The 72,089-nt window shown below is 35.3% G+C and overlaps 1 long non-coding RNA gene across 1 annotated transcript; it reads right to left on the reverse strand.

The window, feature by feature from the left end:
- Positions 1-28,129: 28,129 nt before the first annotated feature.
- LOC116584047 lies at positions 28,130-44,909 on the reverse strand. The gene is made up of 3 exons (XR_004283036.1): positions 44,899-44,909; positions 40,854-40,862; positions 28,130-28,210 (listed from the first exon to the last, which is right to left on the reverse strand). It is a non-coding gene; the product is annotated as an uncharacterized LOC116584047 (long non-coding RNA).
- Positions 44,910-72,089: the final 27,180 nt, after the last annotated feature.

Raw genomic sequence — 72,089 nt, forward strand, 5'->3', positions numbered from 1 at the left:
TTAGCCCTCAGTTCTTCTTCAGAAAGAATGGCTTCAGAAAGTTCTTCTTCAGAAAGAATGGCTTCAGAAAGAATGGCCCTATAAGTAGATGTAAATTGGGTATGTCCACAGAGGAGGTAAGTTAAGGGTCTTCCTATATCTCTATCTTAGACCAGAACTCCCCATCCAAAAATATTTTATTTTTATTTTGGTTTTTGTTATTTTTAGAGAGAGAGAGAAGGAGAGGCAGGTGGGGGGAGCAGAGGGAGATGGAGAGAGAGAATCTTAAGTAGGCTTCATGCATAGCACAAAGCCCTATGAGGGGCTCCAACTCACAATAGTATTTTAATAGGTAGCTTTAAAATGTCTGTGTGAAAGATTTTTCTGAATGTTTACTTTATTAATTTCTCATTTTACATTTTTATCAGGAAGTGTTTGTAACTTTTCTATAGCATAGAATTTAATATTGCTTCAAAATGTAATATATAGGCAAATTTATTGTCAGTATTCTATGTGTACTTGAGCTCTTATATATATTCTTTCTTACAGGATATAATATTTATTTTTGGTTTTGCCTCAAATCCTTTTCATTAATTTAATTTTATTATCTTCAGTTTACTAAAATTCATTGTTTATGCACCATACCCAGTGCTCAATGCAATACATGCCTTCCTTAATACCCACCACCAGACTCACCCAAACCCCCACCCTTCTCCCCTCCATAATTCTCAGTTTGTTTCTCAGCATCCATAGTCCCTCATGGTTTGTCTCCCGCTCCGATTTCCCCCAACTCACTTCTCCTCTCCATCTGTCAATGTCCTCTGTGTTATTCCTTAAGCTCCACAAGTAAGGGAAACTATATGATAACTGACTCTCTCTGTTTGACTTATTTCACTCAACATAATCTCCACCAGTCCCATCCATATTGATACAAAAGTTGGGTACATCCTTTCTGATGGAGGCATAATACTCCATTGTATATATGGACATTGTATATATGGACTTCTTTATCCATTTGTCTGTTGAAGGGCATCTCGGCTCTTTCCACAGTTTGGAGTCTGTGACCATTGCTTCTATGAACATTGGGGTACAGATGGCCCTTCTTTCCACTACATCTGTATTTTTAAGGTGAATACCCAGTAGTGCAATTGCAGGGTCATAGGGTAACTCTATTTTTAATTTCTTAAGGATTCTCCACAGCGTTTTCCAAAGTGGCTGTACCAACTTGCATTCCCACCAACAGTGTAAGAGTGTTCCCCTTTCTCCACATCATCTCCACCACTTGTTGTTTACTGTTTTGTTGATTTTGGCCATTCTGACTGGTATAAGGTGGTATCTTAATGTGGTTTTGATTTGAATCACCCTGTTGGCTAATGATGATAAACACTTTTTCATGTGTGGGTTAGCCATTTGTATGTCTTCTTTGGAGAAGTGTCTGTTAATGTCTTTTGCCCATTTTTTGATGTGAATATCTGTTTTATGTGTGTTGAGTTTGAGAAGTTCTTTATAGATCCTGAATATCAGCCCTTTGTCTGTAGTGTCATTTGTGAATATCTTCTCCCATTTGGTGAGTTGCCTCTTTGTTTGTTAACTGTTTCCTTTGCTGTCCAGAAGCTTTTGATCTTGAAGTCCCAAAAGTTCATTTTCACTTGTGTTTTGCCTTTGGAGACATGTCTTTTTTTTTTTTTTTTTTAAGATTTTATTTATTTGACAGACAGAGATCACAAGTAGGCAGAGAGGCAGGCAGAGAGAGGAAGAGAAAGAGGCTCTCTGCTCAGCAGGGCCAATGCAGGGCTCAATCCCAGGACCCTGGGATCATGACCTGAGCCAAAGGCAGAGGCTTTAACCCACTAAGCCACCCAAGTGCCCTGAAGAGATGTCTTGAAAGAAGTGGCTGTGGCTGATGTTGAAGAGGTTACTGCTCATGTCAAAGAGGTTACTGTCGGGGCACCTGGGTGGCTCAGTGGGTTAAGCCTCTGCCTTCGGCTCAGGTCATGATCCCAGGGTCCTGGGATCGAGCCCCACATTGGGCTCTCTGCTCTGCAGGGAGCCTGCTTCCTCCTCTCTCTCTGCCTGCCTCTCTGCCTACTTGTGATCTCTGTCAGATAAATAAAGAAAAAATCTAAAAAAAAAAAAAAAAAAAAAAAGAGGTTACTGTCTATGTTCTCCTCTGGGATTTTGACACATTCCTGCCTCACATGGAGGTCTTTATTCATTTCAAGTTTATCTCTGTATATGGTGTAAGAGAATGGTCAAGTTTCAATCTTCAATACATATCTGTCCAATTTCCCCAGCACCATTTATTGAAGGAACTGTCTTTTTCCCACTAGATATTTTTTCCTGCTTTGTCAAAGATTATTTGACCATAGAGTTGAGGGTCCATATCTGGGCTTTCTACTCAGTTCCACTGGTCTATGTGTCTTTTTTTGTGTCAGTACCATGCTGTCTTGGTGATCACAGCTTTGTAGTAAAGCTTGAAATCAGGCAACATGATGCACCCAGTTTTGTTTTTCCTTTTCAACATTTCCTTAGCAATTCAGGGTCTCGTCTGGTTCCATACAAATTTTAGGATTATTTGTTCCAGCTCTTTGAAAAATGCCAGTGGAATTTTGATTGGGATGATACTGAAAGTACAGATTGCTCTAGGTAGTATAGACATTTTAACAATGTTTATTCTTCGGATCCATGAGCATGGAATGGTCTTCCATCTTTTGTGTCTTCTTCAATTCCTTTCATGAGTGTTCTGTAGTTCCTTGAGTACAGATCCTTTACCTCTTTGGTTAGGTTTATTCCCAGTTATCTTATGGTTCTTGGTGCTATAGTAAATGGAGTCAATTCTCTAATTTCCCTTTCTATATTTTCATTGTTAGTGTGTAAGAAAGCAACTGATTTCTGTACATTGATTTTTTTATCCTGACATATTACTGAATTGCTGTATGAGTCCTAGTAGTTTGGGGGTAGAGTCTTTTGGGTTTTCCATACAAAGTATCATGTCATCTGTGAAGAAGGAGAGTTTGACTTCTTCTTTGCCAATTTGAATACCTTTTATTTCTTTTTGTTGTTTGATTGCTGTTGCTAGGACTTCTAATACTATGTTGAACAATAGTATTAGTGGTGAGAGTGGACATCCATGACATGGTCGTGCTCTCAAAGGGAAGCCTGTAAGCTTTTCCTCATTGAGGATGATATTTGCTGTGGATTTTTTAATAGACAGATTTATGAAGTTGAGGAATGTTCCCTCAATCCCTATATTTTGAAGGGTTTTAATCAGGAACGGATACTGTACCTTGTCAAATGCTTTTTCTGCATCAATTGAGAGACCATGTGGTTCTTCTCTCTTCTCTTAGGATTCGCTGTCCCATTCATTGATTTGTGAATGTTGAACCACCCTTATATCCATGGATAAATCCCACCTGGTCATGGTTATAATCTTTTTAATATACTGTTGGATCTTATTAACTAGGATCTTGTTGAGAATCCAATTATCCATATTCATCAGGGATATATATTGGTCTGAAATTCTCCTTTTTAGCAGGGTCTTTGCATGGTTCAGGCATCAGGATAATGCTGGCTTCAAAGAGTCTGGAAGTTTTCCTTCTGTTTCTATTTTTTGACACAGTTTCAGAAGAACAAGTATTATTTCTTCTTTGAATGTTTGGTAGAATTCTCCAGGGAATCCATCAGGTCCTGGGCTCTTGCTTTTTGGGAGGTTTTTGATTACTGTTTGAATCTCATTACTAGATATTGGTTTATTCAGGTTGTCAAATTCTTCCTAAATCAGTTTTGGAAGTTTATAGGTTTCCAGGAATGCATCCATTTCTAGGATGCTTAACTTATTTAAGCATCTTATTTAAGCATTTAGGTTAACTTATTTAAGCGACTAGTTTGCTTAATTTATTTGCATAAAACTGTTGATAATTTCTGATTGTTTCTATTTCCTTGGTGTTAGTTGTGATCTCTCCCTTTTCATGCATAATTTTATTAATTTGGGTCCTCTCTTCTTTTGGATTAGTTTGGAGAGTGGTTTATTGATCTTATTGATTCTTTCAAAAAATTGCTTCTAATTTCATTGATTTGTTGTACTGTATCTCTAGTTTCTATCTCATTGATCCCTGCTCTAATCTTGATTATTTCCCTTCTTGTGTATGGGTTTGGCTTAATTTGTTGTTGATTTTCCCTTCTTTAAGGTGTAAAAAGAGGTGATATATTCTGGATTAATCAATTTTTTAAAGAGAGGCTTGGATGGCTATATATTTCCCCCTTAGGACCACCTTTGCCGTAACCCATAGGTTTTGGACCAGTAAATCTTCATTCTCACGGGTTTCCATGAATTGTATAAGTCCTTCTTTGATTTCCTGGTTGATCCAAACATGCTTAAGCATGGTGGTCTTTACCTTCAATTTTTGAATTCCTTCCAAACTTTGTCTTGTGATTGAGTTCCAGTTTCAAAGCATTGTGGTCTGAGAATATGCAGGGAATAATCTCAATCTTTTGGTATCAGTTGAGCCCTGATTTGGACCCAGTATGTGGTCTATTCTGGAGAGAGTTCCTTGTGCACTCAAGAAGAATGAGTATTTTGTTGCTTTAAGGTGGAATGTTCTGTATATATCTATGAGTCCATCTGGTCCAATGTCTCATTCCAAGTTCTTGTTGCTTTATTGATTTTTCTGCTTGGATGATCTATTACTGAGAGTGGCATGTTAAAGGCCCCTTCTATTAATGTATTCATATCAGTAGGACTCTTTATCTTGATTAACAGTTGTTTTATGTAGTTGGCTGCTCCCATATTGGGGGTATAAATGTTTACAATTGTTAGATCTTCTTGGTGGATAGACCCATTAAGAATGATGTAGTGTCCTTCTTTATCTCTGACTACAGTCTTTAGTTTAAAATCTAATTTATCTGATATGAGAATCTTTAGCTAGGCTTTCTTTTGAGGCCCATTGATATGAAAGATGCTTTTCCATTCCTTCACTTTCAGTCTGGTTGTATCTTTAGGTTCTAAATGGGTCTCTTATAGATAGCATATGGACGGGTCCTGTGGTTTTATCCAATCCGCCATTTTATGGGAGTGTTTAGGCCATTCACATTGAGAGTGATTATTGAAGGAGACATTTTTATTGACATCATGTTGCCTGTGAAGTCCTTATTTCTATAGATTATCTCTGTAAATTTCTGTTCTATGTCATTCTTGGGTTCTTTCTTTTTTTTTTTTAAGTCTTTGTGGTTTCTTAAAATTTATTTATTTATTTATTTATTTAGACAAGGATGTTATACATCCTGCTCTTCTTTTAAGATTTTATTTATTTACATATTTATTTGTCAGAGGGGAGAGAGAGAGAGAGAGAGCATGCACACAAGCAGGTAGAGTGGCAGGCAGAGGCAGGGAGAGAAGCAGGCTCCCTGCCAAGCAAGGAGCCTGATGTGGGACTCAATCCCAGGACCCTGGGATCATGACCTGATTCGAAGGCAGTGGCTTAACCGACTGAGCCACCCAGGCATCCCAAGTTCTTTCTTCTTTTATAGGACCCCTCCCCTTAATATTTCTTGTAGTTCCAGCTTGGTGGTCACATACTCTTAAACCTTGCTGGTCTTGGAAGCTCTCTATCTCTTCATCCATTTTGAATGTCAGCCTTGCTGGATAAAGTATTCTTGGCTGCATGTTTTTCTCATTCAGTGCCCTAAGTATGTCTTGCCAGCCCTTGTCCAAAACCTATGGCTTACAGCAAAGGTGGTCCTAGGGGGAAGTATATAGCCATCCAAGCCTCCCTCAAAAAAATTGAAAAATCCAGTCCTGTGGACAGGTCTGACATTATTTTGCTGAACCTTCCTCTTTATATGAGGAATATATTCCCCCAAGATGCCCTCAGAAGTTCTTGTCTAAAATTATGATTGTCAATCTCACAATCAATTGCCTCAGGGTCTTTCTAAATTCCTTGATCTTTGGGGGTGTTATTTCTGCCTCTAAGGGATGAGCACTGGTTCCAATCCCCAGACTGGGAAAATTTTCATTTAGAATTTGTTCAGCTATATCTTCTATTCTTCTCTCTTTCTCCACCCTCTCTGGGATCCCAATAATTCTGATGTCAGAATGTTTCATGGGGTCATATATTTCCCTAATTCTGTTTTCATGTCTTCTAAGTTGTTTCTTCCATGCCTCCTCCTGATCCTTTTTCTCTATCACTTTGTCCTCTAGATCAATAATTCTATCTTCTGCCTTGGTTACCCTAGCTGTTAGAGTATTTAGATTAGATTGGATCTCATTGATAGCATTTTTAACTTGTTCCTGGGCAGCTTTCACTTCTGCGCTTAGCGACTCTATGTTGTCACTAATGGTTTTCTCCAACCTAGCTATTGCCTGCATAACTGTTACCCTGAATTCCCTTTTGGACATACTTGTTTATGTCCATATCCAAAGTTCTGATGGAGAGGGTACAGTCTCTGAACTTTTCCTGTTTGGTGTTCTTCCTCTTTGTCATTTTGGTGAGAGGTGGATGTGTAGCTAAATATAGCAACCATAATCCAGGCAAGGTACACCCTGGAATGCTTTGGAGCAATCATAAGTTACCATCAAAAAGAAAGAAAAAAGAAAAAGAGAGAGAGAAAAAATGAGAAAGAGAGAAAAAAAAGGAGGGGAAGAAAACCCAGCCAGAATGAGCCCCAAAAGATTTATAAGGTATATAAACAAAAATGGACAAAAAGACTGACAAAAGTAAATAACAGGAATAAAAATGAACCCAGCCAAAATGAATCCCAAGGATAAGATTTATATAATACCAGAACAAAAACAAATACACAGAAACACTGGCAGAGAAAAAGATGGGAGAGTGGTTATAAATCCTCAATGTGGACGAGGAAGGTTATTTTGATTCTTCCTGGGTGCATCTTGATATCTTTGTTAAAGGACTCAACTTTCCAGAGATAAAGGGAGATTAAAACTCATTTATATATAAGGGTAGTATTGAGTAAGGAAAGAGGATTACCTTGAAGCTCATATCCATATATATTTTTTTAAAAATAGAAAAGAAAAAGAAAAACACAGGTATATGTAGGAAAAAAAGTTCAAGTTAAGAGGCTATTATGGAATATGTTGTATTAAACCACTAGTTGTAATGGTAAGTAGGTTAAAGATAGTAAAAGAACTAGAATCGTGAGAACGAATTAAAAATAAAAGTTGTATCTATGAAATATACAGGTTTTAGGGCAATACTTGGGAGCTTAATATATTGTTTTCCCCTGATGTTGGGGTTTTACAGTTTTATGGGGACCTGTGGTGGTTGTCTTCTCATTCTTTTGTCTTGCTTTCTTGGGGAGGGGCCTGCCACGTTGTTTTTCAGTCAATCTTGCTTGGGTTGAGTCCTTCTGCCCCCTATCAAGGGGCTAGGCTCTGTGGGAACCAGTTTTTCAGGCTTTTGTTCTCTGGAGTGTTTTGTTCTTTGGTGGCTTTTTGTGGCTTTTCCGAGGTTTAGTGGAAAGCAAACTGCACCCAGACCTCAACCTCAGAGAGAAGTCTCAGTCTGCTCCCCTCTGGGTGGTCCAGAACACACAGAATCCCCTCTGCAAATTCTGCTAAGCCATGCAACCTCCCACAAGCAGTGCACATACTCAGCCACTGTCTCAGGGGTCGCCCGAAGTGCCCACTTGTCTCTGCATCCCTGTGGCACTAAAACCATAAGTGGTATTGGTTCAGGGAGCTCACTTCCAGTGGTAGCTTTTGCAGGGCCTGCTGTCTAGGGTCCAGACCTCACAGTTGCACAAGTCGCCACCAGGAGATCCCAACCAGAGATCATACTGAGTTCCTTCAGATTCAGGCTGGGAGTGTTCAGATCCTCAGCCAGTCTTAGAGACTACCAGCTAGTGCCCACGTGGAGCTTTCTCAGGTGCAGGCAGGGAGTGGGTCAGACCCTGGTCACACAGTGCTCACAGAGTGCAAAAGGCTGTATTTCTATAGAATACAGGCTGGCACCCACACCAGACTCCCTCATGCAGGGACAGGAGTGTGCCCAGCCAAGCAGTGGTACAAGCTGTGCAACCCCAGTAGCTCAGGGACCAGGAACTGGAGGTTCCACCACACTCTCTCTGGTGGAGTCACTGGTGGTGGCCGTCCTGGGTCTGTGGGGTTAGGCCCGTCCCATGATCGCCTGATTCCACCAGTTGCCCCTTAAGATCATTTGCTCTTTTTGAGTGCTTTTAACCAGACTCTAAGTTAATACTGGTCACCAATCACAGGACACTTTCGTATTGGGGTATTATTTTCCAATGGGTTGCTTCTGGTGGCTCTCTCCCCCTTCTGTTTATCCTCTGATAACTTCAGTCCAAGCATTCCCATTCTGCTTTACCTCTCCGCTGGAGTCTTCTGCCCCTGGAGAGATCCAGACGTGTATAATCCTACATCTCAGGCTGATTTCATGGGTGTTCAGAGCGTCATAGTAGATAATTAGCTTGCTTTAGGGGACCAGTTGAAACAGGGTCTCCTACTTCCCCACCATCTTACCCCTCCTCCCTCCTATAGGGTATAATATTTGAGACACTACCTTAAAATCTACTTTAAGGATATGTTGTTGATGAATTTATGTCCATATTGTTTGGTACATTTGACCTGCATTTAACTGAGTGTGAGTTCAGTTCCTATTAGTGTGTTTCTGTTCATTTCTTCTTGAATCTCTTGTTTATGATTTTTATTACTGTCTTATTTTGTGAACTGGGGCTTTCAGAATATCAAGGTGTCTTATTTGACTTTGTTTTTTATCCTAAATTTCTGAGTTTGATATCTAGAACACAACCTTTAATTTCTTGATGTTTAAATCTTTTTTCAGAATACATTTGCCCTTTTATTTTTAGGCTTCATGAATCCTTTAATCACAAGTAAGTTTCTTATACACAACACAGAGCGGAATTGTGTGTTCCAACTTGCAAATCTTTTTAATAAGTGAGTGAAATTCATTTACATTTATTTATATGATTTATACATTTTGTCTCAACACTGTCATTTTATTACATTACATTTATGTATGCATATGTATTATCCAGTTTAATTCCTTAGCTTTCTTCTTAATTCCTTTTGATGTGTAGATTGTCATTATATAATATTTATTTTACATTCTTTTGTTTTCTTTTGTTTTTCTTCCAAGTACTCTAATATATGTATTATAGACTTTCTTAGCCCTATACTATGCATAAATGTCTTTTTCCCTGAACTTTATATTATTCTCTATTTCATACTCATATTCCTGTGTATTTTCAAGCATTTCCTCAATTTCCCTCATTAAATTCAAGTGAACATATCATCGTTTTGGTGGTTGTAATTTAGCTATCATTTTTAAAATAATATGATATGTTTGTTCAACATTTTTCCTGAATTTGGTTAATTCTTGTTTTATATTTTTCTGGCTTTTTATACATTTATGTTCTGTTTGTTTGTTTGTTTTTTAATTTTATTTATTTACTTTTAAAGTATTCTCTGCACCCATGTGGAGCTCAAACTCATAACCCTGAGATCAAGAGTTGGATGTTCTTCTGACAGAGCCAGCCAGGCATCTCCTATGTTCTGTTTTTTAATTCCTAATTTAAGAAATTTATATTTGAAAATTCTTACTGAAGTATATTTTATTCAGTTTAGAATTCTGTGATGTAGTTTTTTTCAGTCTTCTGTTTGTGACTGGGGGGAAATTTTCATAATTTGAAATATTTTTATTCTAGTCTCCTAGTTTCCCTCTTTCTGAAGCATTGTATGAATCATGTTTTTCACTCTCTGTTCATTTCCTAATTTTATTTACCTTTGGACGAGCTATAACTGTTGTATGCACTCACAGGTGCAAGTATGGGAGACTAACAAAGTTTTTTAGTCCAAGACTGTCCTCTTCCATTGGTGTAGTAAATTGCAGTTTATTTATAGTGCTCTTTTACTTAAGGGTGGGGGAGGATAGGTTCAAAAGCAGCACCCAGATATATCCATGTCGTAATCCCCAGAACCTATATTACCTTATATGGAAAAGGGGTTTGTGATTAAGGCCCTTTGAGAAGGGAAGATTATCTTGGGCTATAAGAGTTGATCCAATGTAATCACAATGGTTCCTGTAAGAGGAATACAGGACGAATCAGAGATTAAGAAAAAAAAAATGTGGTGATGGAAGGAGAAATTTTTAGTGAAGCACTTTGAAGATGAGGAGAATGTTTGCAAGCTAAGGTGACTGGAACCACTAGAAGCTTAAAATGTCAAGAGACAGATTCTCCCCTAAAGCCTCCAGAAAATAAACAAACAAACAAACAATGCTATAATACTTTGGGCTAATCCCTTGACTTTAGCCTAGTGAGAATGATTTCAGACTTTTAGTCCCAAAAACTGTAAGAAAAAAGATTTCGTTGTTTTTTTTTTTTGTTTTTTTTTTTTGTTTTTTTACTTTTATTTTTTTATTATTTTTTTTTGCATTTTTTTTAATTTTTTTTTTATTTCCAGCATAACAGTATTCATTATTTTTGCACCACACCCCGTGCTCCATGCAATCCGTGCCCTCTATAATACCCACCACCTGGTACCCCAACCTCCCACCCCCCGTCCCTTCAAAACCCTCAGATTGTTTTTCAGAGTCCATAGTCTCTCATGGTTCACCTCCCCTTCCAATTTCCCCCAACTCCCTTCTCCACTCTAAGTCCCCTAGTCTTTTTAAGCCACCAAGTTATGATAATTTGTTATAGTACCAATACAGTGGGAAACAAATAAAAGGTGTGACTTACAAATATGTAGTCTTCTGCATTTCAGCAGGATAATTTCTTTTCCTGTTTTCTTCTTTATCTTTACAACCAAATTTCCAAAAGATGCTTCCTCCTTCCAAGTTATCCCCTATTCCACAGAAGTGGTGTCTTATAATACTGTTCCTTGGGCTGCACAACATTTAATCTTCTTCTAAGTCCCTCAGCACAGAATCATTCTATGTGACATCAGATTTGTTAGCAATAATTACCATTAAGGATACAATCCGTTTTTCTGAGTGAATGTACCTGTGATTCACTATGCTTAGGTGTGGGATTGAGGTGTTTATTTTCCATATGGACAGGTAGTTTGAAGTTCACAGTGTTCTCCATCCTGTAGTCATCATAAAAGTTCTGAGCTATGATTTTTTTTTTTTTTAGTGTGGGGGATTTTAATTTAGGTTATTACTATTATTCTGTGATAAACCAGAAATCTAGGTATAATCTACATATTGCTTCATATGAATGATGACAATTTTGCTATATTAAATGAGAATTTACATATACATATATGTATAATTATTCTATTGGTTGTAATTGAAAATGATACACTTTGATGTCCATCAGTATATAAAAAGTTCTTTCTGCTTAATACTTGATCAGATAACAATAGTAGTAAGCAATACTACTTTTTTCTCCCTTTTTTGCCACCCACATTCTGTCAGCTACACATCTACTTTCATTTTTACATTGCCATGGTGACAATCATTTACCTTCTGTTCTCTAATAACTTACTCTTTCCTGAGGTCGCTCTAAAATTTTGTTCCTAGAAATTTATGTCTTTAGAAGTTAATGAAACTTATTCAATATCAATTCAGGTTTTTAGTTAAAATGATATTTCTTTATCCACTGGAAAACCAAAAGTCTGGTCCTCTGAAGTGACATTGTACCTAGGATCAAGATCAAATGAAAATGTGTTATTCTTTTTAAGTGATGCCACATTTTAGAAAATTACTCCTTCTTGTACATAGTTCTTCTAAACCCTTTGTTTTTCTTATCATAGCCTCATCTTTCCTTTAGCTCCTGCTATTGGTTTTCCCTGTGTCATGCATAGTTCATATTGCTTTGTTTACAAGAATTAATTATTTTACAATAACCCTATTATCCCAATTGCACATATGGAGAAACGAAAGTACAGAGGTTTTGAATGTAACCTAGATACAGAATTGATGGTCTTAAGTGAACACTTCTATTCTGACTCTAAATCACATAATCTAGAAGTCTCCCTTTGCCTTTCACACTGAATCCCTCCCCAGAAAGCCTCCTCTTAGATCTCTCACTCTTGCCATTCTGATCTGTAATGCAGATGACATGCTGTCCTTTAACTCCTTTGCCTTCATTATATTGCACTTCCTAATTAGATCCAGAACTAATTATTGACCAGTGCTACTGTACACCTGCTGGCATCCTGATGGTCTGTGCCTGTACTCTACAAATACATTTGATTTATTTCTTAATTTTCCTGGGCTATATCTCCCCAAATAGTTTCCTAAGAAGGAGTACATGTCAGGTGAAAGTATTAAGTCCATAATGTCTTAAGAATATCTTTATGATACCCTGGCAATTAATTTATTATTGAGGTGAGAGTTATAGGTAAAAATTTCTGTTTCCTTATGATTTTTTAAAAAAATATTGCTATAGGACCAATCAAAAAATCAATTTTATGTTTTATTTAGAGTTAAATCTGCTAAAGCCACCATTTGTTTTTCTTAAATATCCCAATAGAATCAAAACTAGACATGAGACATATTTTTCTGATAGAAAAGTGTAAACTCTTTTATAGACCCAAGTAAGTTTAACACAGTTCATTAACTTATTTTCTTACAATAATCTATAGATTAAGTGAACAATAACAAGTAGAAGCTGACTGTAGCCATTCTCCAACTCTCCATCATTTGCTCCCTGGCCACAGAACAAAAATCCATATATTAAAAATATAAACAGCTTCAACTTTTTAAAACAGATCTCTTATTTCTAAATATGTCCTCAAAATCCCGGATCATCCTCTGAAAAGATACATCAGATACTTCTCTATCACTAACACTATTGCCCCTTTACCTTCTAATTCCCTATCCACCCCCACCAAAAAGTAAAACAATCTTACTCTACCCAGGAGGAAAATACCCACATGACAAAGTCTGAACTTGAAATTTTATACTTTTAGATAGATACACAGAAGTACATTGATTACACTAGAATTTTGCAAAGGAGGAGTTATCAGTCTTCAGGATATTATAATAAATAGAAGTGCTTATGGTTTAAACTTGTTTCAGAAGGGAATTCCAGTTAGAAAGCACATCCAAAATAACTTCTTTACTGTAACAGATACATAATAGCCTATTTCTTTGCCTTCTGAGGACCTGAAATTGATAAACCACTCAACAAAGTGAAGTGTTGCTCCATTTGTACCTACTATAAGATTTTAATGATGCTGCTGTTTAAGCACTTGTCTCCAATGGAAATATTGTGAAGGAAAATTACTCTAGGTAAATTTTCTGAGAACACTCATTAGTTTTCTTGTGGTTTATACTTTATTCATACGTGTACCATGCTTGAATACTGTTGACAAATCTGTGGAAAGACTGTGTTTTTGTTTTCAGTATGATAAAATAAAATTATTTCTTGGTTATAGAAATATGTACACCAGCAATTTTATGTAAATGTAAATTAGAACACTGCAAAATGCATACATTAAAATGAAATGTTAGCCATAGTACCTTTTGGGGGACATCTGTACTTTTTCTAAATAGTACATTGTTATAAAACTATCTGTTTCAAGGTAAAAAAGATGTTTAAATTATCACTGATAGTCTCTTTCAGAACCACATTACACAAAGACATACACTAACATATTTTAAACAAAAACTAAACACAGAACACATTCACATTTTTAGAAGTATGTATTCGCCAAACTATCCATCTTCAAAGATCATATCCCAGCATTTTTTCCCACAGAGATGGTTCTTTGAATAGTGTATCTTAATAAATTGACCACTTAATTTGCCAAAGCATCATGAATCTAGATAAATCCTCAAATATAACATTTCTAAATAAAAAATACTGGCTCCAACTTTGAAAACTTTGTCCCCCAATTCTGCATGTGGCTACTCCTTTTGAGCATTTTTTCCATATTATGAGATAAAACACCTTAATCTTGAAAATTATTCTAGTGTTTTTGTGCGCTGATATAAGATACATGTTCTAGATTGAATCATAATTTAACCAAAGATTTTCAATTATGCTTTAAATAGTATTTTTTAAGTAATAAAGCTTTGTGTTTTGCCATGTGGAGAAATCATTTTCCTTAGCGATGATTTTTTTAAGATAAAATTGACCTATAACATTAGTTTCGGGTATATGACATAATTTAATGTTTGTATATACTGCGAAATGATAAGCATAAAAAACTAGTTAGTATTCATCACCACACAGTTACAATTTTTTCTTATGGTAAGAAATTTTAAGATCTATGCTCTTAGAAATTTTTAAATGTATAATTCAAGATTGTTAAATGTTGTCATATGCCATAAATTATATCATCATGAGTAATTTATTTTATCATTTTGTACTTTTTGACCCTTTTTACTCATTACCTGTTCCCTGCTTCTGGCAACCAACAATCTCTGTGCTATACCTTTAAGTGTGAGCATTTTGCTTTGTTTTGTTTTTGATTTTTAGATTCTACATATAAATGAGATCATACAGCATTTGTCTTTCTCTGACTTCTTTCACTTATCACAGTGGCATAAGTTTCATCCATATTTTAACAAATGGCAAGATTTACTCCTTTTTTATGCCAAAGTAGTACTCCATTGTACATATATAGCACATATCCTTTGTCCATTTATCTATTAATGGACACAGGGTTTTTTCCATCTCTTGGCTATTGCTGAAATGAAAATGCAGGAATATATAACTTTTGAGATTAGTAGTTTCATTTCATTTCCTTTGGATAAATACCACTGAAGTGGAATTGCTAGATCATATGGTAGTTCTTGTGTGTGTGTGTGTGTGTGTGTGTGTGTGTGGAACTTTTCGTATTGTTTCTATGCTGGCTGCACCAATGTGCATTCCCACCAACAGTACACAAGAGTTCCCTTTTCTCTACATCTTCTTCAAAACCTGCCATCTGTTGTTCTGTTGTCTTTTCTGTAGTAGCCATTCTAACACGTGTGAGGTGATAATTCCCTACAGTTTTGATTCCCTGATGATCAATGATGTTGAGTACATAGTAGCCGTTCTAACAGATGTGAGGTGATATTTCCCTACAGTTTTGATTCCCTGATGATCAATGATGTTGAGTACATTTTCATTAACCAGTTGGCCATCTGTATGTCTCCTACGGAAAATGTCTATTCAGATCCTCTGCTGAAATTTAATTGTATTGTTTGTTTTTGCCTTTTTTTTTTTTGAGTTGTAGGAGTTCCTTACATATTTTGCATATAAACACCATATCACATATATAATTTTCAAATCTACTTAGTTGGTTACATTTCCATTTTGTTGATATTTTCCTTTGCTATGAAGATGTTTTTTAGTTTGATATGATCCCACTTGTCTATTTTTGCTTTGTGCCTTTGCTTTTGGTGTCAAATTAAAAAAATTAATAATAATCACCAAGACTTATGTCAAGGAGTTTAATGCCTAACTTTTCTTCTAGGGGTTTTATAGTTTCAGGTCTTATGTTTAACTCTTTAATTCATTCGAGTTAATTGTTATGTATAATATAAGAAAGTGGCCCAGTTTCATTATTTAAATGTGGCTGTCCAGTTTTCCCAACATCATTTATTGAAGAGACTGTCCTTTTCCCATTATATATTTATGGCTCCTTTGTCATAAAATAACAATGTGTGCATGGGTTTATTTTAGGAATCTCTATTCTGTTCCAGTACCATACTGTTTTGATTATTATAGCTTTATAATACAGCTTAAGGTCAAGAAAATCCTTCAGCTTTGTTCTTCTTTCTCAAAATGTCTTTTGCTATTAAGATCTCCTGGGGGGTCCATACACTTTTCAGGATAGTTTTTTGTTTTTGTTTTTGTTTTGTGAAAATTTTCATTCAAATTTTGATAGGGAATGCACTGAATCTGTATATTGCTCTGAATTGTATGGAAATTTTAAGAGTAGTAATTAATCCAACCTGTGAGTATGGAATATCTTTTAATTTATTTGTGTTGTCTTCACTTTCTTTCATCAATGTCACATAAGTTCAGTGTATAGGTATTTCACTTCCTTGGTTACATTTATTCCTAAGTATTTTATTCTTTTTGATGCAATGGGAATGTTTTCTTGATCTCTCTGTTGGGTCCTTATTAGTGTATAGACACACAGATGAGTTATGTGAAGATATTATTCATCCTGCAACTTTACTGAATTTATTTATAAGTTCTAACAGACTTTTAGAGGAGTCTTTAGGGATTTTTATGCATGGTATCATGCCACCTGCAAATAGTTGAAGTTTTAATTCTTTCTGACTTAGATGCCTTTTATTTCCTTCTTTTCCTTAATTCCTCTATGACTTCCAAAAATACTTGAGTAAAAGTAGCAAGAGTAGACATCTTTGTCTTGTTCTTCATCATAGAAGAAAAGCTTTCAGCTCTTCACCATTGAGTATTGTTACCTATGTCATATAGGCCATTATTATTGTGAGATAGGTTCCCTCTATAGCCAGAAAGCTCTCAAAAGTTGAGAGTTTTATCATAAATCTATGTTGATTGTTGTCATATTCTTTTTCTGCATCTATTGAAATAATCATATAATTTTATCCTTCATTTTGTTAATATGATGTATCACATTGATTTGTTGGATTTGAACCATCCTCTCATTCCGGGAATAAATTCTATTTAATCATGGTGAATAATCCTTTTAATATTTTTATTGCATTCAGTTTCCAAATATTTTGTTTGGAATTTTTCATCTAAGTTCATTTGGGATATTGGATTGTAATTTTATTTTATTACGGTTGTCTGGTTTTGGTATCAGGGTAATGCTGTCCTCATAATATGTGTTCGAAAGTATCTCCTCCTCTTCTATTTTCAAAGGAGTTTAAGAAGGATCAATATTAATTTTTATTTAAATGTTTAGTAGAATGCACCAGTGAAGCCATCTGGTCCTAGATTTTGTTTCTTGGGGGTTTTTTGATTACTGATACAATCTCCTAATAATCATTCTGTTTAGATTTTCAGTGTCTTCTTTATTCAGTCTTGTATGTAAGTTGTATGTTTCTGGGAATTCTGTAAAGTTGTCTAATTTGTTGGTGTATAATTGTCCATACTGTTCTCCTATGATCCTTTGCATTTCTGTAGTATTAATTATAACATCTTTTATTTGGTTTTATTTGGGTCCTCTCTTTTTTTCCTTGGGGAGTCTAACTACAGATTTGTTAATTTTATTTATCTTTTCAAAGAATCACTCTTTATTGGTTTTTTCTATTGCCTCTTTAGTTTCTATTTCATCTTGCTCCTGGTTTTGTTATTTCCTTTCTCCTACTAACTTTGGGACTTAGTGTTCTTTTTCTACTTTCTTGGGGTGTAAAGTTGTTTATTTGAGATTTTTCTTGTTTCTTGAAGTAAACATTTACTGCTATGAACTTCCCTCTTAGAATTGCTTTTGCTGAATCTCACAAGTTTCAGTATTTCTAGATTCATTTATCTCAAGGTATCTTTGATACTTTTTTTATTTATTCTTTGATCTAATAGTTTAGCAGCATGATGTTTAAAATCTATGTATTTGTGACTTTTCCAATTTTCCTGTAATTGATTTCTTTTAAATATTTATTTTATTTTAGAGAGAGGATTTCCTTTAAAGATTTATTTATTTCATTTCAGAGAGAGAGAGGGAGCATGGGGGAAAAGGGGTAGTAGGAAGGAGAGTCTTAAGCAGACTCTACATTGAGTATGGAGCCCTACATTGGGCTCCATCTCACCATCAAGATCATTATCTGAGCTGAAACTAAGAGTTTGTTGCTTAACTGACTGTAACCCCAGGTGCCCCCTCTTGTAACTGATTTCTAGCTTCATACTATTGTGATCAGAAAAGGTGCTTAATATGATTTCTATCTCCTGCTATTTATTAAGTCTTGTTTTGTGGTCTAACATTTGGTCTATCCTAGAGAATGTTCCAAGTGCACTTAAAGAATGTGTATTTCTGTTGCTTTGGGATGCCATGTTCTATATTTGTCTTTTAAGTCTACCTGTTTTAACATATCATTTAAAGCCAATTTTTTTTGACAATTTTCCATTTGGATTATCTATCCATTGATGAAAGTGGGTTACTAAATTCCTCTATTGTTATTTTATTTCTGTTTATTTCTCCTTTTAGGTCTGTTAATGTTTGCCTTATATATTTCAATACTCCTATTTGGGGTGCAGAAATATTTATAAATGTCATATCTTCTTGTTCAATTGTCTCTTTACCATCTTGAAAGGACCTTCTTTGTGTCTTAATTACAGTCTTTGTCTTAAAATCTACTTTTGGTATAGCTACCATTGCTTTGTTTTGGTTTCCATTGCATGAAATATATTTTTCTTTCCCTTTCCCTTTCAGTCTGTGTGTGTCCCTAGATCTGAAGTGAATTCCCTGTAGGCAGCATACATGGGTCTTGTTCTTTTACCCATTCAGCCACTCTGTCTTTTGATTGGAGAATTTAATCCATTTATACTTAAATTAACTACTGATATGTATGTATATTGCTATTTTGTTAAGTGTTTCTTGGATCTTTTATAATTCTTCAGTATCTTGTTTTTTTTTTCTCTTGCTCACTTTCTTTGTGACTTGATTTTCTTTACTTGTATGCCAAGATTCCTTGTTTTTCTTTTGTACTTTTATTACAGATTTTTGCTCTATGATTACCATGGGGCTTACATGAACCTAATTATTAAAGTCTATTTTAAGTCAATAAGTTTGAACAGATTCTAAAGCTCTACATTTTTAAACCCTCCCCACACATAGATATTTTTGATGTCACAGTTTACATATTTTTATCATGGGTATCCATTAACAAATTATTGTAGTTCAATGCTGCCCTAGATTTTGATTGTCTGTCAAACCTTTGTGATTGCCCAAGCAATCTACTTCACTTTTGGTGTCTCCCAGTAGCTGAGAGTGTGCTAAAACCTGCGTCCCAAAGGGGAGTATCTAAGCCATTACCTTCATTCAGGCTGATTGGAAACCAGACTCTCAGACAGCAGCTTTTAAAGTATGCAAATATAGCTCTTTCAGAAGAAGACTAGAAGATGACTATTTTTGTCTGCTTCCTCAACACTGAGCCCTGAGTTGTTAACTAATCAAGGACTGTGTCTTTTTTTGCTACCATCCCATTTAACTAGCCCCACTGACCACCAGGGTCAGATAATCAAGGGGTGTCCACTGGGCAGCAGACACAAAAACTGAGGTATGAGCCATAACAACTGGGACATCAAACACATGCACATATTCCTCTTTGGGAGATACTGGCTCTCAGAAGCACAATAGAGGGATAGAGCAAACAGCAGTTACCCTGTATCCCAGTGGAGAAGCTTAAACTCAGCCTTTAGAGGTGTGCTTAATTAGAAGCCTGACTCTCAGTTCACAACTGTAAAAATAAGCTAATAAAGCTCTTTCACAGAAAGTCTAGGTTCTTCATTCAGTTGTACCTCTACTGTGCCCTGGGGTGGTAATCATTTAAAACTCTCCATTTGTTATAGTTCTGTGGGGCCCACGAACATAAGCCCCTCTAACAACCAGAGCCAGTGATGTAGAGATGTCCCCTGAATGGCAGCCACAAAAAATGGAAGTCCAAACAAGACTGAAAACTTCTTTCCAGGAGATACTGGCAAGCTGTAGTGAGGAAAATACACAGATGGCACCCACTTTCTTTCATCTTTGAAATCTATTTTGTTAGGTCCTAAGATGCTTGCCCACAGGCCTTTATGCAAAAAGGCTTATTTGTTGATTTTAAAGTCTGGGAGCCTCTCAATCAGCTGCCATTTTGCTGGTCCCTGGAATAGGTGAGGTTGTGTTTGTTAGTCCTTTAAGAATCATTTTTCAATTTACTATAGTCTCATGAGTCTTAAAGATATAAGTCACATTGACTTTAAAAGCTGGATGTATTGGGGGCTCATCTGTCAGGTTCAGATCTTAAATGATTGGGTGTCACTGTGGGGTTCACTCCTCAAGGAGAAGTTCAAGTTTGTGAGTTCTCTCCAGATTTGTTTCACCATACCAGGGCAAGCTTGTGGTTAGCCTCCCCTACCTGCTTCAATGTAGGTTTTTTCCTCATTCACATAATGAGTAAGAGTTGCTTAGCTGGTTTGGAGTTTTTGCTCAGAGGAAATTACTCCATGTAGTAGCTGAAGATGGGTGCATTCATGGGAGGAAGTGAGTTCAACATCCTCCTATGTCATTAATTTGGACTGGAACCGCCCTCCCCACAATGTTTTATTCAAAATAAGCAATCGTGTGTTAAATATATTCAAGATAAGAATTTCTTCTTTTTCAGTGTTTAATTTTATCATAAAAATAAATTTATATAATGTATAAGAGTCAAGTGTGTTTATTATGCCATATCTTTTTGCCTCATTAAATGCATTTTTAAAATCATGTGGATGTCCAAATATTTGTCTTCTCTATCTAAATAGGTAAAAATTTAACAGAAAGAGATTACTGTATATTCTTATCTACAACCTCAAGTTTCTATCATGATGTTCACAATAAATAATTTACAAAGATATTTTTTAAACCAGCCATATTATCTAGTTAGATGGATTATATTATTTTAATATGCTGATAATACAACCTAATTGCACTCTCTAGAAAAATGATTATTAATTGGTAGTAGTGAAGGAGTAAGAATATCATACATTGCCTTTAAAATCTAATAAAGCTTTTTAGGGAAATGCAACTATGCACATATGTACAAAATTTGCACACATCTTCTGGGATTCATACATACTAATCTCTAAGAGTGCGTTTGAAAAATGTTATCAGGGATTGCAGTTTGGTAGACCTGAGGGCGAGGAAAAGAAGAAACATCATAATATCTGTAGATTTTCCTGATGCTGCAAATAACAAACATTTTGGAAATGAATACTATAAGGCAATAGGTCTTGTCATCTTCAGATGATTTAATGACATACTGCAGGTTTTCTAGAGGTACAAAATAAGAATAATGTTCCCTGAATTTCCTAGTATAACCTCCCTGGAAAAGATAAAATTTATATCTTGCTCTTTAATAGTTGATTAAGTAATCTCAATTTGAAACAATTTTATATAAGTTGATGTAAGCAAACTTTAGTGTATTTCCATTCATCAAAACTGAATAAAGTAGTCAGTCTCATTGTAACTGACTTTTGACAAGTGAAAAGATGCATGAAAATTGATTATAATGAAGAGACAAAAGTGAAGTGTGAACGGGAACACAGAAAAGTCATGAAGATGTCTGCAGATTGAACAAAATTAATAATCTAAAGTTCTGTCCTCATAGCTAAGATTTCAACCTTAGAAAAATAAGTCATACTCTATTAAAATTTTATGAATAGACAGATGGTGGTCTTGATATCAAATGTGATAGAAGCCTAGTTTGACAAAACAATTACTATTCAAAACACTCAAGGTTTAAAACAATGGCTTCTAGCAGAGGAAATAGCTTGGAATGCAGGAGAAATGTTCAAAGGGAGTGATAAATTAGAAACTATTTCCAAAAACAAAAGAAAAAAAAGAGAGAGAACTCTGTGTACCGTGTGACCCTAAGATTTCTCTATTGACATAAGGTATAAAAATCTTTACAGCTTTCTGCTGATAAAGTTCATTTCCCACTAGAAGAAAAACTCATAAGGAAAAAAATAAAGAAAACATGGAAACTTCTTAGCTCTTTTTCTGTGTTTGATGTTTTTCTATAATTTTATTCCATAATCTTACTCTGTGCTATATTCTTAAGATAGGGCAATACATTTGCTCACATATTACACCACAGTATTTGGAGAATAAAGTGTGGACCAGTGTCTTGTTGGATAGAACTTCCTAGGTAATATGTACTTCCTCTCATGAATTGTCTATTAGGGCAACTGGCGTGAAAAAAATTCACGTTTGGCTGAGCTTATCGTAAGTCATAGGTACATATAAAACATACGTAAAAGTGTGTAAAATATGATACAGATTTATTAGAAACCATATCTGGGACAACTTCTCATACCCTCTTTTATGTTACCATTTGTTTTAAAAAATAGTTTCATGCCCTTTCATGCCTTAATTTGAGAAGTATAAATTTTGGCATTTTTGTTTCCATTGAGAATTTTTATGATTAGTGTTTAAAGTGTGCAATAATATATAAAATTCTAGCATATTATCCTATTATTGATATACAAAATTATGACATGAGTCATTTAATTCTTCTTAGTCACTGTTCAAAAAATTCTGAAATTCTTACTTGTATTGACAGTTTAAATACAGAATAGTTGAGGAAAGTGCCACATTTTAACTCTTAATTCACTAAAAAGTTAGTAGGAAAGAATAACCAGAAATGCCAGTATTTTGTAACTTTGTAATGATTTCAAGGTATAATTAATATATACTAATTTGTTTTATAGGGGAAAAATAAATCCATGTTGAAGTTCTGTAATTTAATTTCTGGACACTCCATCATTAGCATTATTTGTAACAGAGTCTTGTACTTATACAGTCACAGCACCACCTTACGTATGTATAGTTAGTATGTATAGTTATGTGTTACCATTTTATATACAGACTGTCTTAGTTTAGGTTCCTGTAGCAAATTATCATAGACTGGATGACTTAAAAGCAAACATTTATTTCTCACAGTTCTGAAACCTAAGGAGTAGAAAATCAAGGTGTTAGTAGACTCAGTCTCTCCTCAGAGCCCTTTCCTGGTTTACGGCCAGAGGCCTTCTTGCTGTATCTTCATATGACTGAGAGAGACAGTTTCTTTTTTTAAAAAGACACTAAACATATCACAGAGGTTCTACCCTCATGACTTTATCTAAACCTAAGCACCTCCCAAAGGCCCCACCCCCAAATAACCATCACACTGGGGATGAGGGCTTCAACACAGGCCAAATAAATGTTGCTTTGATTTGGCAAGAGTCTTTTAACAGCTTGATGATTTCATGATCCATCTCTTTCTCTGTCAAGCCTGTTTTATTATAAATTTGGTAGCTGTGCATGCCACTCTTTCCTGGAAGGGGGTGTGTAAGGGATTGTTGCTCCTATCCTTTAGATTCCTACAAGATACTTTTCTCTTTCAGAAAAAGAAAATTGATAAAAATCTAACCAGAAAGCTGAGTAAAAAAGAGCAGTAACTGCCTTTCATGTGGCACATAATATCCTATCACCCTTTTTGCTCAAGTTTTATTTATATTTTTTACTCATCTCTCCTTTGTTATCTCTCTTTCATGCCCCAGTGGGGGATAATACATAAAATTTAAAATATAAAGACACATTCAGTTTTCAGTTCTGTTAAAGTGATGGTACAGAAATCTTTGTATGATATAGATTTGTTGCTATTTACAGCCTGCCAAATTTTGAAAAATTAAATTTATAGCCTAAAGGGCTTTCTTAAAAAAAAAATAAAAACCTCTAATTTCAATAGTTTTTGTAGTGCCTGCCTATGTATTATCATTTACAAAGATCATTTGCAGAGTTTTCCTTTTCCAAGCTGTTCAAGATTTAAGCATGACAATGCAGCAACAGATTTGTGGTAACTCATTAGATTTCTCCTTCTAATTAGATTCACTATGGCTGTTTATAGACTTTTAGGCACTTTTCAATACTAAATGACTTTTCATACATAGGCCAGTAAAGCCTCATGTCTTGAGGACTTTTCCCAAAATGGTGAGTACATAAAATAATCATTTGAAAGCATAGAAAATAAGGCCAATGGGTCTCACTGGTTTGCATATGGTAAATTTTTCTAATTACTCTTCTTTTATCTGCTTTTTGTCAACTGACAATTTTTCAAGATCTTTATTTCTCACTTGTCTACAATTTAATGAGAAAATTGACAAATAACATGACAGTACTGTTGCAGCTTAACATCATCATTAATGTTCTTACTTTCTAGAGTATTTCTCTGTTAGAATATCTCCCCTGAGAATGATATCTTTGTAAATGCTTTTTTTATTATAATCCTACAAACTATTTTTAAACAATAAACTCATTCTGTATTTGGCTTTATACTTCAATTTGCTTTCCCAAACTCTAAGTAACTCTTTATATTGTTTTTTTCATCTCTTGCTTCATTTTCAGAATATCTATATTCCCTTTTCCTTTTATAGCAGAGTCTGATAAGTCATTTCCTTTAAAAGTAGAATTATAATTTAACTATTAATATAGTATCTTTTAAAATATCTAATTTTCTAGATTTCAATACTTTGTTACATGTTATGGATGCCTTAATTCCCATAACTTTCTCTAATTGAAGTGAAATTTCATTTCCTCTGGTACTTAAAAATAATATTCTACTGTATTAAAACAAAGTAATATCTGGTATAAAGTCTGTTTTAAAATTTGCAATCAGGCACATAATCATAAATATAATAACATATTTGGTAGAGTAGACTTACCTGCAATTTTATCCAAAATACCGGATTGAAAAGAGTATTAAAAAACAGTTGAAAAGCAGTCAGTATACAGAGTATCTTCTGAAGCTGTTCATGTTTTTCATGCCATTGTCACAACTAAATAAGATATGTAAGAACCGCATGTGTATATTCATTATGTTTTTTATTCATTAAGCAACAATTTATCCATTATGTGTCAGGCTTTGGCCTGTATTTGGGAGACGAAGGAGACATGGTACCAAGTTCCTCATAATAAAGGGGGAAAAAAGTCAATTAACCACCAGATACATGCATTAAGGGGATCAAAGGTGAAATAATAAGATTCAGGGGGAGAAGGAAGAAATTACAGAGAGTGACTAGGGACTTCTGAGAAGAGGTGTTTATGAACCTTTTTTGGAAGAAGACACATTTTAGATGATATTTGAATAATAAATAAGAGACGGTCTTACAGGAATGCTTCCCAAACGGAGGAACAGATAGATTTAAGGTGCAAGTCTAGCAACAATTTGTCATGCTTGACTCTCAGAAAAAAAAAAAAAAAAAACAAAAAAACAACTGCTGTGCAGTTGGAGCTTAGAGATTGAAGGCAAATAAGATACAACACAGTTGTTCTGGTTCTATCTGAAATAATACCTTGTCTCCTCTAAATAGCAGGTCTTCATATATTTGGTTATAAGGGACAGACTCCCAGTTAATTCTTCTCTTGGGGTACCAGATTAATGGACTAGTAATGGTTGAAAGACATTTGTTTAGCTGAATAATCTTGAAAGAAATTTAAAGAATGCTGCCTCCCTCACAGAGAGTTCCTGTGCTTTGCACCTGCAGAGTGATATTGTGAGTGGCTGAAATTGTCAGTTAAGCGGAAAAACTCTCAAGTTTGGAAAAGAAGATTTTCATGGGACATACCTTAGGTCAAATGAAACTAAGGTCATGGAAGAATTTTGTACAATAGCAACAAGTTCTGCAGGGGCAAGATCAATACCCAAGACCGGGCAAAAGACAATCTATAACTGAGAAGTGGTCAACAGAATGGACTGAGGAAAACCACCTCCAATATTACTAACTGCTGCTTTTTAATAGGTGAGCTTGTATCTTGCAACTTAGATTCCCTTGGGAGAAAAAATAAGGAAGGAAAAGATCCTTAAAGTTGAAAGCGACTGAGTTGAAAGCGACTAAATCCAAGCAAATTTAGAAGACTGAAATCATACCAAGTAACTTTTCTGACCACAATGGTAAGAATATGGCAAACAGCAAAGGAGGAAACCTAGAAAATTTACACACATATGGAAACTAAACAATTTACCTCTGAACAACCAGGGGGTTGAAGAAGAAATCAAAAGGGAAATATAAATATATACCCAAACAAATCAAAGTGGAAATACAGACTACCAAAATCTATGGGATGCTGCAAAAGCTATAGTGAGAGGGAAGTTTATAGTAATAAATGCATATATTCAGAAAATAGATATCAAATAAATTACCTAAATTAATAGCTTGAGAAACTAGAAAAAGAATAACAAACGAACCCCAAGGTTAGCAGAAAGAAAGAAACAACAAAGATCAGAGTGGAAATAAATGAAATAGAGACAAGAAAAAACAATAAAAAAGAATAGCCGAACTAAGAGTCTGTTAAATTGATAAACCTTTAACTAGACTAACTTAGAAAAAAAAAAAAAAAGACTCAAATAAAATAAAGAGGATACATTGTAATTGACATCACAGAAATACATAGAATCCTAAGAGACTACTATGAATATGCCAATAAATTGAATAACCTAGAAGCAATAGAAAAATTCCTAAAAACATACAACCTACCAAGACTGAACATGAAGAAATAGAAAATCTGAACAGATGAATAATGAGTAAGAACACTCATCAGTAATCAAAACTTTACAACACAGAAAACCCCAGATGGCTTCACTGGTGAATTCTTTTTTTTTTTTTTTTTTTAAGATTTTATTTATTTATTTGACAGAGATCACAAGTAGGCAGAAACGCAGGCAGAGAGAGAGGGGGAAGCAGGCTCCCTGCGGAGCAGAGAGCCCCATGTGGGGCTCGATCCCAAAATCCTGGGAATCATGACCTGAGCCGAAGACAGAGGCTTTAACCCACTGAGCCACTCAGGCGCCCCTTCACTGGTGAATTCTAACAGACATTTTAAAAAGGAGAATTAATGCCAATCCTTATCCAAGTCTTCCCAAAAAATTGAACAGTGGGAATATTCCCAAACTCATTCTACAAAGCTACCATTACCCAGATACCAAGCCAGATAAGAACACTGCAAGAACAGAATATTATAAATTGGTATCCTTGATCAGTATAGATATAATTTTATTATTGAAGTATAGTTGACATACAATGTAATATTAGCTTCAGGTGCACAACAATGATTCACAATACACAATACTCACCACAATAAGTATAGTTACGATCCATCACCATACAAAGTTATTATAATATAATTGACTACATTCCCAATGCTATAATTTTCATCCCTCTGACTTATTTTATAGCTGGAACTTTGTACATCTTAATCTCTTTCACCTATTTAGATGATCCCTCTACCCGGTCCCATCTGGCAAACACCACTATTCTGTATTTATGAGTCTGATTTTTTTTGTTCCTTTGTTTTGTTTTTAAATTCTACATATGATTGAAATCATATATGTCTCTTTCTCTGACTTATTTCATTTACATAATACCCTTTACAAATCCATGTTGTTGGGGCACCTGGGTGGCTCAGTGGGTTAAGCCTCTGCCTTCGGCTCAGGTCATGATCTCAGGGTCCTGGGATCGAGCCCCACATCGGGCTCTCTGCTCAGCAGGGAGCCTGCTTCCCCCTCTCTCTCTCTGCCTGCCTCTCTACTTGTGATCTCTCTTTCTCTGTCAAATAAATAAATAAAAATCTTTAAATAAAAAAAAAAAATCCATGTTGTTGCAAATAGCGGTATTTCATTTTTTATGGGTAATACTCCATTGTGTGTGTGTGTGTGTATGTGGTATGTATGTGTAAATATACACACATCCCTACATACCACATTTGCATTATCTATCCATCTATCAATGCCATTTAGGCTGCTTCCATTTCTTTTCAAATTAGTGCTTTTTGTTTTCCTTGGGTAAATACCCAGTAGTGGAATTACTGGTTCATATGGTATTTCTATTTTTACCTTATTTTGAGGAAACTCCATACTCTTTTCCAGAGTAGCTGCAGCCATTCATATTTCTACAGACAGTACATAAGGGTTTTGTTCTAACCACATCATCACCAATACATATTTCTTGTTTTAGGGTTTTGTTTTTGTTTTACTTTTTTTCTAGCCATTCTGGTTGCTGTGAGGTGATATCTTATTATGGTTCTGACTTGCATTTCCTTGGTAATTAGTGATACTGGGAATCTTTTCATGTGGCTGCTGGCCACCTATATATCTTCTTTGGAAAACTGGCTATTCAGGTCCTGTGCCCATTTTTAATTGGATTATCATTTTGGGTTGGTTTTTTTGTTTTGTTTTGGTTTTTGGTTTTTGGTTTATTGGTATTGAGTTGTATGAATTCTTTATATGCTTTGGATATTAACTCCCTGACAGATATATCACTTGCAAACATCTTCTCCTATTCAGTAGATTACCTCTTCATTTTGTTGATGACTTCCATCAGCATGCAAAAACTTTTACATTTGGTACAGTCCTAATAGGTTATTTGAGCATTTGTTTCCCTGCCTAAGGAGACATATTCAGAAAAATGTTGCTAAGGCAAAGTCCAAAAGATTATAGCCTATGTTTTCTTTTAGGATTTTTGTGGTTTTAGTTCCTACATTTAGGTCTTTAATCCATTTTTAGTTTATTTCTGTGTATGGTGTAAGAAAGTGGTCCAGTGTCATTCTTTTGTATGTAGCTTCCAGTTTCCCTACCACCATTTATCAAAGAGACTGTTTTTCCTTATTGTACAATATTGCTCTCTTTCTTATAGATTAACTGACCAAATAAGTGTGGTCTATTTCTGGACTTCCTATCCTGTTCCATGTGATCTGTGTGTCTATTTTTATGCCAGTACCACACTGCTCTGATTACTCCAGCTTTGTAGTGTATCTTGAAAACTGGAATTGTGATACCTTCAGCTTCTTCCTTTCTCAAGACTGCCTAATGGGATGCCTGGGTGACTTAGTTAAGTGTACAACTCAATCTTGGGGTCGGGTTCAAGCCCCATCAGTGAGCTCCACACTGGGTAAGGAACTTACATTTAAAAAACAAAACAAAACAAAACAAAACAAAAAACTAATTGGCTACTTCAAGTTTTTTGTGATTCCATATAAATTTTAGGATTATTTATTCTAGTTCAGTGAAAAATGCTATTGGTATTTTGGTTGAGATTGCATCGCATTTGTAGATTGCTTTGGGTACTAGGGAATTTTTAAAATAGTAATTCTAATCCCTGCATGCGGACTCTTTCCATTTGTTTATATCATCTTCAACTTCTTTCATCAATGGCTTGCAGTTTTCAGAGTATAAGTCTTTTATCTCCTTGGTTAAATTTATGCCTAGATATTTTATTCTTTCTGGTACAAGGGTAAATGGAAGAGTAAATGTAAATTTCATTTGTTTTTATAGTACTTCATTATTATTATATAGACATACAATAGATTTCTGTGTATTAATTTCATAACCTGCAACTTAAATGAATACATTTATTACTTATAATAGTTTGTGTGTGTTTATGTATAATATCCAGTGCCTCACGAATACCTGCCCTCCTTAAGACCCACCACCAGGCTCACCCATCCCTGCACCCCCCTCCCCTCTAAAACCCTCAGTTTGTTTCTCAGAGTCCACGGTCTCTCATGGTTTGTCTCCCCCTCAGATTTCCCCCCTTCACTTTTCCTTTCCTTCTCCTAATGTCCTCCATGCCATTTCTTGTGCTATTCCACAAGTAAGCAAAACCATATGATAATTGAATCTCTCTGCTAGACTTACTTCACTCAGCATTATCTCCTCCAGTCCCATTCATATTGATGCAAAAGTTGGGTATTCGTCCTTTCTGATGGCTTAGTAATACTCCATTGTATATATGGACCACATCCTCATTATCCACTTGTCTGTTGAAGGGCATCTTGGCTCTTTCCATAGTTTGGTTATTATGGACATTTCTGCTATGAACATTGGGGTGTATATGGTCCTACTTTTCACTATATCTGTGCCTTTGGAGTAAATACCCAGTAGTACAATTGCTGGGTCATAGGGTATCTCTATTTTTAATTTTTTGAGAAACCGCCACAATGTTTTCCAAAGTGGCTGTATCAAATTTCTTTCCCACTCAGTGTAAGAGGGCTCCCCTTTCTCCCCAGGCACTCCAACGTTTGTTGTTACTTGCCTTGTCAATTTTTGGTACCTCAATGTGGTTTTGATTTGAATTTCCCTGATGGCTAATGATGATGAACATTTTTTCAGGTGTCTGTTAGCCCTTTGTATATCTTCTTTGGAGAAGTGTCTGTTCATGTCTTCTTCCCATTTTTTGACTTGATTGTCTGGTTTTTGGGTGTTGAGTTTGAGAAATTCTTTATATATCTTGGATATTAGCCCTTTGTCTGTAGTATCATTTGCAAATATGTTCTCCCATTCTGTGGGTTGTCTCTTAGTATTTTTTGACTGTTTCATTTGCTGTGCAGAATTTTTTTAATCTTGATGAAGTCCCAGAAGTTCATTTTCGCTTTTCTTTCTCTTGCTTTTGGAGACATGTCTTAAAAGAAATTGCTGTAGCTGATGTTGAAGAGATAACTGCCTATGTTCTCTAGGATTTTGTTGGATTTCTGTCTCACTTTGAGGTATTTTATCCATTTTGAGTTTATCTTTGTGTATGGTGTGAGAGACTGGTCGAGTTTCATTCTTCTACATGTAGATGTTCAATTTTCCCAGAACCATTTATTAAGAGACTGTTTTCCACTGTATATTTTTTCCTGCTTTGTTGAAGATTATTTGACCATAGAGTTGAAGGTCCATATCTGGGCTCTCTATTCTTTTCCACTGATCTATGTGTCTGATTTTGTGCCAGTACCATGCTGTCTTAGTGTTCACAGCTTTGTAATATAGCTTGAAATCAGGCAATGTGATGCCCTTAGCTTTGTTTTTCTTTTTCAACGCCTTTGGTTAGGTTTATTCCAAGGTATCTTATGGTTTTTGGTGCTACTGTAAATGGAATTAATTCTCTAATTTCTCTTTCTATAGTTACATTGTTAGTGTATATGAAAGGAATTTATTTCTGTGAATTGATTTTGTATCCTGCCACATTACTGAATTGTTGTATGAGTGTTAGTAATTTGGGGTGGAGTCTTTTGGATTTTCCACATAAAGTATCATGGCATCTGCAGAGAGAGAGAGAGTCGACTTCTTCTTTGCCAGTATGAATATCTTCTATTTCTTTTTTGTTGTCTGATTGCTGTTACTAGGACTTCTAGTACTATGTTGAACAACAGAAGTGAGAGTGGGCATCCTTGTCATGTTCCTAATCTTAAGGGAAAGGCTCTCAGCTTTTCCCCCAATGAGAATAATATTCACTATGGGTTTCTCATAGATGGATTTATGACATAGAGGAACGTTCCCTCTATTCCTATACACTGAAGAGTTGTAATCAGGAAAGGATGCTGTATTTTTGTCAAATGCTCTTCCTACATCAATTAAGAAGTCAATGTGGTTCTTCTTTTTCCTCTTATTAATGTGTTCTATCACATTGATTGATTTGCGAATGTTGAATGCATCCCAGGGATAAATTCCACCTCACTGCGGTGAATAATCCTTTTAAGGGACAGTTGGATCTTATTAGCTAGGATGTTGTTGAAAATTTTGGCATCCTTAGTCCTCAGGGATATTGGTCTGAAATTCTCCTTTTTGATGGATCTTTGCCTGGTTTGGGATCAAGGTAATGCTGGCCTCCTAGAAAGAGACTGGATGCTTTCCTTCTGTTTCTATTTTTTTTAAAACAGCTTCAGAAGAATAGGTTTTATTTCTTCTTTGAATGTTTGGTAGAATTCCCCAGGGAATCTATCAGGTCCTTGACTCTTGTTTTGGGGAAGGCTTTTGATCACTTTTTTAATCTCGTTACTGGTTATGATCTAGTCAGTTTGTCAATTTCTTCCTGTTTCAGTATTGGTAATTCATAGGTTTCCTGGAATGCATCCATTTCTTCTAGGGTGCTTAACTTATATAGCTGTTGATAATAATTTCTGGTGATTGTTTCTATTTCCTTTGTGTTAGTCATGTTCTCTCCCCCTTTCATTCATAATTTTATTAATTTAGTTTCTTTCTCTTTTCTTTTGAAAAAGACTAGTGGTTTATCGATCTTATTAATTAATCTTTCAAAGAACCAGTCCTAGTTTCATTGATGTGTTCTAATTATTTTTCTGTTTCTCAGTCATTGATCTCTGCTATAATCCTAATGTTTTCTCTTCTTGTGCATGGATAAGGTTTAATTTGTTGTTGATTCTTCGGTTCTTAAGGTGTAAAGATAGTTTGTGTATTCGGGATTTTTCAAATATATTGAGTGAGGCTTGGATGGCTATGTATTTTCCCCTTAAAACCACCTTTGCCATATCCCATAAGTTTGGGACTGATGTGTTTTTGTTTTCATTGGTTTCCATGAATTTAAGTTCTTTGATTTCCTGGTTGACCCAAACATTCTTGAGCATGATGGTCTTTAGCCTCCAAATGTTTGAATTTCTTCCAAAATTTTCTTGTGGCTGAGTTCCAGTTTCAGAGCATTGTGGTCTGAGAATATGCAGGGAATATTCTCAGTCTTTTGGTATTAGTTGAGACCTAATTTGTGACACCATATGTGGTCTATTCTGGAGAAAGTTCCATGTGTGCTCGAGAAGAACAAGTATTCTGTTGTTTTAGTGAGGAATGTTCTGCATATGAGGTCTGTCTGGTCCAGTGTGTTATTCAAAGCTCTTGTCTCTGTTGATTTTCTGCTTAGATGATCTGTCTATTACTGAGAGTGGAGTATTGAGGTCTCCTACTGTTAACATATTATTAATATGTTTCTTTATTTTGGTTAACAGTTGGCTTATATAGTTGGCTGCTCCCATGGTGGTGGCATATATATTTACAATTGTTAGGTCTTCTTGGTGGATAGACCTTTCAAGAATGATATAGTGTCTTTCTGTATCTCTAACTACAGTCTTTAGCTTAAAATCTAATTTGTTTGATATGAAAATGACTACCCCTGCTTTCTTTTGAGGTCTGTTGGCATGAAAGATTGTTCTCTACCCCTTCACTTTCAGTCTGGATGTATCTCTAGGTTCAAAATTAGCCTCTTGCAGACAGCACACGGATGAGTCCTGTCTTTTTATCCAATCTGCAACCCTGTGCCGTTTTATGGGAGCATTTAGGCCATTCACATTGAGAATGATTATTGAAAGATATGATTTTATTGTCATCATGTTGCCTGTGAAGTCCTTGTTTCTATAGATTTTCTTTGTAAATTTCTGTTCTATATCACTCTTGGGGTCTTACTCCTTTCATAGAACTCCCCTTAATATTTCTTGTAGGGGCAACTCTGTGGTCACATACTCTTACAGTTTTTGCTGGTCTTGGAAGCTCTTTATCTCTCCATCCTTCTAAATGACAGCTTTGCCATATAAAGTATTTCTGGCTACATGTTCTTATCATTTAGTACCCTGAATACATCTTGCCCACCCTTTCTGGATTGCCAGGTCTCTGTGGACAGATCTGACATTATTCTGAAGTTCCTTCTTCTGCACATGAGGAATCTCTTGTCCCTAACTGCCCTTAGAATGTTTTCCCTGGGTCTAAGATTTACAAGTTGTACTATTACATGCTAGGGCATTGGTCTATTCTTGATCTTGGGAGGGGTCCTCTCTGCCTCTAGGACATGAATGTTAGTTTCATTCCCCAGATTAGGGAAGTTCTTTTTTTTTTTTTTAATGATTTCGTGGTATTTTATTTTATTTTATTTTTTTTAATTTTTTTTTTAATTTTTTATTTTTTATAAACATATATTTTTATCCCCAGGGGTACAGGTCTGTGAATCACCAGGTTTACACACTTCACAGCACAGGAAGTTCTTGGCTATGATTTGCTAAAACATATCTCTTAGCCCTCTATCTCCACCATCTCAGGATCCCAATAATTCTGACATTGGAACATTTCATGGCATTATTTATTTTTCTAATTCTGCTTTCATGGATTTTAGGCTATTTGTTCCAGGCCTCCTCCTGTTCCTTCTTTTCTATCAGTTTGTCTTTTCGATCACTGATTCATTCTTCTGTCTCATTTACCTTAGCTATTAGAGTATCTAGATTAGATTGGGTCTCATAGATAACATTTTTAAGTCTTACAAGATCAGCACTCATTTCTGCCCTTAGAGAATCTATGTTGCCATTAATGGTTTTCTCCATCCTAACTATTGTCTTCATAACTGTTCAGATGAAGTCTCTTTCTCACATCTTGCTTATATTCATATCCATTAGTTTTGTGGCAGAGGTCACAGTCTCTGAATTTTTCCTGTGTTGTGTGTTCCTCCTCTTAGTCATTCTGGGGGGGGGGGATTGTTGAGGGAATGTACAGAGTCAAAATTATTAACCACAACCCAAGCAAGATGCACCTGTTATGTGGACCATAAGGTTGTTGGCCTCTTATTCTTCCAGTCTGTCTTCTGGGAGAGGGGCTTGCTGTGCTGTTACTCAAGCAACCCTGTTTGAGTAACCCAGTTACCCTGGATCCTTTGAGCAGTGGTGGGCTCAGTGAAAAGAAACTGGTTTGGGGGAACTTTTGTTCTCTGCCAGCTTTCCCTGGCAGCTTTGAGCATCTCTTCCAGGAGTCAGAACAGAAGTGACTGTATCCAAACTTCTGTCTTAGAACAGAGAGATCACATTCCATTCTCTGGTGAATTCTCCAGGACACACTGTTTCCATTTTTGTCTGTGCTGCTAAGAACTGAAGCATCCTGGGTTGTGCGCCCCTTAGCAGCACTCCCAGCTCTTGCTTCCAGGTCCAGGCACCTCTCTGCCCTTTGTGATTTTAAACTGCCAGCAGCCCTCAGTTTGCAAGCATATCCCTGCAGCTCCAGGGATGAGGGGCTGGGGGGCTGCCCTAAAGTCTTTTCCCCACTGCTTCCAGTCTGTCTGTATCCAGTCCTCAGCACAGGAGGCTTTTGCACTCCATCAGCTCAGGATCCCAGAGGTTCCCTCCCCCTTCTGTTTTTCTTCCAATATCTGCCCCAGAGAATCATGGCTCCCTGCTTCATACCTTGAAATCAGCCATTGGAGAGATTCTGTTTGTAGAGATCCAGATACATCTTCTTACATCATAGGCTGATTTCATGGGTGTTCAGAGTGGTCTGGTAGATATCCAGCTAAATTCAGGGTACTGGCTGAAATATGGTCCCCTACTCCTCCACTATCTTTCCCCCTCCAAAGGTTTATTAATTTTATCTTTTCAAATAATAAACTCTTGGTTTCATTAATCCTTACTATTATTTTTTTCCTTAAGTGCCTATTTCATTTATATCTGATTTGATCTTTATTTCATTCTTTTCTACTAACTTTGGGCTTTATTCTTCTTTTTCTAGCTCCTTTAAGTGTAAGGTAGGATTGTTTGAGATTTTTCTTCTTTCTTGAGTTAGGTCTATATAACAATAAACTTCTATGTTAAAACATTTTCCTATTTCCCAAAGATTTTACACCATTGTGTTTCCATTTTCATTTGTCTTCATGGTTGTTTTTTTTTTTTCTCTTTGTTTTCTTCATTGACTCTTTGAATGTTCAATAGCATGTTACTTAGCCTCCACCTGTTTGTGTTTTTTCCAGTCTTTTTTTCCAAGAGATTGATTTCTAGTTTCATACCATTGGTTGGCAATGTTCTTTGACATGCCTTCAATCTTTGTAATTTTATTGAGACATGTTTTATAGCCTAACATGTGATATATCCTGGAGAATATTCTGTGTACACTTGAAAAGAATGTGTATTCTGCTGTTTTGAGATGGAACTATATACATATATATATTATATATTATATATACTATATATGCTATATATATACATATATATACACATACATATATATAACATCATAAGTATATAGTAGTCTATATTAAGTTGATGGTTATTTAAAACCGAACACACTCTAAAATCACAATATTTTACTACCTCTCCATGTTTTATATATAGGATTTTATATTTTATATATTTATATTTTATGTCTTTTTTTTTGTGAGTCCCTTACTAACTTTTTAGATATAATTGATATTATTAATTTTGGCTTACAACCTTCATACCATCTTTATAAGTAATTAATATACTACTTTCCTGTATGTTTGCTTTTACCTGTGGATTTTTTTTTCCTTTGATAATTTTCTTCCAATTTTCTTCTTTTTTCTTTACCACTTAAAGAAGTCACTTAAACATTCTTTGTAAGGCTGGTTTAGTTGTGATGGACTCCTTTAATCTTTGTTTATCTGGGAAATTCTTTATCACTTTTTCTTTTTTTTTTTAAAGATTTTATTTATTTATTTGACAGAGATCACAAGTAGGCAGAGAGGCAGGCAGAGAGAGAGGAGGAAGCAGTCTCCCCGCTGAGCAGAGAGCCCGATGTGGGGTTCAATCCCAGGACCCTGGGATCATGACCTGAGCTGAAGGCAGAGGCTTTAACCTACTGACCCACCCAGGTGCCCCTCTTTATCACTTTTTCAATGATGATTGAAAACCTTGCCCACTAGTGTATTCTTGGCTGTAGGTGTTTTCCTTTCAGCACTTGGGAGACTTGAAGGGAGTGACATGATATACTCAGGGTTTCTACTAAAAAATCAGCTGATAGCCTTATGCAGTTCCCCCTGGTGCATAACTAGTTGCTGTTCTCTTCCTGCTTTTAATATTCTTTCTGTATTTTTAGTCATTAATGTTTTAATTATTATGTGTCATGGTGTGGACAGCCATGGGTTCATCTTGTTTGGAGCTACTATGCTTCCTGTACCTGAATATCTATTTTATTCCCCAGGTTAGGAAAGTCTTCAGCTATTAGTTCTTCAAATTAGTTTTCTGTCCCTTTCTCTCTACCTTCTATTTCTGGCATCCCTATAACACAAATGTCAATAAACTTGATGTAGTCCAAGACGTACTTTAACCTATCCTCTCTTTTTATTTTCTTTTATCTTTTTGCTGTTTAGCTGGGATACTTTCCATTACCCTCTCCTCCAGATGGATTATCTACTCTTCTACATCATCTAATCTTGCCATGGATTTCCTCAGCATGTTTTAATTTCAGTTATTGTATTTTCCAACTCTGGTTGGTTATATTTTATATCTCCTCTCTCCTCTTGAGGTTCTCACTGAATTCACATCCAGTTTATTCTCAGGTCTGGTGAACATCTTTATGACCATTACTTTGAACTTTTTATTAGGTAGATTACTTATCACTGTTTTATTTAGTTATTTTTCTGAAAATTTGTCTGGTTACTTAATTTGGAACATATTCTTTTGTCTCCTCATGTTATTTTACTTTCTGTGTTATATTTCTATGACTTATGGAGAACAGCTACTTCTCTTAGTCTTGAAGGAGAGGCTTTATGTAGGAATATCCCTTGTGTAGAGTTTCTGTACCTGACAACTTTGGCTAGAGATATAGTAGATAATGACTGGTATTCCTGGAGTACTCCACTCTGAGGCCAACCTGTGGGACAGTTGGAGCTGAAAAGAGCTCAGGCTAGGGATTCCTGGGGCATTCTGCACAAGGATACCATGAAGATGGTTGGAGCTGAGGTTGGCATGGGCCAGGGGTTCTTCTTGGGACATTACATGCAGAGATCACCCAGGCAGCTGACTTGAGCTGAAGTAGAAGCACCATGGTGGGAATGCTAGAACCAAAACAGGTGTGGGCTAGGAGCTCCCAGAGTGCTTTGCACTGGTTTGTTATCTGGAAATAAGGTGGGTGCAGACCTCAAGTGTCCAGGAATGCATTGTGCCTGTGGCATCTTAGCAAGACAACTAGAGCTTTACTGAGCACTCTCTGATGGTATTTTGGTATGTGCTTTTTCTAGAACCACTTTGGTGGGATAGCTGGAGTTCACGTGAGTAGAGAAGGCTTGCTTTGAGGGGGGAAAAAAATGAGGTTGTTGTGTTTAGGAGCCTAGGACTTGCTGAGGCAGCAGACTGACTGGATCCTGCTTTTGTCTGTGCTATCTAGTTGAAGGAGGTACATAAACAAAGAATGCCAGCACCTCTAATCCAAGAGGGTGGTCCAAGAGAGTGGTCCAGAGAAGGGAAAAAAATATCTAGTACCGTACGATGGGTACTCAACATTTATTTCACTTACGTTTTAGTTGTTCTTAACTACAATTTTTGTCTGTGCCTGCTTATGGTCCCTTAGGTAGTCTCCTTTTTACTCCAGTTTGCACCATTGAGGATGGGGTTCTCATTGTTATCACATCTCTGTCTCTCCTGTCATTCTCTATATGGTCCCTCTAACTTTGATTATGTAGAAGTTGTTCAATCAGCCCTCAGTTCTTCAGAAGTAATTGCTTTATATGTAGATGTAGATATGATGTGTTCATGGAGGAAGTGAGTTCATGGTCTTACCCTGGTGCCATCTTAGATCTCCTCAGTTCCAAAAGTCCTTCACAAAATTTTAGCACAACTCAACAACACTTTAAAAGGATATAAAACATGATCTAGTGGCAATTATCCCTAGGATGCAAAGATAGTTCAATGTATGAAAATCAATAAATGTAATAACCACATTAATAGAATGAACTATAAAAACTACATGACCAACTCAACAGATGGAGAAAAAGCATTTGACAAAATATTTCTTAAAATAATAAAATAATAGACATTAAATAACAAAATCTCTCCACAAATTGAGTATAGAAGGAATCTACCTTAATGTAATGAAGATCATATACAACAAGTCCACAGCTATTATCACACTCAGTAGGGAAAGATCTTCCTCTAAAATCAGGAACAAGACAAGAGTGCCCACTCTCACCACTTTTATTGAACAGAGTACTAGAAGTCCTAGCTAGGGCAATCAGGCAGAGAAATAAATAGCATCCAAATAAAAAATTAAGAAGTTAAATTATAGGAAAAGTAAGAAGTAAAATTATTCATAGATGACATAATCTTATATATAGAAAATCCTAAAGACTTGACCAAAAAGCTGTTGTAATTAATAATATATATATAAATAACATAATGAAGTTACAGAAATTAGAGTCAACCTACATAAGTATCTTGTGTTTGTAGACACAAACAAGAAAATATCTGAAAAAGAACTAAAAAATATATCTCATTTACAACAGAATCAAAAACAATAAATGCAATTTAACCAAGAAAGTAAAAGATCTATGATAAAAATTACAAGATTTTGATGAAAGAAATTGAAGAAGACACACAAAAAAATGAAAAAAAACATCCCATGCTCTTTGGAATATTATTAAAATGTCCATACTACCTAAAGTCATCTATATATTCAAGGCAATCCCTATGAAAATTCCAATGGAATTTTTCACAAAAAATAAAAATACTAAATCTCATATGGAAAAGATCTACTTGAAGTCAGAGAAAACTTAAGAAAGAAGAATAACTCAGGAGGCATCATACTTCCCTATTATCTCAAACTATATAACAAAGCTACAGTAATTAAAACAATGGGGGGTGTACTAGTATGAAAGTAGAGACAAGGACCAATGAAAGAGAATAGAGAGCCTGAAAATAAATCCTCATATATATATCTAACAAATACTTGAAAAAGGAGCAAGGCAACTCAGTGACAACCTCAGGTGTAATAACATTTGCATTACAGGGATCCCAGAAGAAGAAAGAGAAAGTAGAGCAGAAAATTTATTTGAAGAAATGGTTGGAAATTTCCTGAATCTAGAGAAGGAAACAGAAATCCAGATCCAGGAGGCACAGAGATCCCCAAAAATATCAACCAAAGAGGTCCACACCAAGACACATAGTAATTAAAATGCCAAAAAGTAGTGACTGAAAATTATACAAGCAGCAAGAAATAAAGAGAACAGTTACATACAAGGGAAAAATCTAAAAAAAACTATCAGGTTTTTCCTTAGAAACTTAGGAGGTCAGAAGAAAGTGGCATGATATAGTCAAAGTGCTGAAAGAAAAAACTAACAACAACAAAACAAACAAAAACCTGAAGCCAAAAATACTGTATTCAGCAAGGCTATTATTCAGAATAGGAGAGATGAAGGTTTCCCAGACAACAAAAGTTAAAAAGATTCATCACCACTAACCCAGCCTTATAAGAAATGTTCAGGGAAACTGATTCTGAGTGGAAAGGAAAGACCATAAGCAGGGGTAAGAAAAGTAGAAAGCACTAAAGAAGTAAAAATGTACCTCTAAAAATCAGTTTAAGAGATTCACAAAATAAAAGGATATAAAATATGACAACATATATCTAAAACATAGGAGGGAAAAGGAGTAAAGAATCAGTTCAAATTTAAGTGATCTTATTTAATATAGACTGCTAAATGCATAAGATGTTGCATACAAACTAATGGCAAATACAAATCAAAAACCAGTAATATATATGCAAAAACTAGAGACCAAGGATTTCAAGTATAGTACTAAAGAATGCTAGCAAACTGTAGAGAACAAGAGAAGAAAGGTAGAGAGAACTACAGAAATAACCATCAAACAAGTAACAAAATGGCAGTAAGTAGATAACTATCAATAATTAAACAGACTAAATGCCCTAATCACAGGGTAATGGCAAGGATTAAAAAGCAAGACCCTTCTATGTGATATTAGAGAATTGTTTCAGACCTAAAGATACTGCAGATTGAAAGTAAAGGAATGAAAAAGTATTTATCATAAAAGTGGAAGGGAATATTATTATATAAGCATTGTTGATAGATCAATTTTATACACATTTTGAAAAGCTATATTTTATTATGAATGATTAATTTTGAGACTTGGATCTATTTAAGTAGTTAATAAAATTGGCATTTCAAAGTGTTCAAAAATAATGGCTTCTGGGGTTGTTTTAAGAAAATTCACCTCAGATACTTTCCTAAGTAAAGGAAGAAGATATCAGATATGAAAAAAAAGAAAGAAAGAAAAAGAAAAAGACAATGGAATAGAAAATAAATTTGGGGTACCAATACTTATATCAGACAAAATAGACTTCAAAACAAAGACTGTAATGGGACAAAGAAGGACACTATACAAGCATAAAGGAAACAATGCAACAAGAAGACGTAATAATTGCAAATATTTATGCATCCAACATAGGAGGACCTAAATATAAAAAGCAGCTAATAGCAAACATAAAGGAACTAATTGACAGTGATAAAATAATAGTAGGGAATTTTCACAACCCACTTAGATCTATGGATATATCATGTAAATAGGAAATTAACAAGGAAACACTGGTTTTTGAATGACACATTTGACCAGATGAATCGAATAGATATATTCAGAATATTCCATACTAAAATACTAGAATATACATTTTTTTCAGGTATACGTGGAGCATTCTGTAGGATAGATCACATGTTGGGCCACAAAACAAGCCTTAACAAATTCAAAAAGAATAAAGTCATACTACGCATCTTTTCTGACCACAAATGAATGCTATGAAACTAGAAATCAATAATGAGAAAAAATCCAGAAAGAACACAAATACATGGCAGTTAAATAACATGCTACTAAGCAATGAATGGGGTCAGCTAGAAATCAAAGAGAAATCAAACTGCACATGGACAAAAATGAAAATGAAAACACAACAGTCCAAAACCTTTAGGATGCAGCAAAAGATGTTTTAGAGGTGAGTTTACAGCAAGACAGGCCTAACTCAATAACCAAGAAAATCTCAAATAAATAACCTAACCTTATAATTAAAGGAGTTCGAAGAAGAACAAACAAACCCTAAAGCCAGTAAACAGAAGGAAATGATAAAGATTAGAGTAGAAATAAAATAAAAACTAAATAAAAATAAGAGCAGATTGATGAAACCTGCACTTGGTTCTATGAAAAAGATCAACAGAATGGATAAACTTTAGCCAGATTCATCATAGAGGAAAAAAAGAGAGCAAGAATTCAAACCAAACTGGAAATGAAATAAGAGAACAACCAACATCATAGAAATATAAATGATTATAAGAGAATATTATGAAAAGTTATATGCCCCCAAATTGGACAGCTTAGAAAAAAATGGACAAATTCTTAAAAACATATAACCTTCCAATACTGAGTCAGGAAGTAATAGAAGTTATTTATTAATTTTTAAAAAAATTTTTTATAAACATATAATGTATTATTGTCCCTAGGGGTACAGGTCTGTAAATCACTAGGTTTACACACTTCACAGCACTCACCACATCACATACCTTCCCCAATGTCCATAACCCTACCACCCTCCCCTTACCCCCCTACTCCCAGTAACCCTCAGTTTGTTTTTTGAGATTAAGAGTCTCTTATGGATTGTCTCCCTCTTGAACCCATCTTGTTTTATTTATTCTTTTCCTACTCCCCAAGCCTCCTACATTGCTTCTCCACTTCCTCATACCAGGGAGATCATATGATAGTTGTCTTTCTCCAACAGATTTATTTTGCTAAGCATAATACCCTCTAGTTCCATCCACGTCATTGCAAATGGCAAGATTTCATTTCTTTTGATGGCTGCATAGTATTCCATTGTATATATATACCACCTCTTCTTTATCCATTCATCTATTGATGGACATCTAGGTTCTTTCCATAGTTTGGCTATTGTGGACATGGCTGCTATAAACATTTGGATCACTACGTTTGTATCTTTAGGGTAAATACCCAGTAGTGCGATTGCTGGGTCATAGGGTAGCTCTATTTTCAACTTTTTGAGGAACCTCCTGCTGTTTTCCAGAGTGGTTGCACCAGCTTGCAATCCCACCAACAGTGTAGGAGGGTTCCCCTTTCTCTGCATCCTTGCCAGCATCTGTCATTTCCTGACTTGTTAATTTTAGCCATTCTGACTGGTGTGAGGTGGTATCTCATTGCGGTATTGATTTGTATTTCCCTGATCCCAAGTGATGTGGAATACTTTTTCATGTGTCTATTGGCCATCTGGATGTCTTCTTTGCAGAAATGTCTGTTCATGTCCTCTGCCCATTTCTTGATTGGATTATTTGTTCTTTGGGTGTTGAGTTTGCTAAGCTCTTTATAGATTTTGGCTACTAGCCCTTTATCTGATACATCATTTGCAAATATCTTCTCCCATTCTGTCAGTTGTCTTTTGGTTTTGTTGAATGTTTCCTTTGCCGTGAAAAAAGTTTTTATACTGATGAAGTGCCAATAGTTCATTTTTGCCCTTGCTTCCCTTGCCTTTGGTGATGTTTCTAGGAAGAAGTTGCTGCAGCTGAGGTTGAAGAGGTTGCTGCCTGTGTTCTCCTCAACGATTTTGATGGATTCCTTTCTCACATTGAGGTCCTTCATCCATTTGAGTCTATTTTCATGTGTGGTATAAGGAAATGGTCCAATATCATTTTTCTGCATGTGGCTGTTCAATTTTCCCAACACAATCTGTTGAAGAAACTGTCTTTTTTCCATTGGACATTCTTTCCTGCTTTGTCAAAGATTAGTTGACCATAAAGTTGAGGGTCTATTTCTGGGCTCTCTATTCTGTTCCCTTTATCTGTTTCTGTTCTTGTGCCAGTACCATACTGTCTTGATGATGGCAGCTTTGTAATCGCGCTTGAAGTCCAGAATTATAATGCCACCAACTTTGGCTTTCTTTTTCAATATTCCTTTGGCTACTCAGGGTCTTTTCTGGTTCCACGTAAATTTTAGGATTATTTGTTCCATTTCTTTGAAAAAAATGGATGGGATTTTGACAGGGATTGCACTAAATGTGTATATTGCTTGAGGTAGCACAGATATTTTCACAATATTTGTTCTTCCAATCCATGAGCATGGAACGTTTTTCCATTTCTTTGTGTCTTCCTCAATTTCTTTCATGAGTACTTTACAGTTTTCTGAGTATAGATTCTTTGCGCCTTTGGTTAGGTTTATTCCTAGGTATCTTGTGGTTTTGGGTGCAAGTGTAAAAGGTAGTGATTTCTTAATTTCTCTTTCTTAAGTCTTGTTGTTCGTGTAAAGAAATGCAACTGATTTCTGTGCATTGATTTTATATCCTGACACTTTGCTGAATTCCTGTACAAGTTTTAGCAGATTTGGAGTGGAGTCTTTTCACTCCATTGATTTTATATCTTTTGATATAAAATGAGTCTTTTCAATGAGTCTTTTCACTCATTGATTTTATATCCTGACACTTTGCTGAATTCCTGTACAAGTTTTAGCAGATTTGGAGTGGAGTCCTTTCGGTTTTCGACATATAGTATCATATTATCTGCAAGGAGTTATAGTTTGACTTCTTCTTTACCAATTTGGATGCCTTTGATTTCTTTTTGTTGTCTGACTGCTGAGGCTAGGACTTCTAGTACTATGTTGTAAAGCAGTGGTGATAATGGACATCCCTGCCATGTTCCTGACCTTAGCAGAAAAGTTCTCAGTTTTTCTACATTGAGGATGATATTTGCATTGGGTCTTTCATAGATGGCTTTGACAATATTGATGTATGTGCCCTCTATCCCTACACTTTGAAGAGTTTTGATCAGGAAGAGATGCCTTACTTTGTCAAATGCTTTTTGTGAGTATCATTTGGTTCTTGTTCTTTCCTTCATTAATGTATTGTATCACATTGATTGATATGTGGATGTTGAACCAACCTTGCAGCCCTGGAATAAATCCCACTTGGTCGTGGTGAATAATCATTTTAATATACTTTTGGCTTCTACTGGCTAGTACTTTGGTGAGAATTTTTGCGTCAGTGTTCATCAAGGATATCGGTCTGTAATTCTCTTTTTTGATGGGATCCTTGTCTGGTTTTGAGATCAAGGTGATGCTGGCCTCATAAAATGAGTTTGGAAGTTTTCCTTCCTTTTCTATTTTTTGGAAGAGGTTTAGAATAGGAATTGATTCCTCTTTAAATGTTTGGTAGAATTCCCCTGGGAAGCTGCCTGGCCCTGGAATTTTGTTTGTTTTGAGATTTTTGTTGACTGTTTCAATCTCCTTACTGGTTATGGGTCTGTTCAGGTTTTCTATTTCTTCCGGGTTCAGTTGTGGTAGTTTATATGTCTCTAGGAATGCATCCATTTCTTCCAGATTGCCAAATTTGTTGGCATAGAGTTGCTCATAATAATTGTTTGTATTTCTTTGGTGTTGGTTGTGATCTCTCCTCTTTCATTCATGATTTTATTTATTTGAGTCCTTTCTCTTTTCTTTTTGATAAGTTTGGTCAGGGGTTTATGAATCTTATTCTTTCAAATAACCAGCTTCTAATTTCGTTGATTTGTTCTATTGTTTTTTTTATTTCTATTTCATTGATTTCTGCTCTGATCTTTCTTTTTAAAGATTTAATTCTATTTATTTGAAAGAGAGAGATAGAGATACAGCAAGAGAGGTAACACAAGCAGGGGGAGTGGGAGAGGGAAAAGCAGGCTCCCCACAGAGCAAGGAGCCCGATGTGGGGCTCAATCCTAGGAGCCTGGAATCATGAGCTGGGCTGAAGGCAAACACTTAATGACTGAGCCACCCAGGCAGCCCTCTGATCTGACCTATATTATTTCTCTTCTCCTGCTGGGTTTAGACTTTCTTTGTTGTTCTTTCTTCAGCACCTTTAGGTATAAGGTTAGGTTGTGTAGTTGAGACCTTTCTTGTTCTTGAGAAACACTTGTATCGCTATATATTTTCCTCTCAGGACTGCCTTTGCTGTGTCCCACAGATTTTGAACCATTGTGTTTTCATTATCATTTGTTTCCATAAATTTTTTTCAATTCTTCTTTAATTTCCTGGTTGACCCATTCATTCTTTAGAAGGTTGCTGTTTAGTCTCCATGTATTTGGGTTCTTTCCAAATTTCCTCTTGTGATTGAGTTCTACCTTCAGAGCATTATGGTCTGAAAATATGCAGGGAATGATCCTAATCTTTAGGTACCAGTTGAGGCCTGATTTATGACCCAGAATGTGGTCTATTCTGGAGAATGTTCCATATGCACTAGAGAAGAATGTGTATTCTGTTGCTTTGGGATGGAATGTTCTGAATATATCTGTGATGTCCATCTGGTCCAGTGTGTCATTTAAGGCCTTTATTTTCTGTTGATCTTTTGCTTGGATGATCTGTCCATTTCAGTGAGGGAAGTGTTAAAGTCCCCTACTATTATTGTATTATTGTTGATGTGTTTCTTTGATTTTGTTATTAACTGGTTTATATAGTTGGCTGCTCCCACATTAGGGGCATAGATATTTAAAATTGTTAGATCTTCTTGTTGGACAGACCCTTTGAGTATGATATAGTGTCCTTCCTCATCTCATATTATAGTCTTTGGCTTAAAATCTAATTGATCTGATATAAAGATTGCCACCCAGCTTTCCTCTGATGTCCATTAGCATGGTAAATTGTTTTCCACCCCCTCACTATAAATCTGGACGTGTCTTCGGGTCTAAAATGAGTTTCTTGTAGGCAGCATATTGATGGGTTTTGTTTTTTATCTATTCTGATACCCTGTGTCTTTTGATTGAGGCATTTAGCCCATTTACATTCAGGGTAACTATTGAGACATATTAATTTAGTGCCATTGTATTGCCTGTAAGGCGACTGTTACTGTATATTGTCTCTGTTCCTTTCTGATCTACTACTTTTAGGGTCTCTCTTTGCTTAGAGGACCCCTTTTAATATTTCCTATAGAAATATTACATATTACATTGCATCCCTAAAACTAATTTAACAGTATGTTAATTACACCTCAAGAAAAACAATTTTTTATAATTAAACAGTTTAAAATTACCTGTTATATTCTTTCACCTTGGAAATTAAAAACAAAATAATATGCAATAATTTGTCCTAACAGTGAGAACTTTCTGAGATCTGTTCAACTACTCAAATTCTAAGATGTTTTGGTTAAATACTTTCTCCAAAAGGACAAATAGTTTTCTTATATTAGGTTCACACAGGGAATCCTAATTTTTTGGTGGTTTGAAGATATACCCATTGTTACATTAGTAAAATCGAAATGCATACTTTTCTTATATATCTTGGAAAATTGCTAACAACCTGTTGGCTGAGAAGGGAAGCTTATCTGCAGGGCTTACTTCCTTCAATTGCTGCTGTTTTATTCAGAAATAGAGAATAATACTTCCCACAATGCCAACCCTCCACTGTCACAGCTGGAAATGTTAACAGTTTAGGACACAATAAAAGATAGCGCACTGTTTCTTGATTTGTCTCCCACCATAAAATGGCCAGTGTACAGAAGGCAGTGTTTGGCACTAACAATGAAACATAAAATGGCCCACTGTAAATATTTCCTTCAGTGTCCTATTCTGACTATAATCATCAAAATAAGATGGAGATACTCAAGTGATTAATGTGTGTGATGTAAAATGTTTTGTGTTTCTCTGAGGAATGTCATGAAAAAGAAAGTCTTCCCCACATTTTCATCTTCAGTAAGATAAAAAGATAACAAATTCTTATGAGGATGTGGGGGGAAAAGGTCACTTGTGTACTGTTAGTGGTAGTATAAATTGGTGCAACTATTATGGGAAACAGTATAGAAGATACTCAGAAAATTAAATATACAATTACCATACTATCTAACAATTCTACTACTGAAAATATATCCAAAAGAAATGAAAACACTAACCCAAAAAGATATCTGTACCCCCCCTGGTCACAGCAGCATTATTCACAATATCAAAAATATGGAAGTAACCTATGTGTCCATTGATGGTTGAATGGATAAAGAAGCTGTGCTTGCTATCATCTATCTATCTATCTATTTGATTAATTATTATTCAGCCATAAAAAATGAGTCAATACAACCATTTGTGACAACATGAATGGACCTTTAGGACATTACACTAAGTGAAAAAAGTCAGAGAGAGAAAAAATTACATAATCTCACTTGTGTGTGGAATCTAAATCAGCAAAAATCAAATTCATAGAAAAAGAGATGAGATCTGTGGTTATCAGAGACAGGGAATGAGGGAGTGTGGGAAGAGGTAGAATTGAAAGAAGGTGACCAAAAGGTAAAAACTTCCAATTATAAGATAAATAAGTACAAGGGATATAATGTATAGCATGATGAATAGAGTTAACACTGCCGTATAATATTTGGGAAAGTTGTTAAGAGAGTAAGTCTTAAAGCTACCACAAGGAGAACTTTTTTTTCTCTCTTCTTTCTTAGCTTTTTATTTATAAGACAGATGTTAGCTGAACTATTATGGTAATTACTTCACAATATATATTAATCAAACCATTATGTTGTCTTTTGGTAAGAAATACATATAACATCCTTGATATGTAGGTAGCACAAAAAGAATAAAAAATGGAAGTATTCCTAAATATAAATAAATACTAATAAGGAAAATGAGACTCAATCCATGACTTTTGTTTTCATCAACACTATTTAAAAAAAAATAGGATCAGATTAAGAGATGTGTAAATTGACAAGAGAAAGAGCTGGGGATAACAGATAAATTTTAATGCTGTTAGGAATAAACATCAAAAACATCTCAAACACCGTAACAAATAGATTACAAAAAGATCATATTTAGTCATACTCCTCTTCATTGCTTGTCTTTTTATTTTTCCAATTCTCCTACCTTCTCACTTATGCTTCCTTGTTCTTTAATTACCTAATTCCAAAAATGTTAAGTTTTTGCATTTTGATACTACATAGTAGCTTGATGGAAAAAAATATATATATTCTGTCACCCAAAAGATGTCATACATAGAAAATTTGGAGATAATCATATTGAAATATATAAATGTAGCAAATCCACATGTTGTACACCATAAATTTATACAATATTATACGTCAATTATAGCTCAAAAAATTTTGTTACCCAATAGATGTCATATGTAGAAGCTGACCAAATCCTCATTTGCTACATTGAAATGACAGATACCAGTTGTTTGGCAGGTGGTTCCTGATAGTAAAAATTTCAAAACTACTACTATTTCTGACACAAATGACCTACATGGCTCTGAAGAAAACCACCTCATTCATCAGGTAAAATTGTAAAAATGTATGTAAAAATAAATGTGTTGGTTGATTCAGTCATTGGTATTCTTATTAACTTCAAGTACTTTTTATACCAAAGGAAAAGATATTAAATTACATTATGTAAAATTTATATAGATAAGAATTTCCTTTTCATAAGAGCAGTTGAACATTAGAATGACACTATTTTATAATTTTTTATATTTTTTGTATTTTTATATATATATTTATATTATTTAATATCTTTCCTTGGATGTTTCTCAAAGCATATTAAAATCTAAATTGGTGGCAGTTACATAAGGTCCCAAATAATTTTTTCAAAATTCTACCTACCTATAACATAATACATGTTCAATATGTGTAAAAAATAAATAATGTATGCTAATTTATGAGCCCTTTAGACTACAAACAGCAATAAAAATTAGCTTTAGGGAGAAATAATAATTTGCTAGCTTCTCTTTCTTCCCATTATAAAAAACATAAAATGAAACCTATTAGAATAGTCATAACAAGAACTTATGTTAAGGTTTTTTATTTGTTTGCTGGACAATGACAGTTGTCACTGCAAACAGAAAAGTTACTAAAATGATATGGATGACACATGCTCAAAACAAAAAACTTCAGATACTGTCAAATCTAGATTTTCTTTTCAATTTGAAGTAATATTCACAACAATAATTGAATATTTAAGTTTTAGTGCATTCTTATTTAACCACGGTTCTATAGCTACATGGTTCAATCACCTTTTTCCAACTAAGATGTACACATGTCATGAGAAACTGCAATTCCTTGCATATACTTCAGTCCTGCTTTACTGAGAGTTATTCATGATTAACCATAATTAAATGTAAATTCATCACAGAATTAAACACACTGTACTATAGTATTCCAGCCTTACCTGAAATATTTCTGCAGAGATACTTTTATATATTCATTTGATTTCGTAAAGCTTTGAAGTGATGTAACATTTTATTTTATTTTATTTTATTTTATTTTATTTTATGATTTAACATTTTAACTTTAGTGGCTTTCTTACAGACCTTGAGACTTGCAATCAATATAGTTTTATAAAGATTACTTCCACAATCAGAAAGTAGAAGAGAACTTGTGGCTTTATTATGTTCTACAAAAAAATTCACTTTTTTCTAATAAAAAAATTCCATTGCTCTGTTGTAAATTAAACACAAATCAATTGAGTGATTGTATTGTTAAAAATAAATAATTCACCAAACATGTAGAGCATCTATTATGGCATAAACATTCTGTTAGGTACTTTGGGCAACATTAACTAGAATTTTATACCTAGTAACTCCAGCTTTCCAAGTTAAACATCAGCTGATCCACACTAGTGAAAATATTGAAGGAGTTCTGGCACATAGAGAATTATCCCAGATGTGAATATAAAGAATGGAAGGATAGAGAAAAGGAGGGAAACAAGAACAAATATGTGATTCAATCTAATGTGGATAAATAGATGGGTAAATCTATTTGCTAGTTAAATAATACTAGCCATGACTTGTGGGGTTTAAAAGCATTTTAGAAATTAACTGCATAGCCACAATAACAGAAAAGGGCAGGAGGAAGGGTAATTAAGTTAAATGTGTTCCAAGGCAATGTCCCTTGAATTTAAGGAGCATAAGCTACACCTGAAATTCTTGTAAAACTGCTGTGATTCAGTAGGTTTGGGTGGATCCCCAGAATTCTGCATTTTAATCAAGCACACAGGTGATGCCAATACAGTTGATCTCTGAGCCATATTTTGTGGTACAGGGGTCTAATATTCCCACATAATCTAAAATGTGATTAATATACTACTCTATATAATTGTCAAAATTAGTTAAGGTGTATTATAATCACCAAGGTACTCTCAAGAGAGTAGTTATAGAATATATAAATTTAAAAAGTACCAAATTATCTCCAAAATGTCAAGGAAGGAGAGAAAAAGGAGTATAGAACAAGTGACACCAGTCAATAACAAATAGTAAGATTGTAGGTTTAATTTTTTTTAAGATTTTATTTACTTATTTGAGATAGAAAGTGTGAGCATGAGTGGGGGGAAAGGAAAGGGTAGAGGGAGAAGCTGGCTCCCTGCCAAACAGGGAACCAATGTGGGGCTCAATCCCAGGACCCTGAGATTATGACCTGAGCCAAAGACAGACACTTAACCCACTGAGCTACCCAGGTGCCTTAAGACTGTACGTTTAAGTCCAAATACTTTAAATAGACTAAACACAACAATTAAAAGATGAATATTTTCACACTGGATTTCAGTTTTATTCTTAGGAGACACCCCTAATTTAAGGATGCAAGATTGCAAATGGTAAGCCTAAGGAAAAAGATATAAATGACTAATAGAAAGTGAGAAAGTGAGTTGATATTGAGGCAAGAGTCAACACTAAGCATAAAGAGGAATCATTTTTGATAATATAGGAGCCAATCTACTGGGAAGATATAAATATTATAATTATTCAGGACACCTAATAACATAATTTCAAAATAAATAATTAAGACAACAAATACTGAAAAGCACAAAGTGAGGTTTAATATACCTTCTTTCAGTAACTGACCAAGCAAGGGACATTGATGTAAAATATTTGAAAAAGTTAAACCAATTTGTCCTAGCTGACACATATGAAATGCTGTACTAAAGAATTTCAGAATGGAAATTGTTTTGAATGCAAATTATTTGAATGTACAGATTGCCAGTGTACATAAATGTCCTGAGAAAATTGTTCTCAGAGCATTTAAGTACACTGGCAATCTGTACATTCAAATAGCAATTGTTAGAAAAGTTCAAAATTATGCATTGCATTCTAAAATTAAGCAAAGACATTAAGGTAACTCAAAAATCTCCAAATATTAGGAATATAAGCAATAGCATTTTAACCCATGCATTTAAGAAAAACTCAAAGCAGAAGTATTTTTTTATCATCAGAATAATCAAAATTTGTGAGATGTAGTTGAATCTGATTAAAAAGAAGACATCTGAGGAGTCAAGATGGCGGAGAAGCAGCAGGCTGAGACTGCTTTAGCTAGCCGGAGATCAGCTAGATAGCTTATCTAAAGATTGCAAACACCTGAAAATCCATCGGCAGATCGAAGAGAAGAAGAACAGCAATTCTGGAAACAGAAAAACAACCACTTTCTGAAAGGTAGGACCGGCGGAGACGTGAATCCAAAGCGACGGGAAGATAGACCCCGGGGGGAGGGGCCAGCTCCCGGCAAGCGGCGGAGCAACGGCGCACAAAATCAGGACTTTTAAAAGTCTGTTCCGCTGAGGGACATCGCTCCAGAGGCTAAACCGGGGCAAAGCCCACGTGGGGTCAGCGTGGCCTCAGGTCCCGCAGGGTCACAGAAGGATCGGGGTGTCTGAGTGTCGCAGAGCTTGCGGGTATTGGAACGGGAAAGCCGGCTACAGAGACAGAGCCGACAGTAAGCTCGCAGCTCGGGGTTACCTTGAACCGGTCGCAGGCTCGGTGAGCTCAGAGCGCGGCCGGAGGTCAGGCAGACGGGAGTAACTGGGCGCTGTTCTCTGAGGGCGCACTGAGGAGTGGGGCCCTGGGCTCTCGGCTCCTCCGGGCCGGAGACCAGGAGGCCGCCATTTGTATTCCCCATCCTCCGGAACTCTACGGAAAGCGCTCAGGGAACAAAAGCTCCTGAAAGCAAACCCGAGCGGATTACTCACCCCGGCCCCTGATAAGGGCGGTGCAATTCCGCCTGGGGCAAAGACACTCGAGAATCACTACAACAGGCCCCTCCCCCAGAAGATCATCAAGAAATCCAGCCGAGACCAAGTTCACCTACCAAGGAGTGCGGTTTCAATACCAAGGAGAGCAGCAGAATTCCAGAGGAGGAGAAAGCAAAGCACGGAACTCATGGCTTTTTCCCAGTGATTTTTTTTAGTCTTGCAGTTAATTTAATTTTTTTCTTTTTCATTTTTTGTTTTTTTTCTCGCCTTCTGGTAAAAATTTTTTTTAACTTTTACCTTTGTCTTTTTTAACGTCTTTTAACCAGTTTATCTAATATATATATTTTTTCTTTTTTATATTTTTCTTATTTGTTTTTTTTAATTCTTTTCTTTTTTTTTCTTTTTTCTTTTTTTTTTCTTTCTTCCTTTTTGAACCTCTTTTTATCCCCTTTCTCCCCCCTCACGATTTGGGATCTCTTCTAATTTGGTTAAAGCATATATTCCTGGGGTTGTTGCCACCCTTTTAGTATTTTACTTGCTCCTTCATATACTCTTATCTGGACAAAATGACAAGAAGGAAAAATTCAACACAAAAAAAAGAACAAGAGGCAGTACCGAAGGCTAGGGACCTAATCAATACAGACATTGGTAATATGTCAGATCTAGAGTTCAGAATGACAATTCTCAAGGTTCTAGCCAGGCTCGAAAAAGGCATGGAAGATATTAGAGAAACGCTCTCGAGAGATATAAAAGCCCTTTCTGGAGAAATAAAAGAACTAAAATCTAACCAAGTTGAAATCAAAAAAGCTATTAATGAGGTGCAATCAAAAATGGAGGCTCTCACTGCTAGGATAAGTGAGGCAGAAGAAAGAATTAGTGATATAGAAGACCAAATGACAGAGAATAAAGAAGCAGAGCAAAAGAGGGACAAACAGCTACTGGACCACGAGGGGAGAATTCGAGAGATAAGTGACACCATAAGACAAAACAACATTAGAATAATTGGGATTCCAGAAGAAGAAGAAAGACAGAGGGGAGCAGAAGGTATACTGGAGAGAATTATTGGGGAGAATTTCCCCAATATGGCAAAGGGAACGAGCATCAAAATTCAGGAGGTTCAGAAAACGCCCCTCAAAATCAATAAGAATAGGCCCACACCCCATCACCTAATAGTAAAATTTACAAGTATCAGTGACAAAGAGAAAATCCTGAAAGCAGCCTGGGAAAAGAAGTCTGTAACATACAATGGTAAAAATATTAGATTGGCAGCTGACTTATCCACAGAGACCTGGCAGGCCAGAAAGAGCTGGCATGATATTTTAGGAGCACTAAACAAGAAAAACATGCAGCCAAGAATACTATATCCAGCCAGGCTATCATTGAAAATAGAAGGAGAGATTAAAAGCTTCCAGGACAAACAAAAACTGAAAGAATTTGCAAACACCAAACCAGCTCTATAGGAAATATTGAAAGGGGTCCTCTAAGCAAAGAGAGAGCCTACAAGTGGTAGATCAGAAAGGAACAGAGACCATATACAGTAACAGTCACCTTACAGGCAATACAATGGCACTAAATTCATATCTCTCAATAGTTACCCTGAATGTTAATGGGCTAAGCGCCCCTGTCAAAAGACACAGGGTATCAGAATGGATAAAAAAACAAAACCCATCTATATGTTGCCTCCAAGAAACTCATTTTAAGCCCGAAGACACCTCCAGATTTAAAGTGAGGGGGTGGAAAATAATTTACCATGCTAATGGACATCCGAAGAAAGCAGGAGTGGCAATCCTTATATCAGATCAATTAGATTTTAAGCCAAAGACTATAATAAGAGATGAGGAAGGACACTATATCATACTCAAAGTGTCTGTCCAACAAGAAGATCTAACAATTTTAAATATCTATGCCCCCAACGTGGGAGCAGCCAACTATATAAACCAATTAATAATAAAATCAAAGAAACACATCAACAATAATACAATAATAGTAGGGGACTTTAACACTCCCCTCACTGAAATGGACAGATCATCCAAGCAAAAGATCAGCAAGGAAATAAAGGCCTTAAATGACACACTGGACCAGATGGACATCACAGATATATTCAGAACATTTCATCCCAAAGCAACAGAATACACATTCTTCTCTAGTGCACATGGAACATTCTCCAGAATAGATCACATCCTCGGTCCTAAATCAGGACTCAACCGGTATCAAAAGATTGGGATCATTCCCTGCATATTTTCAGACCACAATGCTCTAAAGCTAGAACTCAACCACAAAAGGAAGTTTGGAAAGAACCCAAATACATGGAGACTAAACAGCATCCTTCTAAAGAATGAATGGGTCAACCGGGAAATTAAAGAAGAATTGAAAAAAATCATGGAAACAAATGATAATGAAAATACAACGGTTCAAAATCTGTGGGACACAACAAAGGCAGTCCTGAGAGGAAAATATATAGCCGTTCAAGCCTTTCTCAAGAAACAAGAAAGGTCTCAGGTACACAACCTAACCCTACACCTAAAGGAGCTGGAGAAAGAACAAGAAAGAAACCCTAAGCCCAGCAGGAGAAGAGAAATCATAAAGATCAGAGCAGAAATCAATGAAATAGAAACCAAAAAAAACAATAGAACAAATCAACGAAACTAGGAACTGGTTCTTTGAAACAATTAATAAAATTGATAAACCCCTGGCCCGACTTATCAAAAAGAAAAAAGAAAGGACCCAAATAAATAAAATCATGAACGAAAGAGGAGAGATCACAACTAACACCAAAGAAATACAAACTATTATAAGAACATACTATGAGCAACTCTACGCCAACAAATTTGACAATCTGAAAGAAATGGATGCATTCCTAGAAACATATAAACTACCACAACTGAACCAGGAAGAAATAGAAAGCCTGAACAGACCCATAACCAGTAAGGAGATTGAAACAGTCATTAAAAATCTCCAAACAAACAAAAGCCCAGGGCCAGACGGCTTCCCGGGGGAATTCTACCAAACATTTAAAGAAGAACTAATTCCTATTCTCCTGAAACTGTTCCAAAAAATAGAAATGGAAGGAAAACTTCCAAACTCATTTTATGAGGCCAGCATCACCTTGATCCCCAAACCAGACAAGGATCCCATCAAAAAAGAGAGCTATAGACCAATATCCTTGATGAACACAGATGCGAAAATACTCAACAAAATACTAGCCAATAGGATTCAACAGTACATTAAAAGGATTATTCACCACGACCAAGTGGGATTTATTCCAGGGCTGCAAGGTTGGTTCAACATCCGCAAATCAGTCAATGTGATACAACACATCAATAAAAGAAAGAACAAGAACCATATGATACTCTCAATAGATGCTGAAAAAGCATTTGACAAAGTACAGCATCCCTTCCTGATCAAAACTCTTCAAAGTGTATGGATAGAGGGCACATACCTCAATATCATCAAAGCCATCTATGAAAAACCCACCGCAAATATCATTCTCAATGGAGAAAAACTGAAAGCTTTTCCGCTAAGGTCAGGAACACGGCAGGGATGTCCATTATCACCACTGCTATTCAACATAGTACTAGAGGTCCTAGCCTCAGCAATCAGACAACAAAAGGAAATTAAAGGCATCCAAATCGGCAAAGAAGAAGTCAAATTATCACTCTTCGCAGATGATACGATACTATACGTGGAAAACCCAAAAGACTCCACTCCAAAACTGCTAGAACTTATACAGGAATTCAGTAAAGTGTCAGGATATAAAATCAATGCACAGAAATCAGTTGCATTTCTCTATACCAACAACAAGACAGAAGAAAGAGAAATTAAGGAGTCAATCCCATTTACAATTGCACCCCAAACCATAAGATACCTAGGAATAAACCTAACCAAAGAGGCACAGAATCTATACTCAGAAAACTATAAAGTACTCATGAAAGAAATTGAGGAAGACACAAAGAAATGGAAAAATGTTCCATGCTCCTGGATTGGAAGAATAAATATTGTGAAAATGTCTATGCTACCTAAAGCAATCTACACATTTAATGCAATTCCTATCAAAGTACCATCCATCTTTTTCAAAGAAATGGAACAAATAATTCTAAAATTTATATGGAACCAGAAAAGACCTCGAATAGCCAAAGGGATATTGAAAAAGAAAGCCAACATTGGTGGCATCACAATTCCGGACTTCAAGCTCTATTACAAAGCTGTCGTCATCAAGACAGCATGGTACTGGCACAAAAACAGACATATGGATCAATGGAACAGAATAGAGAGCCCAGAAATAGACCCTCAACTCTACAGTCAACTAACCTTCGACAAAGCAGGAAAGAATGTCCAATGGAAAAAAGACAGCCTCTTCAATAAATGGTGCTGGGAAAATTGGACAGCCACACGCAGAAAAATGAAATTGGACCATTTCCTTACACCACACACAAAAATAGACTCAAAATGGATAAAGGACCTCAATGTGCGAAAGGAATCCATCAAAATCCTTGAGGAGAATCCTGTGTTCTCAATATCAGCAACCTCTTCAACCTCAGCCACAGCAATATCTTCCTAGGAACAACGCCAAAGGCAAGGGAAGCAAGGGCAAAAATGAACTATTGGGATTTCATCAAGATCAAAAGCTTTTGCACAGCAAAGGAAACAGTTAACAAAATCAAAAGACAACTGACAGAATGGGAGAAGATATTTGCAAACGACATATCAGATAAAGGACTAGTGTCCAAAATCTATAAAGAACTTAGCAAACTCAACACCCAAAGAACAAATAATCCAATCATGAAATGGGCAGAGGACATGAACAGACATTTCTGCAAAGAAGACATCCAGATGGCCAACAGACACATGAAAAAGTGCTCCATATCACTCGGCATCAGGGAAATACAAATCAAAACCACAATGAGATATCACCTCACACCAGTCAGAATGGCTAAAATAAACAAGTCAGGAAATGACAGATGCTGGCGAGGATGCAGAGAAAGGGGAACCCTCCTGTTGGTGGGAATGCAAGCTGGTGCAGCCACTCTGGAAAACAGCATGGAGGTTCCTCAGAATGTTGAAAATAGAACTGCCCTATGACCCAGCAATTGCACTATTGGGTATTTACCCTAAAGATACAAACGTAGTGATCCAAAGGGGCACGTGCACCCGAATGTTTATAGCAGCAATGTCTACAATAGCCAAACTATGGAAAGAACCTAGATGTCCATCAACAGATGAGTGGATCAAGAAGATGTGGTATATATACACAATGGAATAGTATGCAGCCATAAAAAGAAATGAAATCTTGCCATTTGCGACAACATGGATGGAACTAGAGCGTATCATGCTTAGCGAAATAAGTCAAGCAGAGAAAGACAACTATCATATGATCTCCCTGATATGAGGAAGTGGTGATGCAACACGGGGGCTTAAGTGGGTAGGAGAAGAATAAATGAAACAAGATGGGATTGGGAGGGAGACAAACCATAAGTGACTCTTAATCTCACAAAACAAACTGAGGGTTGCTGGGGGGAGGGGGTTTGGGAGAAGGGGGTGGGATTATGGACATTGGGGAGGGTATGTGCTTTGGTGAGTGCTGTGAAGTGTGTAAACCTGGTGATTCACAGACCTGTACCCCTGGGGATAAAAACATATGTTTATAAAAAATAAAAAATTAAAAAAAAAAAAACAGTTTTTAACTTGCAAAGTCCTAAAAAAAAAAAAAAAGAAGACATCTATACCTTCAAAAACATATGTTAGAAAAGAAAATAATATCCAATAGAAACAATGCCAAATATTAATTCTATGAAGCAATACAATTATAAAGCCATGAGTAAGAAAGACCAAGAAAAAAATGCAATCTAAAAAGTGCCAGGCGAAAAAATAAATGACAGAGTATGAATAGGTTTCTGCCAATAAATGTGAAAATTTGAGAGAAATTTTAAAAAATTTTTTAAAAATACACAAATTACCACAACCAACAGAAAGAAATTTTGAAAATCTAAATATTCATTTATCTATTAAGGAAATTGACTAATTCAAACTTTCATTCAAAGTAAAGTTCATGCCCAGATGGCTCCACTAGTAAATCCTTACACTTAGGGGCACCTGGGTTGCTTAGATGGTTAAGTAGGCTCAGGTCATGATCAGAGGGTCCTGGGATTGAGCCCGCATCAGGCTCCCTGCTTGATGGGGATCCTCTTTCTCCCTCTCCTTCTGCTGTTCCCCCTGCTTGTGCTCTCTCACTTTCTCTGTCAAACAAATAAATAAATTCTTTTAAAAAAATCTTTACATTTAAAGAAGAAATAACCACAGTCTTTCACAGACTAGGAAAAATTTTCAGCTAATTTTATATAGCCAGTTGAAGAGTGATGACTAAAAAAGTTACAGGTCAATTTTTCCTCATGAACATACAATCTAAAATCATAACTGAACTTTTAACAAACTAAATCCAGCAATTTTTTTAAGTAGGTTTGACCCTGAGATCAAGACCTGAGCTGAGATAAAGTTGGAAGCTTAACCTACTGAGTCATACAGGTGCCTCAAATCCAGCAATTTTAAAAGTATGAGTATCCACTGTAACAAGATTTGATTTATTCAAAGAATGCAAAACCATTTACCAGGCAAGAATTTTCACTTTCACCATTTCTATTCAACCTTATATTTGAGGTCAAGAAACAGAAATATGTCATAAAAATTGGGAAGAAATAACATTGGCTTTATTGATTACATTAACGAATTCAAAGCCATCCTAAAAATACTAAGTAAATCAAAGCAAGATTTTAGGATTTAAGGTTGGTAAATAAAGAATTTATAAAAATGGTGTTTTCTTACTGAAGCACATTTAATTAAAAATCTTTTTTTGAGGGGCACTGGGGTAGATCAGTTGATTAAGAGTCAGACTGTTGATTTTACCCAATGTTTTAATCTCATGGGTGATGAGATTGAGCCCGATCTGTGGTCTCCCCTCTCAGTGGGGAGTCTGCTTGAAGTTTCTCTCCCCCTACCCTTCCCCCTACTCTCACACATTCTCACTCAAATAAATAATCTTTTAAAAATCTATTTTTGAATCATTAATATGGGGAATGAGGAAATGATGATCAAATGTTACAGAATATTAACACTGATACTAAATGATTTAGAAACACTGAGATCATTTTTTGTGATTATAAATGTATGGTAGATTCAAATATATTTGATTATCTCATAATTTCTCCCAAAACTATTCTTTTCTGATCTAACTGCATGTTTGCTGCCTTTACTCTTTCTCCTTTAGATTAATTCCACTTAAGGACATGGTAAAGTTGACTATATAATTTTAGATAGGACTTAAATTATGTATATTATCTTAAATTTATTTTTTTAATCATATAAAATTTGAAATGCTGACATACCGAGCTATAGCCCTAAGAAAATAAGAGGATTACAAAATTTTTAATAATTTACTATCACTCATAACATACAGCAATATATTACATATGTTTGATGAAAGTTGGAAATAAAATACATTTTGAATGATATTTTTATCATAATCTAAGCTAATATCAAATCTAGGAATTTCAGTGCTTGTCCAGCCTTTACATGAATTTTTCATGAGATAACATTAGTAATGTTAGTCATCATGAACTATTTATCAAATTTACAAATAATATTTTCAAGACATATGACCCTTTTTGCCAGTGTTGTTAATCTGTAAGTACGCAACCATTTGAGAATTTATTGTTGTTCCATTTATTTTCTCAATGCTAGAAAGGTATCATTTTTCTGGAATACTCTCCATGGAAGGGTACTCAATGTTTCCCAACAGTGTGGAAACTTATGCTGTGTACTGTAAAATATCCCATGCCACATTCCTATCTCCTTAACCTTGCACCCAATTCTATTTTTTTCTGAGAAATTCCCTTAAATAATTACACCAGAAAAAAAAAAAAGTATGGGAAAGGGTTTCCTTTATGTTCATAAAGACTATGCCCATTGTTTAAGATTTTTTAATAAATGCTCCTTCTAGTTCCTTTTACTCCATTGATGGACATAGGGATACCAAAGAGAGTCATATATTTCCATTTTTGTTCAATGACTCAAATTAACATTTTCAAACTTCTGACAGTCCTCTTTATCTTCAAATTATACTCAAAAGCAGTGATCCAAAGATCTGATTGTTTCAATGTATCCACCAAATTCCCATACTCTATAACTGTATTACTTCATGGTCCTTGATTACTGAAAAACAAACAAACAAACAAATACACATTCAATCTCAACTCTTATTTTATTCTATTTTCCTCTATCAGTGTCCTGATAGTCTTGGCTGTATCTTGGCAAGGGCAAAGTGGGCATTGTTATTTTTTCTTCAGTAATGTCCTTTATTTACCAGGTCTCTTTATTTTTGGATCTCAATACTGCCCTTCCATAAGAGGTTAAGAACTATAGTTTTAAATCTCTGTTCTGTTTAAATATCTTTTGTGGAGGATTGAAATCAATTCAATCAGAGTTATAATTAAAACATGTGTTACACAATTCTAGGGTCATGCCTTAGCTAGAAAGGAGGATGGTTTTATATGTTATGCCAACTATTCTTATGCTACCTAAATCACAAGCCTTATTCTTAGTGAAATATCACCTGAAAAAATTCTCTTAAATCTTAATTTATCAACTGGTATAGCACTTAATTTATCAACTAGTATAGCACTTAATCCCTGAGTGTGCTGATCAGTAATTCCTACTCTTACAGTGGAGCTATGAATAATCTCACGGCCACCCTGAGTCTCTCTCTTCCCTTCCTATAGGGCTCTTACATTTAATTGCACACTTAAGGTTCTACAAAGTAACATTTTACATTTGAGAAAACTATTCTAATAACAAATTTATATAGCATTTTCACATATATTTGGTACTGAGGTGTTGGGATTCTCATTAACATACAGTATATAATGATTATATCCAGATATTATCATGATTATCTTAATCTATACCTATAGATTAGGAAAATAACATCAGTGTAATACAGTTTCAGCAAACCAAGACTCAGAGCCAGTTCTGAGGATTCCAAAAGCTCTTGCATATATATTGATATTATATCACTCATCTTGCTTTTACTCATCATACCTTCTAAATATAAACCCCATGAGAAGTTACTGATATGAAGATCTATTTACACTATCATATTTCTTACTTCATCAAGGCTAAACTCTTTAATCTGACATTCAATGCCTACTCTCATTTGACATTGTCTTAGTTTTTCAGTTTAGGAAAATGCTTGAGACTCAGCTAAAATATTTGATTTCAACAGATCTTCTATTTACTAGCTCTATGACAAGTTATACACAAGTAAAGAAAATGATTCAGTAATAGAACCATTAATATTAAATATGTACAATTCTAATACTGCTATTATTCTTTTTACTTGTTATTCATTCCATAGACTTTTTTTTAACCAAGCCCAACCTCATGCCTTCCTAAATGCTATACTTCTGTCACTGTCTGTTTGCTTTTTCCTCATGTCAACCTCAAAAATTTTCCCTATGTGTAGTTATAAATAGCCTATGAATTTTGTAAGTTAAAACAATGGTGATTTTCTCCCTGAGCTTTGACATTTGTACAATATTTCATATGCTGAAACTTTAAGTGTTAATATCTAATTTTATAAGCACTCAAATTCTAACTTCTTAAATAAGAAGTTCCTCTAAGGTGAGAACTTTTCGTTATATCTTTTTAATGCCCATGACAGAGCAAGGACACAAGAAATACTTCATTAGCATTGTACATAATTGCTTACATTGACTAAGTTAACTGGCAGAGAAAATTTTAAAGTAATACAGTAATGTGAGTCTTATGTATGTATTTGTTAAATAAGTTTCATGTTCTGTCTTTATCTTTAGTTACCATAATTTTAAAAATTGTATGTTTTATTGTCTAAAGTATAAAACACGATTGAAGTACTTATGCGAATCTATTAAAAAGACATTTATGAATTGCAATTTGTGACCTTGAATGCAGGTCATGAAATTTTAACTTCACTACAATTCAGTTGCACATAATTTCTTTAGTCTATAATCAACTTGGTGTTGCTTTACTGATTGCTAGCATTACCTATTGCTAAGATGGAGAAACTTATCTGAATGTCTAATTTGTTTTAAAGTTAAACCAATGTGATAAGTGTAGGAATACCTTCAAGTAGTGCTGTTTTTTTCAAATAAAAGAATATTCAGTCTGTCATATGTCTGTTTAGTACCTCATGTCAACCCTTATATCTGTTTCCTCCCCTAAATGGCCTCTGGGAGAAAGGACTGACAAATGTGTGACTGTGCATCACTGAAGTAAATTAAGGGAGACTTTATCCTGGACTTTGATCATCTCCTGCTTGCTTCAGCTGGCCTGCCCAATGTCACATGTCCGTTCATCATCGATTTTCCTACCATTTTCTGATACTGCAATCTAAAAACTTAATTTTTTTTCAATCCCAGAAATTCTACTATGGTATTCCCTTTCAGAACTGAAATATTTGTTTCAGGTATCTAAATTTGCAGCAATCTCTTTTATCCAGTCCACTCACCCAGGCACCACAGCAGTCCTAATAGCTGTTAGCCCAGTTCTCAACGTCAGTGATAGACACTTAGTCTGGCTCAGAGTAGCTAACTCTGAAATCCTACCTCCACCTGACTTCTGGCACTGCATCCCAAATTAACACAGAGAACCTTGAAATTTGGATTCTCTCCAGAATTCCAAAGAGAAGCCAAAGGTAATGGCTGGACCAATTTGAGCTTCACTCCTCTCCTCATTTCATTTGATATACTTTGTTTACCTTAACCAGAGACAGAAAAGTAGAAATCGAGTATCTACAAGGTTATTCCAATCTCCTATTGCTCTTTATCCTTATTATCATTCCCCACAGGCAAAAAGAACTGAACTTACTCTGAAAGCCTTATACCATCCCCTTTCCATGCCTTGGCTAAATTCTAAGCATGTACTTGAGTGGTGCCCTATAGCATTGACCTTGGTGCACTGAATACTCCAAACTAGGTGTTAATTTGGGTACTAAGTGGGGGTAAAAGAAACTTGAGAAAACTTCCCTTGGGATAATATCTAGCTTGAAAGCTTATTGACCAATTATATAATCCTTGTTTTGAATGTCAGAAACTGAATATCATTAAGTATTACTACCATACTTATTTCTCTCTACATTTCCTCTACTACCAATTCTAATTTCTTATTGTCTCCCCATCCATCTACCTCCCCACAGATAGATACCTGGGTAGCCTAATAAAAAGTCCAGTAAATTGTACAGAGAAAAGCATGAAAAGTACAATATATTTTAATATCATTGTTAATCTCCATTAGGTGCTATTGCAGCTCTGTTTATACTTAATGAAAATAACTAAATTGCAATGTATCTTACCATCTTTTAGATTTAAGTTTTTTCATGTATATATAGACCTCAAAACCTTATTTAAACTTATTACAGAAGCTACTTTTCTTTTTAAGAGAGGTGGGGGTGAGAGGGAGAGAGAAAATTCTAAGCACAGAGTCTGATACAGGGCTCAATGTCACAACCCTGAGATCCTGACCTAAGCCAAAATCAAGAGTTGGAAGTTTAACTTACTTAGCCACCCAGGGGCCCCTATGATGTTAGCTGTTGAAAGCCCTTTACACATATACTTATTAAAACTAAAACTTTATCAGAATACTATTCTTTTTTTAATAGTCTCCATTTCAACTGTGGAGTCTAATCAGGGCTTGAACTCATGACCCTGAGATCAAGACCTGAGCTGAAGTCAAGAGTTGATCACTCAGCTGACTGAACCATCCAGGCACCCCTATTAGAATACTATTCTTGTTCATGTAAAAAATGTTTTTAAATTTTGATATTTTGTGCTATTTCTAATTTTTTTAACTTAAAAAATGCATTTGACCACTTACCTTTAATAGAATAATATTTAAAATTATTGACTAATTCTTTTTGTTTTCTGCTTCTTTATGCATATAATTTTGAAATAATACATCTATTTGCTATTGAACTTTAAAAATTGTCTAAATATTTTATATATATTTTTAAAGATTTTATTTATTTATTTATTTGACAGAGAGAGAGAGAAATCACAAGTAGGTAGAGAGGCAGGCAGAGAGAGGGGGAAGCAGGCTCCCTGCTGAGCAGAGAGCCCGATGTGGGGCTCTCTCCCAGGGCTCTGGGATCATGACCTGAGCTGAAGGCAGAGGCTTAACCCACTGAGCCACCCAGGTACCCCTAAATATTTTATATTTTAATTTAAATTCCAAATTACTGTATGCTGTGTTTTAAGGTTCTATTTATATAAAATGTTATTATCTTAATTAAAGTTCTATGAGTCTATACTAATGAGATCTTCTAATACACTGTCAGACAAGGTCTTCATACACCATATAAATATGTATTTTTTTTATTCAAAATGATAATATAATACAGCAGGTGTCACATCTTCATTTAAACCTAGCTGAAAATTTTCTCAACATAGTCTTTTGATAGAATAATATTTTAATCATAGACTCAAACTTAATATTCCTTTTAAAATTTTTACTCTAACTAATAGTGACCTTCTAAATGCCAGCATTCTACCACTATTTAGACAATTATGATCAGGTGGGTGGCCCAGATGAATTGTCAAAGTGTATGGAGTTCATGACTTCCTTCTATAAGTAATAGTTTTCTCATCTTGGGCTTAAGGTTTGCTTCTTGTCTGAATGGTATTTTTATAAAAGAATTGAAATAATCTTTTAAAAAAGAGGTTGGCAGACTATGGGCTGTGAGCTGTATCTGACCCATCACCTGTTTTTGTAAATAAGATTTTATTCAAATGCAGCCACACCCATTCATTTATGTACCATGAGAGACTGCTTTTGTGCTTGTATGGTAGTATTGAGTAGTACTGAGTAGTTTGCAAAGCTGTAAATTAAGGATATATTATAAGTATTTAAAAGTGTATCATTTCATAAATGAAATGAATGGCCTTGGGATGTAATATATATTACTGTTTTATTTATGGGCTTTGTTATATGACACCCTACTCTGAATAATTTTAATGTATTAACATTTAATCTTCTTAATTTTATGAGATATAGTAAAAGGCAGAACTGGGATTCAAACTCAAAATTTTGACTTTAGAGTCTTTTCTTTTAACTAGCAGTTTATACTAACTTTTGTACATGGTAAGTGTCTCAGCATTGGAGATGTTCAGCTGGTTTAATGAACACCTATCCAAGACTGTTAGAAAAAAGGAAAATTGTAAGGTTATTTTCTATCATAAAATACCAGGGTTGCAGATTGGATAAAATGACAGGACCCATCCATATGTTGTCTACAAGAGACCCATTCTGAACCTAAAGATACACCCAGACTGAAATTGAAGGGATGGAGAAGCATCTTTCATGCCAACAGGCCTCAAAAGAAGGCCGGGGTAGCGATTCTTATATCAGACAATTTAGATTTTAAACTAAAGACTGTAGACAGAGATACAGAAGGACACTACATAATTCTTAAAGGGAATATCCACCAAGATGATCTAACAATTGTAAATATCTATGCTCCCAATATGGGAGCAGCCAATTACATAAGAAAACTGTTAATCAAGATAAAGAGTCATATTGATATGAATACATTAATAGTAGGAGATCTTAACACACCTCTCTCAGAAATAGATCATTGAAGCAGAAAATCAATAAAGAAACAAGAGCATTGAATGACACATTGGACCAGATGGACCTCATAGATATATACAGAACATTCCACCCTAAAAAAACAGAATACTCATTCTTCTCAAGTGCACATGGAACCTTCTCAAGAATAGACCACATACTGGGTCACAAATCAGGACTCAACCGATACCAAAAGACTGATATTATTCCCTGCACATTCTCAGATCACAGTGCTTTAAAACTGGAGCTCAATCACAAGGAAAAGTTCAGAAGGAACTCAAACACCTGGAAGCTAAAGACCACCTTGCTTAAGAATTCTTAGATCAACCAGAATATCAAAGAAGAACTGAAACAATTCATGGAAACCAATGAGAATGAAGACACTTTGGTCCAAAACCTATGGAATACAGCAAAGGCGGTCCTAAGGGGGAAATACCTAGCCATCCAAACGTCTCTCAAAAAAATTGAAAAATCCAGAACACACCAGCTGTCTCTACATCTTAAAGAAATGGAGAATCAACAACAAATCAAACCAACTCCACACATAAGAAGAGAAATAATCGAGATTAGAGCTGAGATCAATGAGGTAGAAACCAGAGATACAGTAGAACATTATCAATGAAACTAGAAGCTGGTTTTTTGAAAGAATCAGTAAGATCAATAAACCATTGGCCACACTAATCCAAAAGAAAAGAGAGAAAGCCCAAATTAATAAAATTATGAATGAAAAGGGAGAGATCACAACTAACACCAAGGAAGTAGGAACAACCATCAGAAGTTATTATCAACAGTTATATTCCAATAAGCTAAGAAACCTAGATGAAATGGATGCATTCCTGGAAAACTATAAACTCCCAAAATTGAACCAGGAAGAAATTGACAACCTGAATAGACTGATATCTAGTAACGAGATTGAAGCAGTGATCAAAAACCTCCCAAAAAACAAGAGCCCAGGACCTGAAGAATTCCCTGGGGAATTCTACCAAACTTTCAAAGAAGAAATAACACCTATTCTCCTGAAGCTGTTTCAAAAAATTGAAGCAGAAGGAAAATTTCCAGACTCTTCTATGAAGCCAGCATTACCCTGATCCCCAAGCCAGGCAAAGACCCTACCAAAAAAGAGAATTTCAGACCAATATCACTGATGAGTATGGATGCTAAGATTCTCAACAAGATCCTAGCAAACAGGATCCAACAGCACATTAAAAAGATTATCCACCATGACCAGGTGGGATTCATTCCTGGGCTACAAGGATGGTTCAACATTAGCAAATCAATCAATGTGATAGAACAAATCAATAAGAGAAGAGAGAAGAACCTCATGGTTCTCTCAATTGATGCAGAAAAAGCATTTGACAAAATCCAGCATCCATTCCTGATTAAAATGCTTCAAAGTATAGGGATAGAGGGAACATTCCTGAACTTCATAAAATCTATCTATGAAAGACCCACCTCAAATATCATCCTCAATGGGAAAAAGCTTGCAGCCTTCCTGTTGAGATCAGGAATATGACAAGGATGCCCACTCTCACCACTCTTGTTCAACATAGTATTAGAAGTCCTAGCAACAGCAGTCAGACAACAAAGAGAAATAAAAGGTATCCAAATTGGCAATGAAGAAGTCAAACTCTCTTCACAGATGACATGATTCTTTATATGGAAAACCCAAAAGACTCCACCCCCAAACTACTAGAACTCATACAGCAATTCAGCAGCGTGGCAGGATACAAAGTCAATGTACAGAAATCAGTGGCTTTCTTATACAGTAACAATGAAAATATAGAAAGGGAAATTAGAGAATCGATTCCATTTACTATAGAACCAAGAACCATAAGACACCTGGGAATAAACCTAACCAAAGAGATAAAGGATCTGTACTCGAGGAACTACAGAACACTCATGAAAGAAATTGAAGAAGACACAAAAAGATGGAAGACCTTTCCATGCTCTTGGATTGGAAGAATAAACATTGTTAAAATGTCTATCTGTCTAGATCAACAGAGAGCAGTGAGTAAGAAAGACAGAAAGAGAGAAAGGAGGGAAGGAAAGAAGGGAGGGAGGAGGGAGGAGGGAGATAAGGAGGGAAGGAAGGAAAAATAAAAGAAAAGAAAAGAAGGAAGGAAGGAAGAGAAAGAAAGAAAGAGGTAGGAAAGAAATAAAAGGAAGGAGGGGGAAAAGGAAAAAGCAAAGCAAAGCAAAGAAAAGAAGACACAGAAAAGAAGAAGAGAGAGATCAATTTCCATGATTCCAAGATCCACTGTTTGGTAGTTTCAAGACATAAATTAGAAGATAAGCTAAACATACAAAAAGCCAAGTATTTGAACCTTTAATCTCATTAAAAAAAAAATAGTCCCAATGAAGAGGTCGAGCATGAAAAGTACTTTTCCACAATTCACTTGGTCTCTGACCCATTAAAGGCTTATTACTGGGTTATGTAGAATTTCCCAACTTAATAAAAACTCATTTTCTTATTAAAAATTAATGTATAAATATAATCATTAAAACAAAAAAAAATTACTTATTGATACCTTGCCACTGTTAGCTGAAAAGAGATATCTATTTTAATAATATGCAGGATGATTTATAGTTCAGACACATTTTAGATGCATCTTTGTCTGAGATCCTCTTACTCTGTTTTTTTCCAATCAGATTTATAACAGTCTAACAAAACAACCATCCACCACAGTTAGCATCTTCGCAAGTCACTATCAGAGGAGACAATTTAGAACCTTGAATCCCAAGAATATGTATCCTCTCCTGACTCACTATCTCTTTCTCAGGGAAGGAGATTTGAATAGCAAGACAGTCTTACTCCCTCATCCCCATTAAACTCAGTCACCTTCATGCTCCATCCTTTACCTCACAGAAAGATCTAACTTTTTCTCTTTGGTGTTTTGAAAAAAGAATTAAACCTGAAATTAGAGGGTTAGGTGCCAGATTCAAATTCAGAAAGATTCAATGTTTGTCCATTAATGGCTTACTTCTAATGGGGAACTTTCCTGTTCCCCATTAGAAACAGAGCATAATAATATCTATCCTGTAGGATTTGGGGAAGATAAATGCAAATGGATATGTAAAAACTTCTTGGAGGGGTGCCTGGGTGGCTCAGTAGGTTAAGCCTCTGCCTTCAGCTCAGGTCATGATCTCAGGGTCTTGGGATCGACTCCCGTATCGGGCTCTCTGCTCAGCGGGGAGCCTGTTTACCCACCTCTCTCTCTGCCTGACTCTTTCCCTACTCGTGATATCTCTCTCTCTGTGTCAAATAAATAAATAAATCTTTTAAAATTTTTAAAAATAAAAGCTAAATACTTCTTGGAAAAAAAACTATAATGAATTATTAAGTATTTAGACTTGTTCAGACTGAAACTGAAAGATCAATTTCTTACTAAAACTTAGTCATGGGTACATTCTAAGTCATGGTTATAGTCATTCTATGCTTTCTCATTTCATATAATGTTTTAAATTTCTGTAATAAAATAATTAAAGGGAAGTCTCTTTCAGGATGAATTATGATAAGAATTAAAATGCTAGAAAAAAGTTTCACATAGTCACTTCACATCTAAGAAAAAAATGTTATTTAGATTCTAATGGAACATGTAAATTTGATTTATAAGATTTAATATTTTTCATAAACTCTGGATGACACTAAATTTCTCACCTGTATACATATTAGCCTCAAATTTATATGTGAATAAAATTATTATCCTTTCATCTAATAATACTTTATGATTTTCTCAAAATTTTTTTGTAGTTGCTATTGTAAACCATGAAGCATAGTGGTGGAATTCTGGGGGGATAAAAAAGAAAAAAGATTAGACAAGCTCAACCCTGAGCCAAAAGCAATGGCATGACTCGTTTTAAGGGAATGCGAACTTCAGCAAAGGCTGAAATCCAAAATGCTGCAGAATCTATAAAAAATGGTAATCAGAATTCCTGTATAGCATTGGCTCCCAGTCATAATTTGGCCTTTTTAGACGGATCTATTTTTAACTAATAAGGGATGCAGTAAACCATTTGAATATGATTCTTTAAATTTTAAAACATATGGATGCATCAGCTTCACTTCTCCTTCTACCCATAGGCAAGATTCAGCTATTCTGAATTAAACAGTGTTTCAGCTTATACCATCTGGTTTCAATGCTATATAATTCACCAAAGGTAAGCCTTATTTCTGACATCGTCCTTTCATCAATCACAAAAATTAGTATGATACTGGAATAGCCAAAGTATTTTTGCTTTGAAAGATTTCAAACACTAATATACAATGTAGGTTCCTTACTGAAATGTAGATTTTGTTGGCAGGGTGGAGGTTATTCGTGTTCTACTATTAAAAAAAAGGGAATCAATAGGAGGGTAGGTAGTATAGATTTTGTATATTTTTAATACTGTGAGTACTCAAATTATTTTCAAAAAATAATAACATAAATAAATGTGAGCTTTTAGCACCAAAGCTGTGATTCCTGAAGAAGTCAAACAAAGAAAAAATACATTTTCTAAATGTAAGCCTATGCAACATAAATGGAACATCCTTGAGAATTCTGTACTAACTACTCTATTTTGGTTTAAGTGTTCATATTAAGCATAAGAAAATCTCTCTGCCTGGTTAAATGTATTTTGCAGAAGAGCAAGAGATTGTTTTACACCATTGTTAATCCAATTATATGCAGTATTTATTAATGTTTATCATTAATACTGACACTTCACACACATTAATTCAGCTGTTACAGCATTGTCAGAAATCTATCAATTCTTTCATTATGATGAATTTACATTCATTTCCATGGCACATCTATTAAAGCATTAGACTTGTCCATAAATTAAACTATGAAATTATTTTATAAATCCTGTGTTCAGAAGTATCTCTTCAACATTCCCTTAAAATTTCTTACAAGAACACAGTTGTAGATTACATTTCTTCACTCCCTTTAGGGTTATATTAATCCCCCACCTCACTCTTTAAAAGATATTTTACCTTTATTTCAAAATAAAGTACACAGAATGTTGTACAAATAGTATTCTGAAAGCCAGAAAACTGAAACAAAATTTAAACTTTAAAGATCTCATGCCATTTTACAGTAGTATATATTACCTGGCTAATTAAATGGTCCTACAAACAAGTAATAACATTGTATCAGACAATTCAATAAATGAGGTCTTCTAGTAAGATATATCTTATAACTAGTCCAATATGATGGAAAAAAATCTTACTCCTTTGGTTTTTCCTGGTTACTTCTTTTTTTTTTAATTATTTTTTTAAATATATAATATAATATTTGCCCCAGGGGTACAGGTCTGTGAATCGTCAGGCTTACAGATTTCATAGCACTCACCATATCACATACCCTCCCCAATGTCCATAACCCAAGCCCCCTCTCCATAAACCCCCTCCCCCTAGGAACCCCCAGTTTGTTTTGTGAGATTAAGAGTCTTTTATGGTTTGTCAGTCTCCCGATCTTATCTTGTTTTATTTTTTCCTTCCCTACCCCCCAAACCCTCCATTCTGTCTCTCAGCCTCCTCAAATTAGGGATATCATATGATAATTGTCTTTTTCTGATTTACTTATTTTGCTCAGTATAATACCCTCTAGTTTCATCCATGTCATTGCAAGTGGCAATATTTCATTTCTTTTGATGGCTGCATAGTATCCCATTTTATATATATATATATATATATATATATATATATATATATATAATCTCACATCTTCTTTATACATTCATCTGCTGAGAGACATCTAGGTTCTTTCCATAGTTTGGCTATTGTGGACTTTGCTGCTATAAACATTCTGGTGCATGTGACCTTTTGGATCACTATATTTGTATCTTTATAATAAATACCCAGTAGTGAGATTGATGGTATTTTGATAAGGATTGCATTAAATGTGTAGATTGTATGAGGTAATAGACATTTTCACAATATCTGTTCTTCCAATCCAGGAGCATGGAACATTTTTCCATTTCTTTGTGTCTTCCTGAATTTCTTTCATGAGTACTTTATAGTTTTCTGAGTACAGATTCTTTGCCTCTTTGGTTAGGTTTATTCCTAGGTATCTTATGGTTTTGGGTGCATTTGTAAATGGGACTGACTCCTTAATTTCTCTTTCTTCTGTCTTGCTGTTGGTGTATAGAAATGCAACTGATTTCTGTGCATTGATTTTATATCCTGACACTTTACTGAATTCCTGTGTGAATTCTAGCAGTTTTGGAGTAGAGTATTTTGGCCTTTCCACATAAAGTATCATATCATCTGCAAAGAGTGAGAGTTTGACTACTTCTTTGCCAATTCAGATGTCTTTAATATCGTTTTTTTGTCTGATTGCTGAGGTCGAAACTTCTAGTTCTATGCTGAATAGCAGTGGTGATAGTGGACATCTCTGTCATGTTCCTGACCTTAGCGGAAAAGCTCTCAG

This window comes from Mustela erminea, chromosome 2 (assembly GCF_009829155.1).
Source record: "Mustela erminea isolate mMusErm1 chromosome 2, mMusErm1.Pri, whole genome shotgun sequence".
NCBI classification, from domain to species: Eukaryota; Metazoa; Chordata; class Mammalia; order Carnivora; family Mustelidae; genus Mustela; species Mustela erminea.